This window comes from Rattus norvegicus, chromosome 10 (assembly GCF_021556685.1).
Source record: "Rattus norvegicus strain SHRSP/BbbUtx chromosome 10, alternate assembly SHRSP_T2T, whole genome shotgun sequence".
In the NCBI taxonomy this organism is placed as follows: Eukaryota; Metazoa; Chordata; class Mammalia; order Rodentia; family Muridae; genus Rattus; species Rattus norvegicus.
The window spans coordinates 112,366,504-112,427,451 of record NC_141543.1 but is presented as its reverse complement, the minus strand read 5'-3'; the positions used below and the strand labels follow the sequence as shown (position 1 = coordinate 112,427,451).

The 60,948-nt window shown below is 49.9% G+C and overlaps 6 protein-coding genes, 2 long non-coding RNA genes, 1 other non-coding gene and 1 pseudogene across 35 annotated transcripts in view; 4 read left to right on the top strand and 6 right to left on the bottom strand.

Moving 5' to 3' along the window:
- Positions 1-781: 781 nt before the first annotated feature.
- Positions 782-3,512, bottom strand: LOC120095225 (uncharacterized). Its single transcript, XR_015632353.1, has 4 exons — positions 3,201-3,512; positions 2,845-2,964; positions 2,664-2,734; positions 782-1,288 (listed from the first exon to the last, which is right to left on the bottom strand). It is a non-coding gene; the product is annotated as an uncharacterized LOC120095225 (long non-coding RNA).
- A 3,085-nt stretch (positions 3,513-6,597) lies between these two features.
- On the top strand, positions 6,598-13,672 carry Dus1l (dihydrouridine synthase 1-like). Of its 5 annotated transcripts, none has more exons than XM_087569763.1 (14): positions 6,598-6,690; positions 7,317-7,563; positions 8,071-8,179; positions 8,663-8,713; positions 9,091-9,143; positions 9,850-9,932; positions 10,172-10,275; positions 10,472-10,616; positions 10,846-10,942; positions 11,028-11,116; positions 11,613-11,758; positions 12,977-13,014; positions 13,143-13,218; positions 13,305-13,662. In XM_087569763.1, exons 2-14 carry the CDS (start codon positions 7,327-7,329, stop codon positions 13,442-13,444), a joined length of 1,368 nt encoding a protein of 455 aa, XP_087425889.1. In that variant the 5' UTR covers positions 6,598-6,690; positions 7,317-7,326; the 3' UTR covers positions 13,445-13,662.
- Positions 13,673-13,783: 111 nt separating this feature from the next.
- Positions 13,784-18,836, bottom strand: Gps1 (G protein pathway suppressor 1). 15 transcript variants are annotated; one of them, XM_087569416.1, is made up of 14 exons: positions 18,401-18,836; positions 17,932-18,024; positions 17,147-17,332; positions 16,452-16,612; positions 16,231-16,366; positions 16,068-16,145; positions 15,817-15,877; positions 15,415-15,500; positions 15,088-15,182; positions 14,896-15,001; positions 14,737-14,817; positions 14,500-14,637; positions 14,283-14,417; positions 13,784-14,208 (listed from the first exon to the last, which is right to left on the bottom strand). In XM_087569416.1, the coding sequence occupies exons 1-14, from the start codon at positions 18,548-18,550 to the stop codon at positions 14,134-14,136; spliced, it is 1,581 nt and encodes a 526-aa protein (XP_087425542.1). In that variant the 5' UTR covers positions 18,551-18,836; the 3' UTR covers positions 13,784-14,133. The 15 variants fall into 15 exon arrangements, with proteins under 15 accessions (XP_087425542.1, XP_087425543.1, XP_087425544.1 ...); XM_087569417.1 differs by having other exon boundaries at positions 15,817-15,874; XM_087569418.1 differs by having other exon boundaries at positions 15,817-15,874; positions 16,452-16,616; positions 17,151-17,332.
- Positions 18,837-18,893: 57 nt separating this feature from the next.
- Positions 18,894-22,010, top strand: Rfng (RFNG O-fucosylpeptide 3-beta-N-acetylglucosaminyltransferase). 6 transcript variants are annotated; one of them, XR_015630982.1, is made up of 9 exons: positions 18,894-19,230; positions 19,370-19,418; positions 19,825-19,927; positions 20,110-20,181; positions 20,450-20,538; positions 20,620-20,785; positions 21,088-21,173; positions 21,261-21,322; positions 21,453-22,010. XR_015630982.1 is itself a non-coding variant. In XM_087574039.1 (9 exons), exons 1-9 carry the CDS (start codon positions 18,955-18,957, stop codon positions 21,467-21,469), a joined length of 1,002 nt encoding a protein of 333 aa, XP_087430165.1. In that variant the 5' UTR covers positions 18,894-18,954; the 3' UTR covers positions 21,470-22,010.
- A 10,313-nt stretch (positions 22,011-32,323) lies between these two features.
- Cbr2l1 (carbonyl reductase 2 like 1) lies at positions 32,324-35,970 on the bottom strand. Of its 2 annotated transcripts, none has more exons than XM_087574420.1 (9): positions 35,227-35,970; positions 34,559-34,631; positions 33,828-33,925; positions 33,571-33,725; positions 33,446-33,488; positions 33,254-33,353; positions 33,083-33,147; positions 32,722-32,839; positions 32,324-32,636 (listed from the first exon to the last, which is right to left on the bottom strand). In XM_087574420.1, the coding sequence occupies exons 1-9, from the start codon at positions 35,317-35,319 to the stop codon at positions 32,533-32,535; spliced, it is 849 nt and encodes a 282-aa protein (XP_087430546.1). In that variant the 5' UTR covers positions 35,320-35,970; the 3' UTR covers positions 32,324-32,532.
- A 3,314-nt stretch (positions 35,971-39,284) lies between these two features.
- Positions 39,285-39,576, bottom strand: Rpl37a-ps16 (ribosomal protein L37A, pseudogene 16; annotated as a pseudogene).
- A 7,096-nt stretch (positions 39,577-46,672) lies between these two features.
- Positions 46,673-46,747, bottom strand: Trnag-acc4 (transfer RNA glycine (anticodon ACC) 4). The gene has a single exon. It is a non-coding gene; the product is annotated as a tRNA-Gly (tRNA).
- A 9,617-nt stretch (positions 46,748-56,364) lies between these two features.
- Cbr2 (carbonyl reductase 2) lies at positions 56,365-59,609 on the top strand. The gene is given in 8 exon segments (NM_001430276.1): positions 56,365-56,435; positions 56,946-57,043; positions 57,145-57,299; positions 57,387-57,429; positions 57,524-57,623; positions 57,726-57,790; positions 58,034-58,151; positions 58,238-59,609. Coding segments are annotated over 8 exon segments (735 nt in total). The 5' UTR covers positions 56,365-56,383; the 3' UTR covers positions 58,342-59,609.
- Positions 59,610-59,936: 327 nt separating this feature from the next.
- The window catches only part of LOC148003218 (uncharacterized), a 1,495-nt gene continuing 483 nt past the window's right edge, over positions 59,937-60,948 (bottom strand). Inside the window, exons 1-2 of the long non-coding RNA XR_015632351.1 lie at positions 60,693-60,948; positions 59,937-60,571 (exon numbers count right to left, since the gene is read on the bottom strand). The exon at positions 60,693-60,948 is cut by the window's right edge and continues 483 nt beyond it. This is a non-coding gene — a long non-coding RNA (uncharacterized LOC148003218). The remainder of the gene's footprint in view (positions 60,572-60,692) is intronic.
- The window catches only part of Dcxr (dicarbonyl and L-xylulose reductase), a 1,890-nt gene continuing 1,870 nt past the window's right edge, over positions 60,929-60,948 (top strand). For all 3 annotated transcript variants that reach the window (XM_087569646.1, NM_134387.2, XM_087569645.1), the window contains exon 1: positions 60,929-60,948. This exon is cut by the window's right edge and continues 45 nt beyond it. Coding sequence is in view for 1 of the 3 variants with exons in the window: in NM_134387.2 (NP_599214.1) it covers positions 60,942-60,948 (7 nt within the window). In the remaining 2 variants the exon portion in view is untranslated.

Sequence of the window (60,948 nt, the reverse complement as noted above, 5' to 3'; positions counted from 1 at the left end):
ACTTATATATAATAAATAAATTTTAAAAATAAAGAAAGAAAGCTGAGGCAGGAGGATTGAAAGCTCAAGGGCTGTCTGGGTGGCAAAGAAAGAAAGATCCCACCTTACCGTCCCTTCAACAAAAGAGAGCCTTAAAATATCAGGAAGAGGGGTTGGGGATTTAGCTCAGTGGTAGAGCGCTTGCCTAGGAAGCGCAAGGCCCTGGGTTCGGTCCCCAGCTCCGAAAAAAAGAACCAAAAAAAAAAAAAAACATATATATATATATATATATATATATATATATATATATATATATATATATCAGGAAGAAAGTGGAAAAACAAAAGGCATGGGTAAATGCAGTATTTTCTTCTTTTAGTCCCCAATTCATGCGTAACGGTTGAAATAAGAGCTGGATATGGCGGTATGTGCCTGGCACCCACCACTTGGGAGGTGGAGGAGGGGACCTATAGGAGATGGGTCTTCCGGTACATACAGAGTACGAGGCTACAGGAGACCCTGTCTCAAAAGAAAATGGGGTAAAAGTAACACTCAAGCATCACACAATTCCCAATGTACACAGAGGAATGCTTAAGACAATTTTTGGGGACTGGAGAGATGGCTCAGCAGTTAAGAGCCTTGACTGCTCTTCCAGAGGTCCTGAGTTCAATTCCCAGAACCCACATGGCAGCTCACAACCATCACAACTCCAGTTCCAGGGAATCCCACACCATCTTCTGACCTCCATGGGCCGACACATGTCCAGGCAAACACTCAGTCACATACAATAAATCCCTTACTATTTATTTATTTATTTATTTATTTATTTATTTATTTATTTTTATTTTATTATACAAGTACACTGTGGCTGTCTTCAGACACACCAAAAGAGAGCATCAGATCTCATTACAGATGGTTGTGAGCCGCCATGTGGTTGCTGGGAATTGAACTCAGGACCTCTGGAGGAGCAGTCAGTGCTCTTAACCGCTGAGCCATGTCTCCAGCTCCATAAATCTTTTTTTATTTTTTTCTTTTTTAAAGAGACAGTTTAGGCAGACTATATAGAGCAGAAGTGCAAAGGGTAATGGTTCAAATGTTTCACTGGATGGGTGAGATGGCCTCGGGGAGTGGGTATCTATGTTTGTAATGCAGAGCCCATAGCAGTCACCAAAGAAGACGTAGACAGATGATGTATGGCCATGGCTCAGGGCTGCATGCTGGCAGCAAGTAGTGTTCCTCGATGGCCTCTGTTTCGATTCCTGACTCCAAATCTCTGTTTGAAACCTACCTGACTTCCTTTCGTAATGGACTGTGATTGGGAAGAATAAACCAAATAAACCCTTACACACATACACACACACACACACACACACACACACACACACATACACACACACGCACACACACACACACACCAAAAAAAAGAAGAAACATGAATCCGGGTATGGTGGCACATATCTGTAACCCTAGCACTCATTTGGGTAGAAGGGGAGAGGGATCAGGAATTCAAGGTCATCCTTGGCTACATAAAGAATTTGAGGCTAGCCTGGGCTACATGAAACCCACTTCAAAACATATATGGTCTGCCATTCCACTCCAAGGTATACAAATTACCCTCTGTTTACATGAAGATTTGACAAGAACATTCATAGCAACGGTTGGAGAAACCACCCCAGATTCATAAACAGGTGAAGGGAGAAATGCATTTCAGAACATTCCATAAAAGTACACTGCTCACACATGGAAAGACTGAGCTGCTGCGCATCTCAGACCAAAATCAAAAACTTGTCACAGTTCCGTGCCAATAAAGCCCTAGGAAGGTACACACATAAAGCAGCAAACATGTGGACGAAGAGGGTGGGGGAGGGGCCCAGGGAAACCGGGAGTAGCGATAAACACTTTCATTATCTGACTGGAACAGTTTCACTTGTATATACAGGTATCTATAAACATGTAATTGCCACTTTGTATATATTGTAAAAATATTAATTATGCTCCCATGAAGCTGTTTTAGAAGGGATTTATAAGCAAAATAATAGTCAATTAGACCTCTAACCATATAAAAAGATGCTCAGCCTTTCATTATAAGGGAAATAAAAAAAAATGATAGTCACAAGGAGGACCATTCCTTATCTGTCAGGTTGACACAGTTGCAAACATACAGAGTGCTGTGGAGGTAACAGGGAAACTTGCATCAAAGCAACCCTAGTGGGAGGCATAGAACATAGGATCTCAAGGGGGAGACTTGGCAGCACACAGAAAAATCAGTTCTGTATTCATGCTTCTTGGAAAGTGTCCCACGTACACCTGCATGTGCATGTGCGTGCCCTCACACACACACACACACACACACACACACACACACATGCACACACATAGACATGTGCACACACATAAGCACACACATACACACACACACATGCACACACATAGACATGTGCACACACATAAGCACACACATACACACACCTGTGCACACAAACACACATATCTGTTGTAAAACAATGTAAAATTGAAAAATATTGGAGATGACCTACATATCTAGTCTAGGTGACCAACAGAACATCTAGACAGAACAGGATTGGGTGTGTCCAAAGGACACACAACCCCAAGTAGGGAAATAAGACATGCGCTTCGAGACAACAAATGGGAAAGATAGGTAAAGTCAGAATGGTAGAGCTCACCTTTAATCCCTGGGTGGCTGAAACTAAAAGACCACCATGCATAGTAAGTTCCGAGTCAGCCATGTGAGACCCTGTTTGAGAGAACATGCCCAAACAAGAAAATTCAATGTTAACGCCATCTTTGTGTATTAGGAAGGATGGGTGGGAGAGGGAGACATAAGGGGTTGTTCTTAGAATATACCATTTGGTTCTATACCCTCTCATCCCAGCGTGTAGGAGGCAGAAGCAGGTTGGTCTCTATGAGTCTGAGGCCAGTCCGTTTTATCAAGCTCCAGGCCAGCTAAGAGTACATAGTGAGATCCTGTTTCAAAAAAGAAAACTGGAGAAGAGTACAAGGGAGTACACATCGGCACCCTAAAAACACCCGAGCATCTGTGTGAGTCATACTGGACTAAAAGGGTCCCATACTGCTGGTGGCCAGAGGGGTTCAGAGGACAGTCCCCAGCAAAGCAGCCTTTTCTGGTGAAAAGTCTCCAGAAAGTCATTGAAAGTCCCGGAAGTTGGGTTGGGGATTTGGCTCAGTGGTAGAGCGCTTACCTAGGAAGCGCAAGGTCCTGGGTTCCGTCCCCAGCTCCGAAGAAAAAAAAAAAAAAAGTCCCGGAAGTTGTTCTGAGGACTCTCAGCCAAGGGGGAAACAGTGTTCAGGAAAATCTACCAAATCCTTCCAGGAAGGGAGTGTGGGTTTGGGGTACTTGCCTTGGCCCATCCCTCCTCTCTGCCCGCATGATACAAGCTCCATTCTAGATGGGTGCAGCTAAGGACAAGCTCCCTCCTCCATGGGCCAGCCCGGGGCCACAGCACAGGCTACCAACGGCTCAAACGTCTGTCAGGGTCCTTTTTCACCAAAAAGAGTGCCCTCTAGAGGTTCGAAGTTCAGCTCTGGGGAGGCCCAGTCTCAGAGTCTTAACCCAGCCTTACAGTAAAACAGTGGGTCCCTACCAAGAGAAATGAGTGGAAATCACAGGCTGTCCCTTCTCGGTTGCTAGTTATTGGAGCAGGGGTGGCCTGGCTGCCTCAGCTAACAAACAGTGCTGGGAGGTTCCACTAGGGGGCAGGCCAACCTAAGGGTAGAGAACGCCCTTGCTCAGCCAAGAGGATTTCAGAAAACAAAGCAGAATTCCAGGCAAGATACTGCCAACAATGAAACTTAGGCGGTTGCATAGACAAAGGAAGAGTAGGAAAAAAAGAGCAAGAAAGGACTGGGGATGTGAGCTGGTAGAGCGATTGCCCAACACACACGAGGCTTGGGTTTGATTTCCAGCACAGCATAAAAGAAGTACTTGGGGAGATGGGGAGACCGGAGGAACAGAAATTCAAGGTCATCCTCAGATCCTCAGCTAGAATCCTAGTTCAAAGCCAACCTGGGTTACAGACCCTGCTAAGGAAAAAAAAATAGCTGAAATATTGCTGGGAAAAAAATTAACTTATGGATGAAAGAAGTTCAACAAACACAAAACAGTAGGAACGCCAAGAAAACCAGCTGGAGCTGGAGTGTGGTGATACATGTTTGCAATCCCAGGGCTCAGGACAATGGAGAGTTCCAGGCTGGCTGGAATTACAAGTGTGTGTGTTACCACATCCAGCTGTTGTCTTCTTTATTTATTTTTGTTTTCTTGTTTTCGTTTTCTTTTCTTTCTTTTTTTCTTTTTTTGTTTGGGGTTTCAGAGATTTACAAACGAGTGAAACTGAGACGGTTGATCTCTCAGATCTATCAGGACTGAAAGATATTTTAGCTCAAGGGACAATTATACCAGGTAGAAGCTCAGGTCTATAAACAATGCTAGAACTGCTATTATTGGGGTGCAGGAATTGCCATACAAACCATATGAACACTGACCTCAGTTAAGCAAGAATAATTTCTTGAACACACGCCCTGGTCAGACCAGCGCCATAGCTCAGAATTATCTGAACTATGACAACAGATATATTTTTGTCAGCTTATAAGGGGGAAAAAACCCACACACAGGTGCAGGAAGCTCTTACTCAAGATATTTTAGACATAACAATTCATATTGACCTTTGATTTGATAGGTCCTACGTAAAGCTTTGTGGAAATTCTTAAGATTAGCAAACCTCATACAGAACATTCGGAACATACAGAACAAAACAGGGTTTGTGGTCAGCATGTCCTTGCTCTGAGTCAAGTCACTTCTCTGTGTCAATGGCTGGGAGGCATGTTACAGCAACAATATGAAATATCTGGCAGGCATGGGACAGAATGGCTAAAGCTATCCGGGGATGAGGTGTGTCAGGCTATAACACTATAAGTGAATAAAGCTAAGTAGTGTACTTTGGGAGGTTTTGTTTTGTTTTGTCTTGTTTTTGGCTTTTTTGAGGCAGGATTTCTCTGCATAGCCCTGACTGTCCTGGAACTCACTTTGTAGACCAGGCTGTCCTTGAACTCAGAGATCTGCCTCCCAGAGATATGAAGAATAGGGATTAAAGGTGTGCACCACCATGCCCAGCTGTGGATGTGAAGTTTGTTCTCCCATTTTCTTTTTAAAAAATTAATTAATCAATTATGTGTTTAAGGTGTTTTATCTGTATGTATGTCTGCAGACCAGAAGAGGGCATATAGTTACAGACAGTTGTAAGCTGCCTTGTGGGTGCTGGGAATAGAACTCAGGACCACTGGAAGAACAATTAGTACTCTCTCTCTCTCTCTCTTTTTTAAAGATTTATTTATTTAATTTATGTATACAAGTACAATTTATGTATACAAGTATACACTGTAGTTGTCTTCAGACATACCAGTTCCTATTATAGATGGTTGTGAGCCACCATGTGGTTGCTGGGAATTGAACTCAGGACCTCTGGAAGAACAGTCGGTACTCTTAACCTCAGAGCCATCTCTCCTGCCCCTCTTGTTTATTTTTTTATTTTTTATTTTATTTTTCAAGATATGGTTTCTTTATGTGGTTCCAGCTATCCTGAATTAGCTCTGTAAACCAGGCTGGCCTCCAACTCACAGAGATGCTCATGCCTCTGCCTCCAGAATGCTGGGATTAAAGGCATGTGGCATCACCACCCAGCTTCCTGTCATTTTTCTTACAAGGCAGAAAATTAAAGGATTATAAATGTCCTGTGTAATACATATATTACATTATATCATTATAACATTATGCATGTATTATTACACATACATGTATCATTATGAAGTATGTATTAGCATTTGCACCAAGGCTGGGGACCAGGACTGAATGACACAATGTTTCTGTAAGGATTGTGGAACTTAAGAGAGAAATCTTTTTTGTTTGTTTTTGAGATGGGGAGTTGGTGGGGGGTGGGCGTTGGGGCTTCTCTATGTAGCCCTGGCTGTCGTGGAACTCACTCTGTAGACCAAGTTGGCCTCCAATTCACAGAGATCCGCCTGCCTCTGCTTCCTGAGTGCTGGGAGTAAAGGTATAGGCCATCACCGAAAGGCCAACACCATATTTCTTTTTTTTTCTTCTTCTTCTTCTTTTTTTTTTTTCGGAGCTGGGGACCGAACCCAGGGCCTTGCGCTTGCTAGGCAAGCGCTCTACCACTGAGCTAAATCCCCAACCCTACCATATTTCTTTATGCATGTTCCTTTCCTCTAGGAAGCATCTCATTACTCCGCAAAGGACAGGCTCCTCGTAGCCTTTCCTATCTAGGATCTGAAGTAATAATTCTTTATTTCGTTTTCTACTGTGGTATTATACTGAATTTATGTCTTGCGTCGGAAGAACCAAGGGCTGGTCCTGGAATGCGGGGGTTGGTTGGGGATGCAGGAAAGATCTCTCAGTGCCAATTGTCTGGAAGGAACAACGTGGCTCCCGAGCACGCGCAGTCTGTACTTGCTCAGCTCCATTTTCCACGGGGCCGGTCCCTTCAGCGTTGAGCTGCAGTGTCCGAGGATTTTGTTCTTTGCCGCACCGCAGACGGTGCGGAGCGCCTGGCAGTGCGCTTCCGCCTTCGGCACTTCCGGCGGTGGTGCGCTGAGACTGAGCCATAGTGCTTGGCGGCTACCGCCGCCTTCCTGCGGGTCCTGCTGGCGGCGCAGCGGGTAAGACAGAGGCTGCGGGGCCTTGTATGTATGTCCCTTTTTCTTTTTGAAGCGTGCCCGCAGCCACAGGCTTTCACTGAACCCCGGCCAGCTCCGACGGTGCGGGAAGTAGTTCTAATTCAAGCCCCTTTGACGTCGTCCGGTGTCTGTCTCGGGCCCCGGGCCAGCCCAAGGGGTAGGGTTAGCTCAGGAGACTCTAGGCCAGACTAGGAAAGGGGCCTTCGGGGCTGACATACTCGCTGCTCTCCCAACCCAAGATGTGAGGTGGCGTCAGGCCTCGTGCTGCCGGGAGGTCTCATCTGGCCAGGTCCGGCCCGCAGGGACGCAGATTTCCTTGTTCGGGCACAGACCTGTTTATCCTTCACACCTGTTCCACCAGGCTGGCGTTTAATCCAGTGGCAGATGAGGGGGTAAGGTTCAGAGAGGGTGAATGGTATGTCAGGGTCACTGCTAGAAAGGTGGAGGGCAGCTCGACCCTGTGCCTGGATATACCTCTCCTGTGTTTGGGGAAGCAGGCAGCTATAACTGACAAGAGTGGTCAGCCCCTTGAGCTGAACTTCGTACCCTCCTGAGGTATGATGGTGTACTATGGCTGAAATGAGAGCGTGTTCCTCTTCTGCCTTTAGTGTGGAAAGGATGCCCAAACTGCAGGGTTTTGAGTTTTGGAGCCGCACCCTTGGGGGTGCCCGACATGTGGTGGCACCCATGGTGGACCAGAGTGAGCTAGCTTGGAGACTGCTAAGCCGCCGCCATGGAGCCCAGCTATGCTACACCCCTATGCTACATGCCCAGGTCTTCGTTAGAGATGCTAACTATCGGAAAGAGAACCTATATTGTGATGTGTGCCCTGAGGACAGGCCCCTCATTGTGCAGGTGAGCAGAGGGACTGTGGCTACCTGAGTAGCACCCGGGTTCCAGACCATGTGTATAAGGACAGCATTCCCAAGCTGTCCCCACCATATACATATAACCCAGGAGGAGGGTCGGGGTCCCTGCAGCCTTGCATGACACATGCAGTGAGACACAGCTGCTGAGTGAGCATCCCCAAAGCTAGGGACAGTCTAAGCCCTGTGAAGGGGCAGCTTGGAGAGCACGAGGGATTTGTAGCATCAGTATTACCTTGATACTTCTCCTGTCTCAGTGCCCTCCTGTCGAGAACTCTTAGTTCTTTAAAAGTTTATGCCAGTGGCTTCTGTTACATGTCATGTACAACTCATATCCCTAGTGGTATGAGATCTTCCCACTTTATCATATTGTACATGCTGGTGGAAAGACCATAGCTCATTGAGTCACCATGGGATTCCTCACAGGGCTGGGTGGCCTAGGCAGGGAGAGTCGTAGGCCTGGTTTGACCAAAGGTGACATTCATGTCTTCTTCAGTTTTGTGCCAACGACCCAGAGGTGTTTGTCCAGGCAGCTCTCCTAGCACAAGATTACTGTGATGCCATTGACCTGAACTTGGGCTGCCCACAGATGATAGCCAAGAGAGGTGAGGTCATTTCTACAGTCCTGTGTTGACGCCTGTCCAGGCCTGTTCTGGTAGAGCCTGGGTATCAGTGGGCATGGGGAGAGTTAATCCCTGCCTCTGACTGTAATGACACCTGTAGCCAGCAAGCACTCCTTTCTCTGGTCTTATCATCCTAGAGAGTTCCCAGTTGCTTGACTGGGGACCAAACTCTGCTGGCCACGTAGATATCCCACTGATAAATGTGACCGGCTGGCGGGGGGTCCTTGGCTCCGCAATCCTTTGGCTCACTGGGCCCCTAAGCAAGCATTATTGGTCTTAGGCTACTTTGGAGTTTTGACAGCTGAGAAGCTGTTTGACTTCATTTTCAGTCCTGCTCTAACCAGAAACTCGGCTGGCACCTATACACCTGGCCTAGCTGTGGAGTCCTCCGTAGTCTGAGGAGCTGGGCTGGTAGGGGGTTCATGGCAGTATAGGTGCAATGGGGGCCACTCTCATCCTCTGCAGGTCGCTATGGCGCTTTTCTGCAGGAGGAGTGGGATCTTCTTCAAAGAATGAGTGAGTCGGCTGCATGCCATCGTGTCAGCGAGTGAGTCGCCCCAGAGACAGTCTGACAGGGCTCATAAGCACAGCTGCTTGGTTGGGGCTCAAGAGAGGACACCGGTGATCCCTCTGGGGGCTCTTGGCCACAGCACTTTTCCTGCTGGAAGGAGGTGACTATAGAGTCCCCTGATGTATACCAACTATCCCCTTAGAATCAGTGCCAGGACAGCGTCCTTACTCCTGTTAGCTCCCAGTGCTCCATGGGGACTTACTGGGGTTTGGCCACCTTGGAGTAGCACTGTGGTTCCCTCAGAGACTGTCTTTTTTCTCAGTTCTGTTGGCTCATGAGCGACTCTCTGTTCCTGTCACGTGCAAAATTCGTGTCTTCCCAGAGATTGACAAGACAGTGAGATACGCCCAGATGCTGGAGAAGGCTGGCTGTCAGGTGAGGCCATGACTCCCAGGGTGGTTGTTGGGATCTAGCAGGCGGCCTGGCCTCACATCTGAGCACATTCTGTCTCTCCATGATAATCTTCCAACACCAGACGTGGCTCTTGCTTCTGCAGCTCTTGAGTGGGGGCTGCAGCCAAGACATTTTTTTGGGCGGGGCAATAGGCTCCTCCTGGCCCCACTTTTAAGACCTGCTACCCTGGCTCAAATCTCTAAAACTGCCATTCCAGCTCCAGGGTGTTGTCTGCATGGAGAGTAACATTGGGTTCACTACCATATCTCAGGCTCTCTAGACACCAGGGAGGGTTTCCTTTAGGTGAGCTCAATATGCAGCCTCTCTGGGAGCCTGGGCATAAGCCATGGGGTTATGGGACCTGGTCCTCTTTCCTGTCCTGCATGTTGACCCTGGCCATGTGGTTTCCGGAAAGAGCAGGAGCCACCCTCACTCAGCACCCTGCATCCCGAGTTCTCCAGATTTCTCTTGTACTCAGGGTTCTGCCCCTTGACTCATGTTTTCTGATTGCAGCCGGGGCTCTTCCAAAGGGGCAGGGCTCTTGAGACCCTGGGACCAGGGACAGATCCATGCCAGATGGCCTTGGTTCCTCCCAGCATGGAAAGCTGAGAAACTTGAGCAGGTCCCTTGTAATTGTTTTGAGACCTTTGCGTAGAGCAGGGTTGAACCAAGTATTGGTCTGTCCTAGCTCCTGACTGTGCATGGGCGCACCAAGGAGCAGAAGGGGCCCATGGCAGGAACAGCCTCGTGGGAGCACATCAAGGCAGTTCGGTGAGCAGGTTGGGTACAGTCATTGTCCATTGGACTTTGTGGAAGTGGCGGCAAAAACCTAGTTCCACACCTTGGGGTGTTCAGCATTGCCTGTAATGATGCCCTATAACTATCTGGGAGGGAAGGCAACAATGCCATAGAAGTCAAGGTGTCTCAACAAGATAGAAATTGGTGGCTGCCCCTCCTGGCTTAGCACTGCCCTGGCATGGTGTAGGGTCAGGCTTCTCTTCCCCCCACAGGAAGGCGGTGGGAATCCCTGTGTTTGCCAATGGGAACATCCGGTGCCTGCAGGATGTGGAGCGATGCATCCAGGACACAGGCGTGCAGGGGGTCATGAGTGCAGGTGAGCACACACATGCCTCAGCCCTTTTCTGTCCTCATAGACCTGTTTAAGGAGATGGTGTTCACTGTCCATGTCCGCTCTGTTGGGCCCAAACCAAGCCCTCAGACGGTTTTCCAGATTTGCCAACCCTATAGCTAGCCAGTGACCTGAGTGGCCAGGAGAGTATTCCAAGCTTTCTTCCTTACCTTCTCCCCAGAGGGGAACCTGCACAACCCTGCCCTCTTTGAGGGCCGGAGCCCTGCTGTGTGGGAGCTGGCTGATGAGTACCTGGACATTGTACGGCAGCACCCTTGTCCACTCTCCTACGTCCGGGCCCATCTCTTCAAGCTGTGGCACCACACGTGAGTTGCTCCTTGGGCAGGAATTGAGAGTGGGTCTCTCTAGGCAATGTCAGCACCCTGCCTGGAGTATTCTGTGGTCTTCCCAAAACAACTTGCTACCAAGTCTGCTGAAGGGCTGGCGGGTGGCTTGGCAGTGAGGGAGGGCAGGAGCCTCGGTGAGAAGAGATGACTGGCCAGGTGCCTAGGACTCGGCCTAGGTGGTGACTGGAGTGACAGGCATCTGCCTCAGGCTACAGGTACATCAGCAGCTTCGGGAGGAGCTGGCCAAAGTGAAGACCCTGGAAGGCGTGGCTGCTGTGAGCCAGGCGCTGAAGCTTCGCTGTCAGGCAGGTGCAGGGCTGGTGCTGGGAGCCCAGCAAGTTCTGCAGGGGCCAGCAGCTTAGGCTGCTGACAGGCCTTGGGCTTTTGCAGGAGGACATGGCCAGGCAGCAAGAAGGAGTGAGGCCAGCTGACAACTTACCTGCTTTCCACTGGATCTGCCAGCCTTACATCCGACCAGGGTGAGCTGAGTCAGTGTGCGGTGGGAGTACATGCACAGGCACCCTTTGCCATTGCTCTAGTCACTGAGGCAAGTCCCTGTTCTGGGTGAAGGAGGAAGAGAGACTTACCCAAGGTCCTTTAGTCCTGTGTGGCTTTGTCCTTGGGGTTAACAGGCAGACCCTGGAATCTCTAAAGTGGGCAGGCAGGCTGTCATCTGTGATCTCAGCCTCACTGGACTCAGTGTCGAAATCCTGGGCCCCTGAACCTTAGATGCCATTCCAGGAAGGCTTAATTCCTGTTAGGCATTGTGTGAACTATACCAATGCCCTGTGTCCTTGGACAAGTCCTGCTTGCCTAGGCAGCCAAGAATGGTTACTTGGGATGAATAGGAGAATGGTACATGCCCTTGGCACCTTTGGCTGTCCAGCCCCTTTGCCTTGGATCCCCCTCCTGAGATGCTCCATTTAGCCTTGGTGAACTGATCTTTGATGCTGCTCACGGTCCTTTAACCTTCAGACCTAAGGAAGGGAGCAAGGAGAATAGTAGTGGTCGAAGCAAGCGGGCTCTGGAGGAAGAAGAGGGCAGCATGGAGGGCTTGTCCAAGAATAAGCTGAAGAAACAACTGAGGAACCCTCACAAAACATTTGATCCTTCCCTGAAACGTGAGTGAAGCCAGGTTTTTTGGGCAGGTTGCCTGGAAACCTCTTCATTATCTTCATCATTTTACTGGGGCTAGGAGTCCAGGCCTGTCAAGTTTAATGCCTAGATCCAGAAACAGAGGCCTGGGCCCAGACCAGACTTCAGGTCTGACACTAAGACCCTGTGAAGGGCCTTTGAGTCTGATCCACAGTGTATGGCTATAAACCTACTCGACATACCAAAGCTCCTCAGCCAGGTGCTGTTCAAGTGACCACCAGAGTTTGCCTATATGACAAAGACTGAGTCCTGGGTGTGCCTCACCCTTGCATGGGGCTCAGGCAGTCTTCAAGCAGGCCCTGGCTGCTCCTGGGGAGCATTCTAGGGTGCTGTATATTTGGATAGTGGTGAGCCAGGATCCTGACCCAGATAGATGGGGGTGAAGGTGGGAGCCTCTCAGAGAGACACAGGACTTTTCAGTATGGTACCTAGGTGTGCAGCTTGAGTCTCACCCCAGGGCATGGTCCTCTGTGCCCTCGTCATGTTGGCAGTCTGGGTTCACACACTCAGCTGCTTCCTAGAGGTTCAGCAGTCTGGTGGCGGCTCCCTGAGAGACAGCAGGACAGACCGTATCACAGTCCTGGATGGACTATTTATAAGGGAAATGCCATAGTAGTTTCTGCCTACAATGCTGTACCACAGGAAGTGGGCATTAGGAGAGGGGTTGGTTTTGCCCTTTTTTGTTTCCTGACATCGGTCTGCATGGGTAATCCAAGCTGCCTTGGATCTCACCGTGTGTCTACTCTGACTTTAATGCTCAGCAGCAATCTGGAGTGCTCGGATCATAGCTTAAGCCTCCACACTTGGATGTTGTTTTCAATGGGAGACAGCAGTGACAGACCTAGGGCTCTGGATGCTAGGGGGTGGTGTGGGCAGCCCACCTGCTCTCTTCTTTGTTTCCAGTGAGGTCATGCTCAGTCCACTGTCAGCCAAATCTTATCATAGCTCAGTTCCTGGCCTGGGTGGCCATAGCAAGCTAAAGGTGGGAACCTCAAAGGGCTCAGAAGTTAAGAGCGCTTTCCCTGGTTGCTCTTCTAGAGGTCATGTATAATGAGATCTGGTGCCCTCTTCTGGTGTTCAGGCACATGTGTAGACAACACTGCAGCTTTGTAGGGGTGGATGGCAACTGCTCACCCTGACCCGCCTCGTTCGTCCCATTCAATCTGCCCTTTTTTCCCCTCCAGCCAAATATGCAAAGTGTGACCAATGTGGAAATCCAAAGGTAAGCTGGCCCTTCTGTTCGGTGGGCAGACAGTCCTCATGGGCGTTCTTATGCTGCTGGTACTACTTACCTCAGAATTGAGGCCAAGTACACGTGCTGACCTCAGCTCATTAACTTTCCGTGCACAGGGCAATAGATGTGTGTTTAATCTGTGCCGTGGCTGCTGCAAGAAGCGAGCTTTCAGGGAGACCGCAGACTGCCCAGGTGAGCTGCGACTGCTCACCCACCCTCCAGCAGCAGTGAGAACTTTGGCTTCCTGACCCCCATTCTCCTCTCACCCTCCCTGTCAGGTCATGGATTGCTTTTTAAGACCAAATTAGAGAAGTCTCTGGCCTGGAAAGGGATCCAGCCTGGACTGCAGGAAGCTCAGCAGGTGAGGCCTGTAACACCAAGTGGTTTCTCTGAAGTCATGGGTAGTGCCCTAGCCTGAAAGCCAGCAAGAGCCATCTCCACCCAGGACAGCCACTGAAGCCTGGACATTCTTTAAGGAAATGCCTTTACTCAGGGAATCTCCTCTTTGACACAGAAGAACATGTTGATGTCTGCTGGTGGGGACCGGCAATGTTACACCAAGGGTAGTCTTGGTTGGACTTGCCCTGTTCCCACATGTGTTTTCAGAACTCAACAATAAACCATTTCAGAGCCGCATTTGCAGAGATCCATAGTAACGGCCTATGGCTACTCTCCCAGCCCTCATCATGGACCTCCCTCCTCTTTCACGTGGTCAGAGTATCCAGGGCACACAGGCAGAAAGGAAGGGAGCCTGGGGCAATGATCAATCTGTACTTTAATGGACTACTTGGTTAGTGACACTGCTGCAGTCAGAACTACATGGACAGGAAGGGTTGAGGAACCCTTACCTGGGAATTGCACATGGTCTGTTTCATTGGGACAGAAACCTAGAGTCAGGCCCGAATGGCCATACTGGGCAGCCTGCCTACCACAGCAGAGGGGGCCTCCGAGCGGAAGGCCAATGAACTGGCATCCCAGGGGCTGGACTGCTCTAATGAACCACACAGTCTGGGGTCTCATCTTGAGGAAAGCAGGCAGGAGGCCCAGGTGCTGCTTCCACTGGCAGAGGAGCTGTGCAGACTAGTCTGAAGGTCACGGGAATGCCTTTCACATGTTGGTGCTCATCCGTGACTGGCTGTTTGCTGGAGTCAGCTCCCCTTGGCTCCCTTCTCTAGGAGGAGACTGCAGTGGACAGGGAGGGGTTCAGTGGAGGCTGTGTGAGTGCTGCCCATTCCCTCGCACCCCAGGCTGTTCACCTTGACATGGATCTGGTTGCGTAGCACAGCTGCTCTCAGAATCATGGCTTTGGCCCGTCGTTGGAACTCCTTGCCCATCAGCAGGGACTTCTCAAAGGTGGTGCTACGCTGATCCACGTCTCGAGCATACAGTATCTGAAGGAGGATGAGGAGGCTCAGAACAGCCCCACAGGTCTCCAGACCATACACTCACAGCAGTCCAACCCTGTGTACCCACCTTGCTGTGTGAGTCGATGCGGGCATTAATAAGGCCCTCCAGGATGAGCTGTGTGAGCTCATCCTCCAGAGCTGCAACTGTTGTGTTGAAGGCAGCAGCCATCTTGTGCATATCAGCTGACACATAGGGGCTGAAGTACTACAGGACAGAAGCCACAAGCTGTCCACTGCTCCTCAGGTCTGCATTCCATACAACCCCTAACCATCCATGCCCCCTTCCCTCAATACCCACACTTACTTGGATGAGAGCCCGGTTACGGATCTGGGTATACAGTGTCCTGACGTGAGGGGCCAGGTACATGTCCAGGAGCAGGTTGTCCTGCAGAGGAGAGCTGGTCAGGGACCCCAAGGCACACAACCTAGGTCAGTCTCAGTGTGCCATACCCTTGTGCCTTACCTTCATCTCGTCCAACATCTTCAAGCATGAGGCATACTTGGACTCATAAAATTTGAAGATGATGTCTCTGACCTGTGGCTCCAGCTCCAGGAACAACTTGAAGGAGCTGAGGATACCAGAATGCTCAACTAAGAAGGGACAGAAGGGCCTGACTCGACAGGAGCAGAGGTAGGAGCCCACTACCCACCTTACCTGCTGGAGATGACATTGCGTTGCAGCTCCTGCCGGTCAAAGGTGGCTAAGGCACATAGGCCACCATAGACAGCCACATTGCTGGGGGACAGCAGCTGAGAGGCAGAAGGGGAGGTAGGTTCAGAAACCTGGGGTCCTGGGCACTGACCGCTGCACAGACCAAGGAGGAAGCCTAAAGGTGGGGGTCTGACCTGCCCTTCCCACTACCCATTCAAGACAATGCTTAGACCCTCATTCAGGAGAGCTTAACAGCCCAATCCACAAGCTTTCACTTCCTCTTGTATACAGACTTGGACAAGCTGAAGAGTGCCTCATGCCCCTCCTCACCTCTGGGAAATCACAGTGATCAAAGGAAGCCAGAAGGAAGCACTTGGCAGCTTGCTTATACTTTCGTGCAGCCAGCTCAGCCAAGCCTAAAAGGCAAGAAGGAGACTGATTTAGAGGGGGTATAGGAGCCCTAGAAGGCCATGGCCATCAGTGGATCCTTGGCCTCCTACCCCAGCATTCCCCAGTTTAGGGATGGAAATCCTAGCTGTTAGTAACAGCATCTAAATGAAAACATCCCCACAAGCAGGGAATCCTCAAAATGCCCATGTTATATACCAGGCTCAGGGAAACCAGCTGACCTACTTCCCTAGACCCCACCAGCTTCTCTGTACTAACTTGAGCAAGTGCCACCTACACATGCACAGAGGGAAGAAGAGCGGGAGAGGTGGCTGGAAGCCTCACCTGCAGCACACTTGAGCTTGGTGAGGATGGCTTGAGTCTGGCTGTCCCGCTCTCCCCGCTGCTGCAGGAGAAGAAAGCAGATATGAGAGGCCCCCCGCCTGCCTTCCTTATTTAAGGAGCTCTATTCCCTGTCCCCACCCTACCCCAAGAACAAACTCAAAGGGACACTGAGGCAGGGAAGGAGTATACGGGGCTCCAGGGGACAGGGATGACAACTTCTAGAGCAGGGCATCTGTGGAGGTGGACCTTACCTCAGCAATCTCTGGAGTAGACTCAGCCTTGCTGACATAGCTTAACACATGAGACCAATTCTGCAAGTAGACACTGACCTGGCAGGTGAGTAGGCAAGGCCAGATTAAGTCGGAGTTGTCCCTTTAGGGCCCTCCATGCCTACCCAGCTGTCACCCAGGCCACCTTGATGACATTGAGGCACATGTTGATGACATGCTTAGCACTGGTGCAGTAGTCTCGGGCTCGCGAATAACACTTGAGGGCATTGCTGAGGTCCCCACAGTCCAGGTAGTGGTCACCCAGGTCATCATGGCCGCGCCTGTGGGCCTGGCAGTGAGTGAATACTGGTCGAGGGGCCAGCTAGGCCCAGTTGCCCACCTCCCCTGCCCAGAGCAGGCCAGCACCTGATGCTCTCCTTGATAGAATTGCCCTTGTAGTTCTTCAAGTCCGTGTCTAACTTCTCCAGTTTCAACAGGGCCTTCTTCCGAGTGGCCTCCACCCAGGCTGTGTCCAGGGGTGGGGGCTCCACTCCACTCTCAGGGATGGCATCAGGTGCATTCTGCAGCTCCCTGAGGGATAAGGTAGTCATCAGGATAGTGATAACCATGGGGAGCCAGAGGCTGGTTCTCCAGAGCCCTTTGCCTCTCCCTGCCCCACTGAAAGGGCCCAGTCTGTACCAGAGGCACAGAGACAACTGCTGATCTAAGAGACCCAGCTAGACAGGCGAGTTCAAGGAGAATAGGTGGTTCTGACCCAGGTAGTGGGGTGTGTGTGTGTGCGTGTGTGTGTGCGTGCGTGTGTGTGTGTGTGTGTGTGTGTGTGTGTGTGTGTGTGTGTGTGTGTGTGTGTGTATAGGAGGACAGCTATACCAGACTCTCAAGAATTAGGAAGCTCGATTGTCCGCATAGAAGCAAAGGAAGCCAAAGAAGAGAAAATGGCCTGCTACCACTTCCCCGCCCCAAGAAGGAAGCACTGTTATGCTTCTCACCTACTACAGGCTTTCACCTGCTATCAGTGCATCACAGGTGAAATGCTGGGCCAGAACAACCACGGCCAGCCCAGCTCCGGTCACTTGCCTCCCCTGCCCCCCAAAGCTTACTTGCCTGGTAGCCTCAGAGAGCTTCCGGTGTATCTCTTCATACATGTCCACATTGAAGGTCCTCTGCACGAAGGACAGAGCCATTTTCAAGGCCTCCACTCGCAACGGAGGGCAGCGGTCAGCAATAAACTGTAGCCGCTCAATACGCATCAGACCACTGTAGCTGGCTGCATACTGCTCCAGATCCTTGTGGGGAGGAGGGGATAAGAGGGTCAAGTGGGGGGTTGGGGATTTAGCTCAGCGGTAGAGCGCTTGCCTAGCGAGCGCAAGGCCCTGGGTTCGGTCCCCAGCTCCGGAAAAAAAAAAAAAAAAAGAGGGTCAAGTGGGGTAAGCAAGGACCTGACCACCTGAGCACAACAGTAAGTCTTCACCTGCGTCCTGGGATCACATTTAGATGCTGGGAAGACACCACAGGAGTGTGTGAATTAAAGACCTTCAGGACCAAGCTCTGCACTGGGAAACGGAAGCATGAGCATACGCTACCTAACAAGTGATGGATGCTGGGCTAAGAAGAGAGGAAAAGTGTGTTGGCTGCAAATAGAGCTTTGCTTCACACTGTTGACTTGACGGGACTGTTCCCTGTGGAGAAGTGGGTGCAGGGTCTTAGAACTGCCTGAGAACCCAACATAGGTGGGCAAACGAAAAACCAGTTTCCTGGCTTAGAGAGATGTGTCTAAAGCGGTTGCTAAAAGCATCAACTGTCCTAGGACATACAGTGGGAGTCTGACTTGGACCCCTCAACACATCGAAGCTGCCAGCAGTCCTCCGCCACACAGGATCCATACCAGGGTGGGGTTCTCCACCACGTAGTTGACATCAGGTGCGTTCTGGGGATCTTCCTGCGGATCTACATCAATCTGCATGGGTTCCACGGCCCCCTGCAAAACAGAAGGAGCTCCTTGACGAAAGGCACCAGGGTGAGCAGAGTTTCCCCCATCAGCTCTGCCCACGATTTCTCAAGGCAAAACTGCACTGGGCTTCCACAGGTGCTGGCAGCCAAGTGCCGTCTTCAGCTCTCCCACCCAGGTCCTGGGCACAACACTGACTACAGGAACCGTCAAGCATTCCCAGCCGCCATCCCGATACAGCTTCCTCTAGGCCACAGAGAATGAAATAGATTGCCACCCTATCTTCATAAATCAAGAGAGTCAAAGCAGACAGGTCACGATGCGGAAGAGGCTGGCCGAGGACTCGAGGGGCCAGGGCCTCGAGCGACATCGAAAGAGCCGCTACACGGTAGGCGCGCAGCTATACCTCGGAAAGTAGCGTGCAGGCCGACAGGCTGGCGCTCAGGCTGTAGTCGCCCGACGTGCCGGGCCGCAAGTCTGACCTGCTGTGCGCAGGGCTGCGGCTCAAGTCGGAGGCCGACGACGAGGCAGAGCTGGGCGCCGGGCTGCCCCGCATCTTGGCCTGACGCACCTCTCTGAGAGGCCAGCACCCGCACGAAAAGCGTTGGCGCGCGAGGCGGGGGCGGGGCGGGGGCCGGGGCCCAGAGCGGCCCGCGAGGCAGGCGACGCTCACGCGCCCAGGCCAGAGCTGCGGGCCCCGCCCCGCTCGCCGCCAGCCCCGCCCACCAGGCTCGATCCGGACCGAACGGCCACGCGGCGAGCGCAGTTACCAACCCCTACCTGCAAGTTAAACACCTGAACCGGCAGCGGCATCTTCCACCCCCGGTGCCGCAGCGACGTTCACTTCCGGGGCGGCGCGTCCGTCAGTTCCGGGTCAAGGCTCGGGGCGGGGTGCTGTCACTCTTAAAGGGGCCGCCGCAATCGCAGGCGGGCGCCCAGCGCCCGGGCCTGGGCGATCGCATGAGCCGTGTGCGGCGAGTGCTGTGCCGGGCCTGCCTCGCGCTGGCCGCGGTCCTGGCTGTGTTGCTGCTACTACCGCTGCCGCTACCACTACCGCTGCCGCTGCCTCGCGCTCCCGCACCAGACCCAGGTCGTGTCCCGACCGGGAGCCTGACCCTCGAGGTCTCCCGCCTGCAACCGGACGACGTCTTCATTGCAGTCAAGACCACTCGGAAGAACCACGGCCCGCGCCTGCGGCTGCTGTTGCGTACCTGGATCTCACGAGCCCCACGGCAGGTGTGCGCCCCTTCCCCCTCCTTGTAGGTTCCTGGATTCCAAACTGGCGCCCCCCTGTGCCCCTAACCCCGGGGCTTCACACCTGCCCCGAGACCCACTCACTGGATCCTCTGACGCCTCACGGTGTTTTCTTCCACAGACGTTCATTTTCACCGATGGAGACGACCCTGAGCTCCAGCTGCTGGCAGGTGAGACGCTCCCCTGGGCTGAGTTGTATCTACTGGGGCCATTCATTCCTGTGTCAGGCATTTGACTAGTGTCACAGAGCTAGTGTTACAGAGCCAAGACACCCATCCATTGCCAGTCTATCTCCCAACACCCATCCTTCTAGTCATCAGATTCCCCACCCTGCCCCCAGTTCCTGACAGGGTGCTGTGGCCAATGTCACCCACATTCCCTGAGGAAGGCCCAGCAGCAGTCACCTGCCAAGTCTTGTCCTGTTTCCGCCTGTGCTGTCATCTGCTTCAGAATGAGGGCTGGCTGCTGTAGGGCTGCATTGGATCTAGCCCAGTGGCTGGACAGGCATATTCCAGCCTAAACCTAAGGAGGCAACCTAGAAGTCAGCACTCACATTGCCCGTTTCCAACCGTGCAGGCAGCCAAATGATCAACACCAATTGTTCCGCTGTGCGAACCCGCCAGGCGCTGTGCTGTAAGATGTCAGTGGAGTATGACAAGTTCATAGAGTCTGGACGGAAGTAAGTAACCTCACCCCTCAGACAGCCAGGACCGAGCAGTGTGGGGGCTCCCACCCACACTGGGGGGCCTCAGTGCATAGGCCTCTCCCTCCACCTTCAGATGGTTCTGCCACGTGGATGATGACAACTACGTGAACCCCAAAAGCCTGCTGCACCTGCTTTCCACCTTCTCTTCCAACCAGGACATCTACCTGGGGCGACCTAGTCTGGACCACCCCATCGAAGCCACAGAGAGGGTCCAGGGCGGTGGCACCGTGAGTGCTGGGCTAAAATCCTCCTAGGGCTGAAGAGTGAGAAAACTCTAAGATAGGCCAAGTACTCTGGTTCCAGACCCCCAAGGAACCATCAAATCAGGTCCAGCAATAGAGAAGGGCGTAGAGGCCACGGGTCAGAAAACCCCTTGTGCCTTCCGCAGACTCCTATATGGTGGCCTAGGATAACAGTAACAAGACTCCTGGAGGGTTGAGGGTAAGGAACCCCATCCTGGGCAGCCCTGATTGATCAACCTTTTCCCTTTTCCAGTCAAACACAGTGAAATTCTGGTTTGCTACTGGTGGGGCTGGGTTCTGCCTGAGCAGGGGCCTTGCCCTCAAAATGAGCCCGTGGGCCAGGTAAGTGGGAGACTGGGAGCCCAGCTGCCTGTTTTTGGGGGTGGTAAGGACTGTAGAGGTGCTAACTAGCCTCCCCTCCAGCCTAGGCAGTTTCATGAGCACAGCAGAACGGGTTCGACTGCCTGACGACTGCACGGTGGGATACATTGTGGAAGGGCTCCTGGGTGCCCGTCTGCTTCATAGCCCCCTGTTCCACTCCCACCTGGAGAACTTGCAGAAGCTGCCATCTGGTGCTGTTCTGCAGCAGGTAAAAGACGCTCCAGCCTGGGTCAGCTTGGCTCCCAAGGGGTCTCCCAGTTGTGCAGAACTCAGGAGAGGGCTAGCCTCAGGATTTCCTTGTCCCTGGGGAGGAGGGGCGGACCCTGGGTGGAGACTTTGCCTGCTGGATGAAGCACCCTCAGGAACCTGTGCATGGCAAGTCTCATGGGGCTCTTTATGAAGGGCCACTGCCCTGCTTCCCTAAGCCTGAGGGGTGAGTGAAATTTCCTCTAGCAGGTGGAGGACCCAGGAGGAAGAACTGACCCTCACCCTCCCCGGTTCCCCTCCCAGGTTACCCTGAGCTATGGGGGTCCTGAGAACCCGCACAACGTGGTGAATGTAGCTGGAAGTTTCAGCATTCGACAGGACCCTACACGGTGAGTGGGCGCTGGAGGCTTTTGGCCTGGAGGACTCTGGCGCCAGCCCCTACCTGGCAGATCTGAGGTGACTCCTTTCCCTGACAGGTTTCAGTCAGTGCACTGCCTTCTCTACCCAGACACCCACTGGTGTCCTATGAAGAACAGGGGTAAGGAAGCTTTTCAGTAACTGGTGACCCCCGGTGGCTGCTTTACCTGGCTCCCTCAGGCCTTGGATTCAGGCAGTCAGCAGAAGCTGCTTGAAGGCCTCCCATGACCTCGGTCCTGGTTGGACACCAGGTACCTTGGGAAAATGAGACAACCGGGCTGTGCCTGCTGAGATCATCCAGGAAGAGAGAGAAGGGCCAAGCTGCTGAGACATTGACGCCTCTAGCCAAGCCCAGAGGTCCTTCTCGTGGATAAGGTCTACTACCCCAGCTACCCCATGACTGTGGCCCAGGAGGGGACTGGTTCCCAGCCTCCCACAGCTGCAGCCTGTCCTCGACTGCAGAAGATGGTGCCAACGGGTTGGCCATTAAGGGGTGGGCTTCAGACCTGGCCACTGGCTCTTGCTGGAGGGCTCAAAGAGCTACCACTAAAGCCAGAATGCTCAGACTGTGTGGCCGGTGGACACTGAGGACCAGCTTCAAGGCTGTGCTCCCACGCAGGGCTGTTGTTCTTCCATTACCCCCATCCTTCCTCTAACCTGGTATTCAGGATGCTTCCCCTCTGAGCTTCCCATCACTAGAGCCTCTCCTTTGGGCTCCTCAGGAGCAAGATGCAGGCCCATCAGCTTTTACAGGGGTTCCCCATGGGGAAGTGGTTACAGTGTTGTTGAGTAAAGGCTTGTCATTCTTAGTGTGGTTCCTCTTGTCATAAATGACCCAGACCCCTGGCAGCTCAGCTCTTCAGAGGTCCACACACAACACCTCAGTCTCCAGGAAGGCCCGTTCCTGCAGCACTGCCCACCTCCTCAGCCTTCCATGCTGTAAGGTCAAGCAGGACAACGTCTTTCTCAACACGCGTGACGGAACCACTGATACACATATGTCAGCATGGCTGCCATGTGCAGAACTGTGCCTGAGTAGTACTAAGGCTGGTGTGGGCACAGATGTCATGTATATGGGTATGCTGGTTATATGAGAGTGTAGGCATGTCTGCTATGCACATGGCTCTACCTTGGTACACGGCACTGTATGGTCACATGCATAATGTCTGTGTGAATGTGCTGAGAAAGGGTGTGTATCGTGAACTCTGGTGTGTGTGTGTGTTGCTGTGGAAAGATGTGTATCATTCAACTTAGAACCTTTTTTTTTTTTTTTTAAAGACAGGGTCTCCCTTAGTAGCCCTGGCTGCCCTAGAGCTTGCTATGTAGACCAGGTAAACCTTGAACTTTGTCTTTTGAGGGCAGGACAAAAAGCTGGGCACCACCACACCCAACAAGGATTTAAAAAAGGGATGAAGGCATGGTTCACTTGCCTAGAACTTGTACCTACCTTGTATACTACAGAGATCCCACTTTGGCCAGGTGTGGTGGCATGTGCCTTTAATCCCAGCACTCCATAGGCAGAAGTAAGTGGATCTCTGTGAGTTCAAGGCCAACCTGGTCTATAAATGGAGTCTATCCAAGACTGTTATATAGAGAAACCCTGTCTGGGGAAAAAAAAAAAAACTAAAAAAAGAAAGAAAACCAAAAAGCATTTTGAAGCTAAGTGTGGTGGTTTACACGTGTAATCCCAAGACTGGATAGGCCGAGTCAAAAGGGCCACAAGTTTGAGGTCAGCCTGGTCTACATGACAAGTTCCAGGTCAGCCAGAACTAAATAGAGACCCTGCCTCAAATAATCCAGGACTAGGGCCCACCATACAACTTTCTTCAGATACCGAGTAGTTGACAGTCTTAAGCAATGAGGGTGGAATCGCTGTGTCCAGAAGAAAGTGTGTTGCTGAGCTAGGATGCTGTGTGGGCTAGTCATGATAAGCACGCCTCCATTTAGGATATTTTCAACTGGGTTGGGGTGGGCTCATGGCTTCCCCATGTCACTGAAAGAGCATGTGTGAAAGGGCAGGAAGCACCAGAAGGGAAACATGTCCAGAGTCCTGCATGGTGGTGAAACACATTGCATAGTTACCCAGGATTCAGGAGGCAGAGGCAGAGAGATCTCTGTGAATGCACACATGAACAGGCACACATGAACAGGCACATGCACGCACGCGCGCGCGTGCACACACACACACACACACACACACACACACACAGGGCTGAGGCTGGAAAACAAACAATTGAACTGGATGAGCTTGAAACAAGGGAGCATGGAGTTATTGAAAGCTGCTGCAGAGGCCTAGAGAGATGGCTCAGCAGTTAAGAGCACTGTCTGCCCTCCCAGAGGTCCTGAGTTCAGTTCTCAGCAACCATGCAGTGGCTTATAACCATCTATAATGAAATCTGGTGCCCTCTTCTGGCCTGCAAGCATACATACAGGCAGAATGCTGTATGAGTAATAAATAAATCTAGAAAAGGGAGGGGGGGCAGAGTTAAAAGAGAAAGCTGCTGCAGAGTCCCTATAGCAACAATAAGATATGGTGAGGAACGGTGTCACTGTATCAACCAGTTCAGCTGTGGCCTGTTCAGCTGTGACCCCAACGTGGAAATGCAACAGGTCTCAACTCCATCCAGTACCTGGAATTTGGAGGCCCCCTTTGTCCTTAGCAACCGGATTTCCTCCTTTGCCTGTACTGTACTCACTCCTGGGCTCCACCAGCAGTGTCTTTCCAAGGTCATCTGCAGACTCTTCGGTGGTAATATAACTGCTCAGAACAGACAAGGTCTTGACTGCTTTCCAGAGTCGATGCAGCTTGCTGTGGGATAGAGAACATGTGGTTATGTCCCCAGTACCTCCACCCACCACGGCTGGTCCTGTAACCCTAAGCGTCACATAGCCCACTAATACCTATGAAGCTCCCACTCTGTCTCGCTGGTGTCTCTGGTTCACAAGAAGCAAGACTAGATGTAAAAGTTCTCTTTAATAAATGATCTGCTTCAGTGCACCAATCTGGGTGAGCTGGGCATGGTGGCACAGGCACACACTTTTAATCTGAGGCAGAGGCAGGCAGATCTCTGACTTCAAGGCCAACCTGTCTGCAAAACAGGTTCCAGGGCAGCCAAGGCTGTTACACAGGGAAGCTCTCAGACCTAAAATAAATAAATAGATAAATAAGTAAATAAATAATCTGGATGTGGTGGTGCACACCTATAATGTCGACATGCAGTGTGTGGATGAAGGAGAACTTAAGCTTCACAGTGAGTTTAAAACCACCCTGTTACAGGAGCCCCAATTTCTTAAACAATCAGTGTCCCAAATTGCATACCCTTCTCCTGAATATAGCTTTACTTAACATATTTCCCTCCCCACAGTTTCTGATTGGTTGGTAGTAGTATATGTGTGTTTGTGAAAGATCCCTCGTGTGTGTGTGTGTGTGTGTGTGTGTGTGTGCACGCGCATGTGTGTGCGTGCACGCGTGCGCGCGTGTGTGCATGTACACCTGTGCATGCAGGTGTGTGTGTCTGTGTGTCTGTGTCTGTGTGTCTGTGTGTGTGTGTATCTGTGTGTCTGTGTGTGTGTCTGTGTGTGTGTATGTGTGTATGTGTGTCTGTGTGTGTGTGTCTGTGTGTGTATGTGTGTCTGTGTGTCTGTGTGTGTGTCTGTGTGTGTGTGTCTGTGTGTCTGTGTGTGTCTGTGCATGTTCATGAGGTTGATATTGGCTGTCATCTTCAGTTGATCTCCACACTATTTTTGAGACAGGGTCTTTTAGCCATTTCAGCTAGACTGGATGCTAGGGAACTATCCCACCCCATCCCCACCCCCATCCTCCTCTCTCCACTTCCCCAGAGCCTGGGGAGAAGATCAATGCTGCCTCCTCACTCAGCTTTTTACAGAAAATCCTAAGGCTCTGTCTACACTGTCTCTTCTCTGACAGCGGTGTGTATGACACTGAGGTCGGAAAACCTTCCAAGGCTCCTTGGATATCTTGTCTCATTCAAAGAACAAGCTACCCAGGGTTACCCAGAGCTTTGCACCAAATCTCTACAGTGCTCAGGAAAGGCGCAGTGATGGGCTGAACTGATCCTGAGAAAATTCCTTTTTTTTTTCTCTCTCTTTTTCTTTTTTTCGGAGCTGGGGACCGAACCCAGGGCCTTGCGGTTGCTAGGCAAGCGCTCTACCACTGAGCTAAATCCCCAACCCCGAGAAAATTCTTAAAAAACATTAACAAACAGAAAAGGTCCCTCCTTTGTAGAAGCCAAACTGCGCTTGGGCTGTCGAGACTGTGCAGCTGCCTGTACCATTTCACTGCCGCACTCTCATCTAGTTTTGGCTGTGGTTACACATTTTCCAACAGTGTTCTACTCTGAACCAGGCATTCATTCCTGCTGTTCAGATATTCTGGGAAGAGACTTGAGTCTCAGACTTGAGCCCTTGGTGGTCTGCTAGCTACAATGGAGCACAGTAGAAGAAAGACCAAAGGGGAGTACATTCCTCAGGAGCAGGAGTAGAGTCTGCAGAGAGGAAGCAATTTGCACAGCAGGAAGAAGTAGCTAGAAGATTGGTTGCTGTTGCCCCCCCCCCCCCCCCCGAACTCAGCTCAGGATCAGCTCCCATCATGGCAAGCACACAGACAGCAGGGGGCGCTGCAGTACACAGCGAGAGCCTCTGGCGAGTGGCAGGCAAACGGAAGGTAGGGGGCATTGGAAGATAGGGGGCGCTGCAACGCAGAGCGAGAGCCTCTGGCCCTGGCCAGTAAGAATGACTAGTCCCAAGTCCTTCCAGCACCAAGGCTGGGTCAGCCTCTGGAAAGTCCACCAAGACACTTTACTTTCTCCTTTGTAAAGTATATAAAAGTAAAATCCATGGACAAGAGCCTGTCGAGTTATGTGTGTGTTTCCTAGCAATGATGGTAGTAAGTCGATAATCTATTTAGTGGACACAACTGACTTATGGATACTCCCACTGTTAGTACCCCCATATTCTATGGAGAGGATTGAGATCACAGGAAAGAGCTAAGCACCAGGTGCATGTAACACAGGTTTTATGGGACCTACAGTGTGAGCTCATCCATCAGAGAACCCGAGAAAGAGATGAGTCCCCCCGGTTGGTTCCAGTGAGGTGTTTAAGAATGGAGCATCTGTGAGAGATTAATTCTGGGTCAGGCTCACACCAGGATCTCAGGATCAGGGACCCAGAGTGGTCAAAGGCCAAGGTTGGGTTCAAACCTGCTGGGAAAAAGCCATGGCTGGCTAGTCATAGTAAGGTCAAGGCATAATGGTTGTTAAGGACACAGATATGAAGTGGAAGCAGTTCGGGGAGCTAGGGAACCCTCAATGTTATATGAAGGGTTAGTCAAGGGCTGGTGAGATGGCTCAGTGGATAAAAAGGTGCTTGCCACCACGCTACATTAACCTGAGTTCAGTCCCTGGGGCCTACATATTGGATGGAGAGAACTAACTCTCAGACGTTGCCCTTTCAACTCCTCAGGCCCACTGTGGCATGCCTGCGCACAACAGACAAAATAAAATTTTAATGCAGGGCTGGAGAGATGGCTCAGCGGTTAAGAGCACCCGACTACTCTTCCAGAGGTCCTGAGTTCAATTCCCAGCAACCACATGGTGGCTCACAACTATCTGTAAAGAGATCCGATGCCCTCTTCTGATGGATCTGAAGACAGCTATAGTGTACTTATATATAATAAATAAATAAATCTTTAAAAAATGTTTTGCAAATATTTTTAAGAGATTATATGTAGCCAGGAGATTGTGACAAATACCTTTTTCTTTTTTTCTTTTTTCTTTTTTCCGGAGCTGGGGACCGAACCCAGGGCCTTGCGCTTTCTAGGCAAGTGCTCTACCACTGAGCTAAATCCCCAACCCTGACAAATACCTTTAATCCCAGCGCTCCCACCCAGGGAGGCAGAGGCAGGAAGATCTCTCTGAGTTCAAGGCCAGTCTACAGAGCAAGTTCCAGGACAACCAGGGCTACACAGAGAAACCCTGTCTTGGGGGAAAAGAAGATAAAACGTAAAGTGGAGGTGGCTCTTAAACATATCAAAGGATATATGGTGTCTGTGGGGGAGGAGCACACACATGCACACGTGTAGATACCAGAAGTGTAGTGTATGTGTGTAGGAGTTGCTTAAATCTCCCTTCTCTCTTTTTCCTCATTCCTTATCTCTTTAAGGCACGGGGGATACACAGACCTGGCTTGTTGGGATTTCCATGGGCAGCCTTTGCCGGAAAGCTCCAATAACAATCCTTTATGACCCCGGCCAGGAGAAATCATGCCTTTGGGGTGACAGCCGCACAAGTGAACAGACCCCAGCCAAATCAGCAATGGATCTCTACCCCTTTCCTGCTGGCCAGCACTCATAGGCCCTGGAGAAAGGTTGCTGTGGTTGGGGTGGTGGTTAGTTGTTTGTTATTGTTGTTTTGAGACAGGACTTTTTTGTGTAACAGCTCTGGCTGTCCTGGAACTCACTTTGTAGACCAGGCTGGCCTCAAACTTACAGAGATTGCCAGCCTCTGCCTCCCAAGTGCTGGGATTAAGGACATGGAGCACCATGTCCCGAGAGACCATGCCTCAAGAAATTTTGTTTTTATGGGTGTGGGTAGGTTTGCTCTGTACATCATAGAATGCACTGACTTCAGAAGCCAGAAGAAGGCATCGGATCCCTGGAACTGGGGTTACAGATGGTTGTAGCATCTGTAACATGTGGGTACTAGAATTTTAACAAGTCTTCTGCAAAGAGCAGTCAGTGCTTTTAACCACTGAGTCATCGCTCCAGCCCATGGCAGAGAAACTTGAAATTGTAAGGACCATGACCTGTTTTTAATTTCTTTGTTGTATTTTGAACTATTTTAGGTTTAGGCCATTTGTTTTTAGACACGAAATTTGAAATCCAAAAAGTAAGAAGGCTCAAGGTACCTTAAGGAGCTAGGTGTTGTGAGATTTCCGTGTCAATCTAAAATCCTTGGGAAACACCAGATGTGCTAGCATGGTACCCCCAAGGAAGAACCTCTGCCTCAGTAGACTGTTGAAAATAGAGAGATGTGTGCTATGGACGTGGGTGTGTCAAGGACCCAGCCTCAGCCCATGGAGGCAGCAAAGCGTTGTCCCTGGTCTGAGGGAAGGGGAAGCCTTCCTCTGGCCCAATTGGGAACGTTGACAGTGTTTACAGAAAATGTTCACTGTAGCTGTCTGCACCACACGTTACCACCTTAAGATGGCTCTCCTACAGAGATCAGCTGGACATAGTAACCCACCCCTCTTGTTGGAGTCTATGTAACAAGCACACTAAGATACTGCTGTGCTGTGTCTTCTCCACCAGACTCCAGATCCCAGCCTTTCTTGTGAAGACATTCCTCATTTCTTCCACTGCCCCAGTCAGCATTTCCAGGATCCAAGCTGTGCGAGGACAGAGCCACAGACAAAATGATTTATCTAAGCATGTACTCTGAAGTGGTGTTACCCTTTCCATGTATCCTGTGCGCATTTGTCTGTTAGTCTATATCTGTGATGTTGCTTGATGGAGGTGGAAACAATCTGATGGCTGCAGCAGTTGTCTCATTAGAGGTTTAGCCATGTGAGGATGCCCTGGGCTTTGAGATGAGACAGTTGCTCCTCCAGCCAATTCTGGGTAACTCTAGAAGACTAGGGTACTAGAGGAAACACCAGGGGTGTCAGGGGCCTCATGACAAACAGTAATCTTTTAGGGAGCCACACAAGAAAAATAGACCTGGGGTTGGGGATTTAGCTCAGTGGTAGAGCGCTTGCCTAGGAAGCGCAAGGCCCTGGGTTCAGTCCCCAGCTCCGAAAAAAAGAACCAAAAAAAAAAAAAGAAAAGAAAAATAGACCTATTCCTGGCTTGGCAGGAAATCCAGCAACTTGTCTAGACGATGTAGTGTATAAATGTGTTTAGCTGACAGAAGGGAGAGTGTGTGGACATGTTATCTGGGGGTGCTGTGTGGCATCTCTCAGCCTGGTTTGACCTATTCTATTCTGGGAAAGTGTTGTGGACAGTATGTTAGAAATGTAGAAGGACACACATTTATCTTGCTACAATACTAGAATATATTACACAATATGTTAACTGTATAGGAATTTAAATCTACAACGTGGCTACTCTGGCTGGAATACACACAGGCCTTTAATCCTAGGAGAGAGAGAGGCAAGCAGATCTCCAAGTTCAAGGCCAGCCTGGTAGAGAGCAAGTTCCAGGTACAGAAAATGGAGGTGGTCCATGCCTTTCATCCTAGCACACAGGAGGTGGTTGAGAAGCAGTACAAAGACGCTGGGTCTGCAGTTCAGTTGGTAGCAGTTAGGTTTGTGGTATTCGGAGTTAGTTTTTACTGGGATGGTTTTACAGAGACAAGTAGCTAGACACAGGTGAAGACAGAAGGAGACAGAGAATGAGGAGGAGCCGGAAGATCAGAACAGATTGCAAGTTTGAGGCCAAGCAGAGCAATTCAGTGAGAAACTGAGCGTCTTAGTAAGGGTTTTACTGCTATGAGCAGACACCATGACCAAGGCAACTTTTTTTTTTAAGACTTATTTATGTATGTGAGTACACTGTAGCTGTCTTCAGACACACCAGAAGAGGGCATCGGATCCCACTACAGATGGTTGTGAGCCACCATGTAGTTGCTGGGATTTGAACTCAGGATTTTTGGAAGAGCACTTAGTGCTCTTAACCACTGAGCCGTCTCTCCAGCCAAGGCAACTCTTATAAGGATAACATTTAATTGGAGCTGGCTTCATAGGTTCAGAGGTTCAGTCCATTATCATCAAGGTGGGAGCATGGCAGCATCCAGGCAGGCATGGTGCAGGAGGAGCTGAGAGCATCTTCATCTGAAGGCTGCTAGGAGAAGACCGGGTTCCGCGCAGCTAGGAAGAGAATATTAAAGTCCACACTCACAATGACACACCTAATCCAAAAAGGCCACATGTATTTCAACAAGGCCACACCTCCTAATAGTGCCACTCCCAAGGCCAAGTATATAGAAACTATCACACTGCAAGAAGCCAGATTGAATCAGTAGTCATCTGGAGAGGAGTTTGAGCCAGAACGGCTAAGTTGAACCAGCCAGCCAGAGTTCAGAAAGATCTTGAAAGGGTGAGCTTATTCAACAGTATAAGTCTCTGAGGCTAAAAACGTTCTAGGCCTAGATTAGATTGTACAGAAGACAGAGGCTTCCAGGACTAGGCCTAGGTTAGCTGACTGAGGCAGTAAATCTCCCAGAAGATAGTTACATCCTGCTAACAAAAGTTACTTTAACATGTGACAATAAATTCACAAGTTACATTGGTTCCCTACAATTTACAAGTAATGTCACTTTCCTTTGATGTCTGTAGGCAAGCAAAGTTTATCTTACTACTTTAGTTTTAAGTAACAACTGAGTTGCAGGTTACATTTGACAGAGCTGTGTGTGTGTGTGTGTGTGTGTGTGTGTGTGTGTGTGTGTGTGTGTGTGTGTGTTCACACACAGGGATGTAGGTTATCAGATGGCGACAGAAGAGTTAAAGAAGCTGGAGAGTTCAAAAGTCTTTACTGAAGGCAGAGGAAAATCCAGGTACAGAATTGCTACTTGGGTTACATGAGAATCAACAAATAGTCCATGTGATGGCAGCACCACCCTCCTTTAATCCCAGTGCTCAGGAGGCAGAGGCAGACAGATCTTTGAGTTCAAGGACAGCCAGGGCTACCCTTGTTTAAACAATCAAACAAACAAAGAGAGGAAAAAAATCAACAAATGGGTTCCCAGAACCTACACAGTGGCTCACAGTCACCCTCAATTCCAGTTCCAGAGGCTCTGATGCCATATGACTTCTGAGAGTACTAGGCTTGCGAGTGGGGCACAGACATGTATGCAAAACACCCATACAAATACAATCATTTTTTGTTTCATCTTTTGAAACAAGGTCTCTATGTAGTCCTGGTTGTCCTGGAACTCACCAGGCTGGCCCCAAATTCACAGAGATCCTTTTACCTCTGCCTCCTAAATTCTGAGGTAAAGGCATACATTACACCACCATGCTCAGCGGAGATCTGCCTGTCTCTACCTCGAAAGTGCTGGGATTAAAGGCGTGCTTCCCTAGGTTTGCTCAGCCTGCCTTCTTGTAGAACTGAGGACCACTAGCCCAGGGATGGCACCACCACAATGGGCTGGTCCATCCCCTATCAACCACTAATTAGGGAAATGCCCTACAGCTAGATATTGTGGAGACATTTTCCTGTCTGAAGCTCCTTCCTCTCTGATGACTCCAGCCTGTGTAAAGTTGACCTAGGACCAGTCAGGACAAAGGTTGACTAAGCAGATCCCACTCTCTGTACTTGAATCAGTCCAGTGCACCTGGAGAAACCACTCCTCTGTGTAAGGGGCTCCTTGTGTTACACCCACTTCCATTTAGCCACTAACTATGACAAAAGGTTTGACATATTGCTTGACTCTATACCCCTCCTTTTTAAAAAGCCAACTGTCCTTGATCCCAATCCCCTATCAGGCAGGGCCACCATAAACCTAGGGCTTCCAGGCCATGGTCACTGACACAGGCCTAGATGAAGTGGTAGACAAGAGGCAGCAGCAGGATCCAAAGGGGGAATTAGGGGCACCTATATAACCTTCTCTCTACCCAGGCATTCTGCACAGAACACTGGGCAGTATAAATCCACAGATGACCAAGCAACAGTACTTCTTAGTGTACCACGTGTGTGCTTTCAGGGTTTGACATACTGTACTTGCTGGGTTTGTGTGTCAACTTGACACAAGCTGGGGTTATCACAAAGAAAGGAGCCTCCCTTGAGGAAATGCCTCCATGAGACCCAGTGTAAGGCATTTTCTCAATTAGTGATCAAGGGTGGGAGAGCCCATTTTGAATGGTGCCATCCCTGGGCTGGTGGTCCTGGGTTCTATAAGAAGGCAGGCTGATCAAGCCAGGGGAAGCAAACCAGTAAGCAGCACCCCTCCGTGGCCTCTGCATCAGCTCCTGCTTCCTGACCTGCGTGAGTTCTTGTCCTGACTTCCTTTGGTGATGAACAGCAATGTGGAAGTGTGGGCTGAATAAACCCTTTCCTCCCCAACGTGCTTCTTGGTCCTGATGTTTGTGCAGGAACAGAAACCCTGACTAAGACATACTATGGTGCGTTTATTTAGGCAAAATGATCACAGTCTAGCTGATATGGAGGGGAGAGATCCTGGAGTCTGGGTTTGTGGATGGGCTGGGGTGGATCCACAGAAGGGAAGCAGAACTGTTAATCTGGGATGAAGGCAGGGTCATAGTGTAAGGGTGGAGCCAGGGAGGCCTCCAGGGGTCCATAGGTGCCATCTGGGCAGTCTAGGAGGCCAGGTAGCCAGAGTCCACCAGGATGCCAGAGCCAGTGGTAGAGGCACTGCTGTCGCTGAGCAGAAAGAGGATGCTGTTGACGACGTCCTCAACCTCTGCAGGAGAACAGACCAGTCAAGGCTCTTGCTTGCTTGCTGCTGGCAAACAACCCTGGTTCCCTCACCCACGTGCCCAGCTGACCTGCGAACTTCCTCAGTGGGTGGCGCTTCAGGAGCTTCTTGGCAAACTTAGGATCTGCAGAGACTTTCTTGCCCATGTCAGTCAGCACCACAGTGGGATTTACGGAGTTTACCCGGATCTGGGGTCAGAAGCCACAGCTGGTGGCACAGCCGAGGAACTCGCCCTACCTGCACGGCTCGGTCAGGACTCGGCCCAGGACAAGCCTGGTGAGCTTGCTTACTCTGTCCAGATGAACCCTGAGCCCATTGCTCAGAGCCTCGTATAGTCCTCAAGCCTCACCCCATCCTCATCACCAAGCCCCAGCCCTGCCCCAGGTGCCCATCACCTGTCCCTCAGGTGTGGCCCGGCCCCCTGTGCCTACTTTGTGCGGCCCCAGTTCCATGGCCATGGCTTTGGTCAGCATAGTGATTGCTCCCTTCGTAGAGCCTGGCGGGGGGAAGGGGGGGACACGTGGGGAGTGCTTCAGTTATTCAGTCTTCCCCCTGGGAAGCCTACCCAGAACCTACTCCTGTTCCTACCACAAGGCACTCACAGTAGGTGGTCAGGCCAGGATAGGTGACATAGGCCACCATGCTGGAGATGTTGACAATGGATCCTGCCACACCACGGTTAATCATGCCCTTGGCTACTATCTGAAAGTCGAGAGTTTTGGGCAAACACAGGCGTTATCCCACCCCACTCCCTCTGGGTTTGCATCTGGGCCACAGCCCTCCTGTCTCCTTACCTGGGATACCTGCAAAACGGCACGCACATTCACGTTGAAGGACCTGGCAGAGGGGAACATGGGCCTACTGAGCTACCCACATTCAGAGACCCTGCCTAGCCTGCCCCCTCTCCCCGAGTGCCCACCTGTCAAAGATCTCCTTTGTAGACTCTATAAAAGGCTGTAACAGCGCCACCCCTGCGTTGTTCACCAGCAAGTCCACGGGGCCAATACCGCCCAGCGCCTTCTCTGTGGCCTCCCAGTCACCCAGGTCCACACACACGGGCTCTATCCCGGGACACTGTGGATGACATCGGTGGCCTGAAACATTGTCTCATCCAGCTTCTGATGTATCCCTGAGGGTGGGGAGCAGCCCCAGGTGAGACAGGGCTATGTGCCTTACCTCCTTGGCAAGGCTGACTAGGTCTGCGTTGGTTCGAGTCACAGCCACCACTTTGGCTCCTGAGGCATGCAGGGCCTTCGCAGTGTCACGCCCAATCCCTGCAGAGAGGGAGAGCGGTGGGATAAGGGCCCGGTAGGCCTAGTCACAGTAGGATCTGGGTCCCAGAACTGTGGGAGTGTGCTGTCCAAAAGACTGTAAGCCATGATGAGATGGGACTATCCCTTGGCAGAGGTCAGACAGACTGGTATCAGGTCAAAGGAGGCAGTGCCCTCCTGATGGGGTTCAAGGGAAGAGTGCCTGGTGCCCATCTTCTCAGCCTGGCTCTAGGAGCTATGCTGATGCCAAGCTAAACTCATCCTTTTCAGAGTGTGGTGTTGTGGTAGCCAAGGAGAGACTGGCATTTTGACCTGGTAGGTAGTAGGTCTCTGACCAGGTGACAGTGTTGAGACTGGCCTCCTTCCTCTCTCCAGTGCCAACTCTCCCACCCGCTCACACACACCTTCTCCACCACCCCACCTCCCGCCACTCACACTCACCTCACTTCCCCACTCACACCTCTCCCCCTCACACCTACCTTTCCCTGCTTTCACACACCTTCCCCCCTCACACTCACCACACTTCCCACTCATACCTCTCCCTGCTCACACACATATCTTTCCCTGCTCACACTCACCTTTCCCAGATCACACACCCTCCCCCAGTCACACACACCTTTCCCCAGTCACACTCACCTTTCCCTGCCCCTGTCACCAGGGCCCTCAGGCCACTGAAATTCGGCTTCATGCTGCTGACACCAGTGTCCTCCTGCAGAAAGGGGAGGGAGGGCTGAGGTTGATGGAACTGGCAAGTGGGACGGGGTTGGGGCAGACAACCCGCTCCCTCCTGGCAGCCTTCCTCACTCCTCAGAAGTGCTAATCAGCTTCCCACACTGGGACTTAGGGGGGCAACAAAAAGAAGTGTGGGTACATATGTGTAGAAGGTCTGACAAGGCAGTGGAGGTGTGTGTGCACACACCTGTGCTGGTGAGAACGTCTGGCACAGCAGTGTAGTGGTAAAGAAAGGGCAGTCTAGGGAAGGAATCCGTGTTCTCAGCATTGAGGTACTTAGTCTTGAACCCAGGGCCTGAGAGCATACTAAACCATTGAGGTTCCACTGAGCCATACATACCCTCAGTCCAGGGCAGTGAAATTCTGGTTTTGGAATTTGTCTTATCCGGACAAGAGGAGAATCAGCTTGTGACTTTTTGTTTTCTTATTATAAATGAAGGTAATGATCTGATCTAGCTGGGGCAGGTGGCACTGGACCCAAATGCCCAGAATCCAAGAACCCACCACGCCTACAGTGTGCCAGTGAGTCCACTGGTTCCCTTCCTTAACCTGTTCTTCCCAGTGCTCCTCACCTGCTGCCCCCTACCAGCCTGGAGCGCTGCCCTTGGCGATGACACTGAGGTACCGTCTTTACTCTGAGGCAGGACTCTGGTAAACCTAAGCATGGATCCTGGGGTTTCCTGCCCCAGTAGCCAGCCCTGAGTCCCTCTGTGAGTCTCCTCTTCTCTGAGCAGACAGCTGGGTCTTTGGGGCCAGTTAGAAATAACCAGAGAATATTGTCCACCTCAACCTTAGGCGGTTGTCTAAGGTGTGCTGAGGGTCTCTTATCTTGTGTGCCAGAGTTCATGGATCTAGTGCTTCTGTCCAGGGAGTCATGGCAGGTCACATGACATCTAGAGGCAGGAGGCTTAGGTGCCAGACTGCTCCATGGACAGCCTTGGGGAGTGGGTGTGCTTAGACTGTCTGCTGCTCAGTCCAGACTCTTGCACAGAGACTGTGTGACTCGCTGAAAGAAGGCAGCTGTATTGCAGAGGCTCTAAAGTGTGGGGACAGCAGTAGGACCCTTCCACTGAGCATTCCTCCACACTGGTCAGAAGGGTGTTCTGGGATCCTCCTGGGGCTTGGAGACAGTGTACACAGTGGGAGACTGGAGAGCATTTCGTGAGTGAATCTGTCTCATGACACACGGGGTTGACACCTAATGATTTGCTGTGCCTGGCAGTTTCCTCATAGCTATCAGGGACGGATCATACCTGCTCACTGTGTCCTTGATGCCAGTCTGAGCAAACCACCAAGTCCTACAGCCAACCTCTAGGTGGCACTGAATACTGGGGTCTGGCCTGACCTATCCAGTAAGATCAAAGCCCTTCCTCTTCTATGATGAAAGCAGTTGATTGTGACCAAACTGCTGTCTGGTAGCTGTTGGAACCCCTGGAGAAACAGTGGCCTTTCAGGGATTTGGTGTTGGTCTCCACCACTGGCCAGTTGGACACCAGGCGGGAGGAAGTGGTTTACCACGAAGGGAGCATCAAGCTCCAAGGTCTTGCAAAGATAGTCCTCTGCCTGCCTTGCCTTTGGAGGGGATTTCTCCTGGGTGAAAATACCTTCACTCCACAGCTCTTGCTCTACCTCCTCTCACCTGTGTGGTCTGAAGGTTTCTCTATCCAGAGGCATGTGCTGAGCCCTAACTACAGCATTACGTGAGGACTATTGCATGACAGTTTCCTTTGAGATTAAAGCACTCCATCCAGAATGGAAGCCCCTTGAGTAGGAATATAAACAAAAAATAGCTTCAGGAAGTTCCTGAAACTGACTAGTTTCACTTGGTCCCCGCCCTGCCAGGGTAAGGAATAAAAGTTGAAGAGTCTCTCTCAGACAAACTAAGCAGCAAAGAAGATTGCAGAACAGAGCCTGCAAGATGCAAAAAAATCAGTTGAGTTAACCGCAAGAGGTTTAGACCAACTAAGCCACTTGGAAGGGATACTCTCTAACCTGTTGAGCTGCCTTCAGACTATGAATTGTGCTCCAGGTTCCCAGCTTTTTTGAGCTGTCACTAGAGCTGAACTAAGGTGAATGCCACGGTCTTTGCTCCTGTAAGAAAACCCTCACCAGGGGCTAGAGGTGGTTCAGTGGTTAAGAGCACTGTCTGCTCTTCCAAAAGGCCTGAGTTCAATTCCCAGCAACTACATGGTAGCTCACAACCATCTGTAATGAGATCTGATGCCCTCTTCTGGTGTGTCTGAAGACAGTCACAGTTTAATCACATGTATTAGATAAATAAATTAAAAAAAAAAAGCCCTCACCAATACTTCTGTAGGTAACCTCAATAAATCTCATGGCTTGCTCAGTTGGACTTTGGTGATATCTATGTATTGATCTGTCATGGGCTGCCTAACTGGAGTGAGTGGACATGTATGTTGTGTTTCTTCAGGAAAAGCTCTTTGCGTGTGTGTGGCTGACTAATACACAGGCTGTCGAAACACTTCGTGCATATCAAATCAAAATAAACAATAGCACATTTCTTTAATCCCAGCCCTAGGGAGGCAGGAATAGGCAGATCCCTGCACGTTCAGGTCTACATAGAAAGACCTTGTCTAAACACACAAATTAAAAATTAATGTAAAAAAAAAAAGGGTTGGGGATTTAGCTCAGTGGTAGAGCACTTGCCTACCAAGCGCAAGGCCCTGGGTTCGGTCCTCAGCTCCAAAAAAAAATTTAATGGAAAAATGTCTTAAAATTATGTTTATATTTCTCTATGATTCAAAAGTCCTAAACAGTGCCACTCCCTTCGCATGTTAAGTGTCCAGAGGCAGCACCTTGGTTCTGACCACAGCAGGCACATCCTCATTGGTGGAGTAGTAAACGTCTGTGGGATTTATTTCCAGTTCTTTGGAAAGCACTGGCCTATTTAGTTATTTAGTGTGTATTGTGGTATGACATCAACGTACAAGTGTGCGTGTGTGTGGAGGGGGTGATGTGGTGCACACATGCCTAGGCACATGTGAAGGTCAGAGTATAGCATGAGGAAAGACATTGGTTCTGTCTGCTGTGTAGTCAGGCTGAGCAGCAATCTCCTTTATCAGGCGAACCATCTCGCTGGCCTCAGAGAGCGGTGGGGAGCCTGGGGTAAGCCCTGTGCAGGGGGCCAGGGGTCAGCAGAATATCTTTTCTCCTGGGGGCTTACTAGTGATTATTTTATGTGTGGAATGTTTTGTCTACCTGCATATCTGTGTACTTGAGTTATACAGATGGTTGCGAGCTGCCACGTGGGTGCTTGGAATCGAACCCAGGTCCCCTGGAAGAGCAGCCACTGCCTTTAACTGTGACCATGAGGGTGGGTTCACTTTTTAAAAATATTTATTTAATGTATATGAGCACACCATAGCTGTCTTCAGACACAGCAGGAGAGGGCATCAGAGCTCATTACAGATGGTTGTGAGCCACCATGTGGTTGCTGGGAATTGAACTAGGGACCTCAGGAAGAGCAGTTGGTGCTCTTAAGCGCTGAGCCATCTCTCCAGCCTGAGGGTGGATTCTATAGCTGAAAGGCTAGTGTGGCCTCTGACAGATAGCATAGAGGTCAGCTGACCATAAAGTACATGTGACATCTCCCCTACAGATGGGTAACAGTTCAGGGAATAAAGAGTCTCAGATAATCATTCTTGGGAAATTGGATAAGGTCTGCCTCTATAGCAATAGGTAGGAGAGATTTGCCTCCACAGGTAGCAAAAGGGTCACCAGGTCATTAACAAAATCCACTCTCAGTCTTGTGGATAGAATGCAGCTATTTTATCTCCTTCATAGAGAAGAGGTCCCTGTGTGTTTGACATTCCTGTTTTTATTAGTGATCTGTGGGTATGAGGACCTTTGTGCCCGCAACACTGAGACGTCTCTGTCTCTGCAGCCTCTCCACTTTGTAAGATTTATTTTTGTTTTTGTTTTTTCTTTTTTTCAGAGCTGGGGACCGAACCCAGGGCCTTGGGCTTGCTAGGCAAGCGCTCTACCACTGAGCTAAATCCCCAACCCCTTATAAGATTTATTTTTAATCTCTGTGCTGTGTGTGTGCAGGTGGCTACAGAAGCCAGAAGAGGGTATCAGATCTCTTGGAGTTGGAGATACAGGAGTTTGGGAACTCCCCTCTGTGGAATCTAACTCTGATAGAGCAGTAAATACTCTTCACTGCTGAGTCATCTCTCCAGCCCCTCTGCATTGGTTTGAATGAGAATGGCTCCCACAGGCTCCTATGTCACTGGTTAGGGAACAAACTGTTCAGGGTGCGGGAGGTATGGCTGTGTTGGAGGAGGCATATCCCTTGAGGTGGATTTTGAGGTTCCAAAAGACCGTGACAGGGCCAGTGTTTCTCCCTGCCTGCTGTTATAGAATTAGGATGTGCTGTCTCCTGACATGGATACTGGAAAGCCAATCTGAAGTCATGTTTGCACAGCAAACACACCACCCACTGAACCATCTCCCCAGCCCCACTTTTGAATTCTTTAGGATACACAGAGAGGAAAAAAAAATCACATTCCTTTCCATGTTAATTACTGTGTTGTTGGTGCCAGTTGAGTCCTGCTGGGTTTTGTTTTTGTTTTATAAACCAGAACATTTATTTTATGACTGATTAGATTCCTCAAGATGAACTGGATGCTGCAACAGTTGCCCTCTTGGGTTTAGGCGTTGTTCCTTCACAGAATCCATGTCTGAATCTGCAGTAGACAATCTTTAGGTGCCTCATTTCACCAGTCCGGGTAGTGTATCACCTCTTAGCCTTGGCACTCCACTTTCTCTTGGGCTTGGCAGAGTAGCCACATTTGCCACAGGTTGATGTCTGAAGGTGGTAGGCCTTGGAGCCACAGCAGCACAGTGTGTGCATCTTATGTCTTATCGAGACGCTTGCCAAAGGATAACATTCCTTTCGTCATCTTTCTTCTACCGGCAAGGTCACTTCGCTTCCAGTTGCTCTTGCAAATTTAGCTGGAAAGGAAGGAAAATTGCTACTGGAAGCTCCATTTACACAGCTGGCCCTTCCCTTATGGTTGTGTGTGTGTGTGACTCAGAGGCTACAAAGTCTTCCAGAGCTCCTTGGACATTTTGTTTCTATTCCAGAGAGCAAACTGTTACAAATTCTTGGTGTTTCTCTTGGGTTACTGGCCACCAACACTTGTCTAGTTTTCAGTTATGATTACAGAGATTTGGAACCAGTAATTTTCTACTTTGATCCAGTCACTCATGTGACTCAGCTATTCTGGGAAAGGACTGTAATCATCTCAGAATTGAGTCCCTGATAGTCTGGTTAGATGGAGCACAGGAAGGCAGGAAGCATAGAAGGGAGACTAAAGGGTAGCTCTATGCTTCAAGAGCTGGGGCGGAGCCTGGAGATGGGCAGGTCAGAGTCCAGCTGGCATGGCAGGAGTAGCCAGGATATTGGGAGTAGGTGCTATTAGACCCCAAGGGACTACCTTCTAATTAGTTTTTTGAACATTCCAACAACCCTACCCTTCCTCAAGTCCTGTCTTCCCACTAAAGAGGACATAGGCCCTAGAGGAAGGAGTTTGGCCAGGCTAATAGAGAGATTCACAACTCAGAACTTGCCTATGGCTGGGTCAGAGCTGGTCTTCTCCACATGGGCTCGGCACAACCTCCATCTCTGGAGGGAGGAAGGCCAGGCAATGATAGCACAGGACAGTGGACTCTGCCAAGAGAGCTGTTGAACTTGTGCTAAAATTCCTTCCCTGAGGGGTTGGGGATTTAGCTCAGTGGTAGAGCGCTTGCCTAGCAAGCACAAGGCCCTGGGTTCGGTCCCCAGCTCAAAAAAAAAAAAAAAAAATTTCCTTCCCTGGGACTCATGCATGGTGGTGCATGCCTTTGATGCAAGCACTCAGGAGGCAGAAACAGGTGCATCTATTTGAGTTGGAGGCCAGCCTGGTTTGTAAATCAAGCTTCAGTACAGCCATGGCTTGAAAAGAAAATTACTTCCTCAGGGAGTGATCTATAACATGTACCCCTCCTCCCAACTGACAGTAGTGCGATTCCAAGTTCACCTGAGGGAGCCACTGAGTTTACCAGGCTTACAGTGCAATGGCTGAATGACTCGAAACAGGAACATGGCGGGCACACTGGAAGGTCTGCACCCAGTGGGGATGGTGGCTTTTCCCCAGGGCTGCTCAGATGGAGCCCCCTTCCCTGCCTATGTCCTCTAGTTCCTCTCCCAAGAGTGGAGGACACTCAGTTGGAGGGTCCTACGACCCTCCCCTGCCCCTCCTTTTGTGAGAGAAGCTAGACAAGTCACTAGGCGAGCTGTGATTATCTTTGGAGGTGGAACTCCTGATAATGGTGGCAGTTAGGCTTGGAGGATAGTCCAAAGCTTTAGAGAGAAAAAGAGTGGGAAGGAGTTGTGTCCTCTGTCCTTCTACGCTTGTCTCTGAGAAGCAAGAAATTGGTAAAATACTTTTCTCTTCATTTTATTTTACAGATTACCTGTGATAGACACGATGAGCATATAGTTGATATTGATTATAATCATGAAAATTGAGATATTATGAATGAAAGTTAAACTTTTAGGGCTGGAGAGATGGCTCAGCAGTGAAGAATACTGACTGCTCTTCCAGAGGTCCTGAGTTCAATTCCCAGCAACCACATGGTGGCTCATAACCATCTATAATGGGATCCGATGCCCTCTTCTGGTGTGTCTGCAGACAGCGACAGTGTACTCACATACATTAAATAAATAAACAAAAAAAAATTAAAAAAAAGAAAAGAAAAAAAAGAAAGTTAAATTTTAATTGTGTTAGGGCGCAGGATATAGTTTGGTGGTGCCACACTTAGCTGGCATACACAAGTCACCAAGAGAAAATGGTACTTGTATACACGTGAACTAGCTCCTCGTGTCATGTTTTTGAGAATATTTCTTTGGCTTCTACATCTGCCTGGTCACCTGGCAGGTGCTGAGGTCAGAAAAGCCACATGGGGCATGTTGTATCAGAGATAAGCCACATGGGGCATGTTATATCGGGGATGGGAGGCCGGTGGTACTGAGTGAGAAGGTGCTAATTGGCCCCTTCCCATTATTCATAGATTATTTGAAAACTCACTTCATTCAAATGGGAGCGCAAATGTGCAGAGTGGATAAAAAATTGGAGTAGTGGTTGATGCACCCGGAACCTCGGAACCTCGCAGTCCAGGCTCAGCTCCCGGCGTGGCATTCATACGGAAGGTAGGGGGCGCTGCAGCACAGATCAAGAACCTCTGGCTCACCTTACAGCATCTGGGCTGGGTTGGCCTCAGGGAAGTCCCGGAAACACTTTACTTTCTCCTTTGCTGTTTATGTGTGTGTGTGTGTTTTTAGGCAGGGTTTCTTCGTGTAGCCCTGGCTGTCCTGGAACTCACTCTGTACACTAGACTGGCCTTAAATTCAGAGATTTGCCCGCCTCTGCCTCCAAGGGCTGGGGCTAAAGTCATGCGCCATCACTGCCCAATTTATTTTTTTCTTTGTAAAGAAAAATAGAGTCTATGGACAAGAGCTCGCCCAGTTCTGTGTATGTGTGTTTCCTAGCAACGATGATAGTAAGTCAATAATCTGTTTAGTGGACACAACTGACTTAGGGACACTCCCACAGTTAGTACCCCCATATTCTACGGAGAGGATAGAGATTACAAGGAAAGAGTTAAGCACCAGATGTGTGTAACACAGGTTTCATGGGACCTACAGTGTGAGCTCATCCAGCAGAGAACCCGAGAAAGAGATGAGTCCCCCTGGTTGGTTCTAATGAGGTGTTTAGGAATGGAGCATCTGTGAGAGATTAATCCTGGGTCAGGCTCACACCAGGATCTCAGGGTCAGGGCCCCCAGGGTGGTCAAAGGCTGAGGTTGGGTTCAAACCTGCTGGGAAAAAGCCATGGCTGGCTAGTCACAGTAAGGTCAAGGCATAATGGTTGTTAAGGACACAGATATGACAGATATGGAAGTGGTGACAGGACGCTGGGGATCCTCAGTGTCACTTGCCACCAAGCCTGAAGATCTGAGCACTATTCCCCAAAATCCCCACAGTAGAAGGAGAAGATCAGGGTTTTTTTTTTTTAAGTTTTTATTTATTATAGATAAGTACATTGTAGCTGTCTTCAGAAGAGAGCATCAGATCCCATCACAGATGATTGTGAGCTACCACGTGGTTGCTGGGATTTGAACTCAGGACCTCTGGAAGAGCAGTCAGTGCTCTTAACCACTGAGCCATCCCTCCAGCCCGAAGGTCAACTTCTGCAAGGTGTTCTCCGACACCTTTACATGTGCACAACAGCACATGGGCATTTGTATGCATACACGTGCATGTGCACACACAAGTAATTGGTGATTAATTAATGTAAAAATAGTACAGATATAAAACGGTAATAATTCTTGTGGTTATGAAATGATTTATATTTCTGTGTTTACATGTGTATGTGTGTGAATGTTTTGGTATGTGTGGACTTGTAGTGCCAGGGAAATGTTAGAGATCCCCCCACAAAAAACAGCCAGGAGCCAATCTGATCAACTCAAGGCAGGGACTTCATTCTATTCAAGCTAGCTCGTCCCCACCCCAACACACAGCCTTAACGCAGGATGGTTTTGGTGTTGGGGAGCTCTGAATGTCTATGGGGCAAGGTTTTATAGTAAGCAGCAAGCAGGGAGTACTCATGCAAGCATCTCATTGGAACGATACTATGGCCTTTAACATAATTGACTGGTGCTGGAAGTCATATCATAAATTTAATTTCTTCTTCCCTCTGCATTGGTGGTTGCTAGGCAAGGGGTGGGCTTGTAGCCTGGGGGTGCAGGTTTGTTGGGGAATAACCTGGAGATGCTGGTCTCGTTGAGGGTGTAACCTGGAAATGCTAGTCTTGTTGGGGATTAGCCTAGAGACTGGAGCTAGGCTCCCTCAGGTTTTGTTGGGGGGCAACTTGGAAACTAATGCTAGGTACCAGCCTGTTAGTTTACCTGAGTTCAAACTTAGGTCAGGTTCTCTAAAATGGAGTCTGAACTTAAGAGATTTGTCATCTTAAAAGAGGTCAGAGGTCAACCTTGGGTATCATTCCTCAGAAGCTATTCACCTGGTGTTTTGGGATGGGGTTGCTCATTAGGAACAGGGACTCACTGTTTCAGCGAATTTTCCAGCTAACCCAGGGATCCTCCTGTGGCCTCCCCATAACTAGGATCATAAACCTGTGGCATACTTGGGTTCTGGGGATCAAACTCAGGAAGCAAGCACTTTACATAGTGATCCATTTCCCCAGGCAAGTATATATTTGTGCTCACATGAACACAGGCCTTGGAGTGGAACCAGGACCTCACAATGCTACCTAACCCCTTACCACTGAACTACACGCGAGCTGCAAAAACTTAAAATTATTAATAACAAAGGTCTACAAAGACACCTCCGCGATGAGCGCTTGCTGGTGAATTTAACCCGACATTCAGTGAAAGACACTCTACACTGTTTTTCCTGGGCCCACAAGGTGACCGTGTGCAGAATGAAAATCTGACACATTTTTTTTCATTGCGTGTCTTTCTCCTTTAGACACATTATCGTCCGTTTTGACAATGTTGTGTGCCAGGTCATTCAAAGGCACCTGCCTATACCTGTTAGTCACCTTGGATTCCAGGAGCAAGAGAACTGATGAACGTCCCTAAGTGTTGGTGAGCTGACGGACGATTTCAAGTGAGAGCAGTTTTATCTTTAGCATGAACCTGCACCTCAGAGCCTGAAGCCGTTTAATGAGAGTTAACTCTAACGAACCAGAACTAACATACAATCAACCAGACCACAGTTTAGCCAAGTCCCATAATGTTTAATACACCCTTGCACACATGTGACATACCAGTCCACTTTGAGAAGCTGGTGGTGGTTGTGGTGGTGCCTTTTAACTTATATAAATAAGCCTTCACTTACCATCTGAACCTTGTGGATGATGCCTGAGGTAGTGCCTTCAAATGTCAAAGTTCAAAGTCGTCTTTGACATTTGAACTCAAATTGGAGTCACCCAGAGCAAGGCACAGTCTGAAGCCACTGTGCCATACAATACACAGTAACAGTAGAGTTCAGCCATTTCCTAGGAAGCAGCCCAGAGGAAGAGCCAGGTGTCTGGAAGGATCTGGTGGGGTCTGAGGACAGAACCCGTCTCTGGTGGAGCAGTTTCTAGAAATCCCTGAGACTCTGTCTGGTTAGAGGGAAGGGTTGCTCCTGTCTGCGAGTTGTAGGAACTGTATTAGGACACAAGCAGCTTTCGACAACACGGTGACCCAGACTCCTCGGAGAGAGTCCCCTCAAGAACACTGGGACCCAGCAGCAGGGCCTCAGCTCTGTTCACAGGTGCTCACAAGTTGGGATCCTACCCTGCGGACACTGAATCAAAGGGCTCCAGCTTCCATTCTCCCCAGGACAGGGTCAAGAGCGGAGACATATTTGGGGCAGCAAATTTGACAATCCTTTCCTTCTTCTCTACCCTGCACCTGTTTGCCTCTCCCACCACACTTTTTTTTTCTACATTTATTTATTCTTCTCTCACACAATAGATCCCAACCTGCAGCCTCTCCTGTCTCACTTCTTAACCTGGAGAATATTTGGGCGGGTTTTTTTCCAGCCGTATCCCTTACATAAGCCTCTCTTGCCAGATCCTGCACTGCCCAACCCAGAAGAGCTTAGACTTTGGGAAGGTTCGAGTTTAGGAAAGTCTTTGTTCATATTTGTGAGTCAGTCCTCTTATAACTTCATTATATAATGGGAGGGAGGGTACATGAGGCCCTGGGGCCAGATGAAGCTCGATATTCTTAACCCTTTAATGTACAGGCAAAATAAAATGCAACTTAGGGTGACCCTTGGTGTCCTTCCCAAGGTAGAGGCCTTTGTTCTGCTCTACCTGTTGTCACTCCCAAAGGTTTAGGGCTGCCCAAAGGCCTGACCCTGGTGCAAAATCTGCCTTAGCTGACAAGTGACCACCCCGTGGGCAACTAGCAAGCGGAAACTGACTGAAAGTCCATCTTTGAATTTGCACTTCCTTCTTCTGTTTGTTTGTTTATTTTTTTTAAGATTTATTTATTTTTTATTTATATGAGTACACTGTAGCTGTCTTCAGACACACCAGAAGAGGGCATCAGATCTCATTTCGGATGGTCGTAAGCCACCGTGTGGTTGCTGGGAATTGAACTCAGGACCTCTGGAAGAGCAGTCAGTGCTCTTAACCACTGAGCCATCTCTCCAGTCCCAGTCTGTTTGTTTTTAAGAGGGGAGGTTGTTGTTGCTTTGAGATAGGGTCTCACTATGCAACCCTGGATATCCTGGAATTCACCTTGGAGATTAGTCTGGCTTCCTCACCCCCTTGGTGAGTAAAGAGAACTCCAGGATTCTGCTCCCTGTTTGGGTTGGCTCTCCTCCAATATGTCACACCAGGACAAGGCTGGGGCCAAGCTGGATACTCTCTCCCACCCCATGTTGTGCCTTTCAACACCCTGAGTTCAGCAGGTGCCTGGGAGCTCCCTCCCTTTCTCCTCAAGTCCCTTTGTGCCTAACTCTGATGGGCAGCTCTGATCCAGCTTGGCCCACACCTGGCTGATGCATTTCCTTGTGAACCTGGAGTCCAGTTTCGAGTTGTTTTGTCAAGGGCTCTCTCTACATCTTAAGAGCAGGAAAATCGGTCGACACCTCTGTCTCCTGTGTGGGATACATGTCGGCCCGGAGATCTCCGTAATAGATCTCCGTAATAAACCTCGCCTTTGCTTATTACATCCAAAAAAAAAAAAAAAAAAAAAAAAAAAAAGAGCAGGAAAATCAAATAAAAGCTTCCCCCTACAGAGCTCCAAAGAAGGAATTTAAGAGGGCTCAGAAGCTTCTAGAAGGATTTTTTGTCTAGCTCAAGCTGTAACTTGTCCATGTGTTCAGGAGGGGGTCATACCTCTACATACACACCACAGAAGTTCAACAGACCCTTGGGGCCTCTTGTGACAGAGTCTCCTTGCTTGTTTTTTTTTTTTTTCTTTTCTTTTCTTTTTTTCTGGAGCTGGGGATCGAACCCAGGGCGTTGCGCTTGGTAGGCAAGTGCTCTACCACTGAGCTAAATCCCCAGCCCCGTCTCCTTGCTTGTTTGTGTACCTGCCTGCCTACCTCTCTGCCCCTTCTCCTGTTGCATGTGCACACACAGGTGTTCATGATGACTTGCCAGGGTATGTCTGCGCCTGTGAGGGTGTGCGTCCCCAAAAGCCTTCTCTCCAGGGTGGCCTCAGGCTGGTCACGTCACATCCCAGCCACATCCATTGTGGAAGCCAGGACAGGATGCAATACCTGGTTAGCTCAGTGGTGACCTGACTTGTAGGAGTGACCCAGCCTAAGGACAGCCTGACTTAGCTCTGCACTGACCAGCAAGGGACTTCCCAGGCCTGCTACCCTTGCAAAGTTTGCATCCACTCACCCAGTGGCTATCACTCTGCAGTGGGAAGGCAACAGGAGGCAAAAAAATCACAAAATCAGATGAAAAGCACAAATAGCTGTGTGGTGCTCCCTCAAAATGCCTACCCTGGACCCAACAGACACGATCTTATTTAGGGAAAAGGGGTTTACAGATGACGCTGAGGAAGGAGCAGAGCCCAGAGCCCAGACACCGTCCTTCAGGGTCCTGTGAAGAAACCAAGCTCCAACCAGCCATCCCTTTTTCAGCCAGCTCCTCTCAAAGACACACGGCTTATTTGCCAGGATAAGGAGCTCTCCTGGAAGCCAGCAGCCGCCACTGTGGTGCTGTGAGTGCAGGTAAGCAGTGGATTTCCAACACACAGTGTTTCACAGCAGGGCTCACAGTGATTGTCAGTGCTGTAACCCCCAACACACACACACACACACACACACACACACACACACGAGAGAGAGACAGAGACAGAGACAGAGAGACAGAGAGAAACAGAGGGACAGAGACAGAGAGACAGAGAGAGATAGAGACAGATAGAGACAGACAGACAGAGACAGAGATAGAGAGACAGAGACCAGAGACAGAGAGATAGAGATAGATAGAGAGAGAGAGAGAGAGAGAGAGGGAGAGAGAGAGGGAGGGAGAGAGAGAGGAGCCCAAGTCAGTTTTCTGACTCCTTAAATGCAGACCATGGATGGCCAGGCACAACCAAAAGAGGCTGGGCATACCCCTGCTTCTCCAGTAGAGAATAGCGTTAAATTTCAGAGGTTAGTGTCACCGTCAAGGACTTTGTGTTCCAGATCTCACAACCCAAAACAAGAGGACTGTGCTATGAATAGCCTGTAAGGACCTGCCACATCTATTTCCCACCAACACGCCCAGCTCCGCCAGTAAACTCCCCTCACTAGATATTCAGAAGACAGAGATGTAGCAACCTCAGTGGCCACTGCCATTTTGAACACCATTCTTGAGAAAGCCCTGTAAGTCGTCACAGTCCAACCCTTCTGCTGCTTAGCTGTGGCCCTGCTGGAGGACTCTCCCCTCCGAGACCTATAGTAAGATCACCTTACTGGGTCTTTTCTCGTGGATGGACCCATTTACTCACATTAACTAACAAGTAATTCTTTGGCAGCTGTGTTGACTGTCCAGTCCTCTGCCTATCACTCTACAGGGCACCGTAAAAGTTTGTTGCCACAGTGAGATCATGTTCACTGGACTTGCAGGTCTGACGTAGCAGCTCTCCTCACCCCACTAGTAAGATGTGTTCCCCAAGGTTAGCAGGGTGGTATTGTGACTGTCCACTAAGCTAAGCAACAGTCATCTTGAGGAATTCATCTGCACCCCTTGGAAAAGGACCATCATCTGGGCTTGTTGACTGTTATAACACAGCCTCTCATGGAGGGTTGAGGAGAGTCATGAGAGCCTCTACCCAGTTCTTAACCTGGAAGACTCACTTGCCCAAGGACAGATATCTTCTTGAAATGCTAGGGGCTGTTATCCATGTAAGCCATGTATTTTGACTTCAGTAAACGAGCTTGGTTGCCCTAACTGCACAGGATGTGCTTGGGCACACATTGAATGGAAGGAAGTATACAGTCATGACTTATGTCAGCATGTACGTGTATCCCTGACCGGATGAACGCTAACAGTGCATTGCCTCAGGGTTTGTCCTTTGTAGGCACCCGACTGACTTACTTCGCTGCCACTCTCTGGGAATCCCAGATATAGACCTGTCCAGTGTTGGCCTTCCTGGGCAGTATTAAATAAAGCTTGCTTTAATTGTACAGTCATGGATGTGGTCCTCCTTCTAGAAATGTTAAGGTTTAGCATTTTCATGCAACTGTGCCTTAATTGCATGTGGCTTAAGGGAGGGACCAAGGGAGACTGGAGCTGGGGGTTGAAGGGATGGGGAGGGAATCTCTATCTGTGGATCTACAGGGGAGCCCTCATTCCTGCTGGATAAAGGCCTGTTGCTGGGAGAAGCAAAACACCCCTCTAAGTTACTTCTTATCTATGCCCTGGGAGGAAGTCCCATACCCTCATTGGTTCCCTGAAGTGTGCTTTGGTGAAATCATGCCTTGGTTTGTCCTTGGAACCTTAGAAAGAGAGGAAGACCTTGCTTATGTCTCTTCCAGTCAAGGAAATTTTTTTGGTTCTGTTTGTTTTATGAGGCAGGGTTTCTCTGTGTATCCCTGGCTGTCCTGGAACTCTGTAGACCAAGCTAGCAACAAATCACAGACATCCGCCTGCCTCCCTGCCTCCTCAGGGCTGGGATTAAGAGTGTGTGCCACCACCGCCAGGCTCCCCAGAATTTTGAACGGTTTAGCAGGTAATGGTGCTTTCGGACAAGCCTGACAACCTGAGTCAGATGCCCGGAATCCACTGGCAGAAGGTAGAGGGATCCACACTCACAAGTTGTCTTCTGACATCTGTGTGAGTACACTGACATGGGTGTGTGGCTGCCTGGCGTGCAGTGCAATAAATAATAACAAATACAGGGGTTGGGGATTTAGCTCAGTGGTAGAGCGCTTGCCTAGCAAGCGCAAGGCCCTGGGTTCAGTCCCCAGCTCCGGAAGAAAAACAAAAAACAAATACATAAATGCAAAAACAATTAAAAAGACAGAGCAAAACAAAAAACATAAATAAAAAAGAAAACTGAGAGAGAGAGAGAGAGAGAGAGAGAGAGAGAGAGAGAGAGAGAGAGAGCGTGCAATCAAAGGAGACCATATTGACCTCTGGTATCCACATGCACACACTGCTATCTGCACACACACAAACATACAATGTCTGGAACATAGAAAAGGCAGAAGTGGGCCACCAAGAAGCTCCATGCGGTCCCCTGCCTGTGCCCTTTATCATTAAGTTCCTCACTGGACAGAGCACAGGGCTGCATAGTGGGGATGCCCACATCAACGTGGAGATGCTGAGGCTGCCGCTGGACAGTGCAAGGCATTGTTGGAAAGAGATAAAGACAAGGTAGGGTGTTTGTTACTTTGGCAAATTGTTCTCAAATGACTCTGGGGAGACAGAATTCTTTGTGCAAGACCTGTAAAAAACAAGTGTCAGGCACCAGGAGAAAGACTGGTTAGTGAATAGTTCTGGGTTTGTTCCCAAAGCAGTGTTCTTCCAGAACAAAGGAAACATGGCAATTTCACTTGGGAAACCTACACATGTTCACACAGGAAGGCACAGGTAGAGATGGACGCACTTCTGAACACGCTCAGTTTAAGGCCATGCTCCGTTCAGTAGCATAATGAGCCAAGCTTGTCCTGGAATGCTTACAAGGCTAAGAGAAAGGAAGCTCCACGGGTGCACAGCGCGTACCTGCGGCATGGGGAAGCCGATCTCAGCAATAGCCGTCTGGAACGGGGTTCGCAACAGCATCTGTGCCCACGCAGAGACTCCCAAGGACGCCCGGGACGGAATCCCATGATAAGAACTTTTAACGGAGATAAGATATCACTACGTTTATATAGGATTCTTGGTTTGCTTAGATTTCACAGAGAGTAGATGTTGGCATGGAGACAGAAAGAAAAGGCTTATGCGCAACACGTGTATACCCATTCTACCGCCCTCGGCCATAACAGGATAAAGGATATCCAAGACATCGCAAAGCGGTCAGGTTTGCGCTTGTCTTTACATTGGCCACAGTAGAGGTAAGCTGTCCAACGGTCTACTGGAAAGCTACTGAGGAATTTATGAGGAAATCAGAATATTTCTCCTAGAAAACGACAGCTGTCTGTCATTTGTGAAAGAATTGTGTACTGGTTGGCTTTTGTCGACTTGGCACAGCTAGATATATCTGGGAAGTGGGATTTTTTTTAGAAAAAGATCCTTTTTTAAAAAAAATGTTGACTTGCCTGCATGTATATGTGTGCACTTCATATGTGCCTGGTCCCCATGGAAGGCAAAAGAGGGCATCAGACTTCCTGGAGCTGGGGTCACAGACAGTTGTGACACATGTGGGTGCTAGGAACTGAACCCAGGTCCTCTACAAGAACTGCCAAGGACCCTTGAAGAAGGACTTTTAATTGAGAAAACGCCTCCATCAGATGGGCTGTGGGCAAGTTTGTGGGATGTTGTCTTGCTTAATGATTGATACAAATGGTTGATCTAAAAGGGTCTAGTCCATTTTGAGTAGTGTCTTCCACGGGAAGGTGGTCCTGGATCTGATACACAAGTAGTAGTGGTGGCAAACACCTTTAATCTCAGCAGTTGTGAGACAGGACAGGGGTTGGCGGATCTCTGAGTTCAAGGCCAGCTGGGTCTACACAGTGAGTTCCAGGACAGCAAAGGATCTGGATATAGTTATATCTATCAGGTTATATATATATAGAGATAAATGATAGATGATATAGACGGATAGATGATAGATTAGATATAGATTAATAAGAGAGAGGTAGAGATAGAGATCTATCAGGTTATATCTATATATAGAGAGAAATGATAATATAGATAGATGATTAGGTATAGATCATATATAGATATAGAGATGATATAGATAGATATAGATACATAGAGATAGAGATAATCAGGTTATATCTATATAGAGAGATGAATGATAGACGACATAGATAGAGGATTAGACACAGATGCTGTAGATTAGAGCACTGTTCCTCCATGGCCTCTGCTTTAATTTCTGCCTCCAGTTCCTGCTCTAACTTCTCTTCATGATGGACTATCAATGTACAACGAAATAAACTCTTTCCTCCCCAAGTTACTTTTGGTCAGTTGTACTGACTTGGTTGAGAGTGTCAACTTGACACGAGCTGCAGTTATCACAGAGAAAGGAGCCTCCCTTGAGGAAATGCCTCCATGAGACCCAGTTGTGAGGCATTTTCTCAATTAGTGATCAAGGGTGGGAGGGCCCATTTTGAATGGTGCCATCCCTGGGCTGGTAGTCCTGGGTTCTATAAGCAAGCAAGCTAGGCAAGCCAGGGGAAGTAATCCAGTAAGCAGCACCCCTCTATGGCCTCTGCATCAGCTCCTGCCTCCAAGTTCCTGCCCTGTGTGAGTTCCTGTCCTGACTTCCTCTGGTGATGAAGAACAATCTAGAAGTGTAAGCTGAATAAACCCTTTCCTCCCCAACTTGCCTCTTGGTCATGATGTTTTGTGCAGGAATACAAACCCTGACAAACTGGTACCAGGAGTGGGGTATTCCTGTGACAGCCTGACCATGTTTTGGGGAGGACTGTGGAAGGGCTTTGGAACTTTGAGCTAGAAGAGCCATTGGGTGTTCAGAGCTCTGTGGGATGTTCTGTAGGAGCTTGGAAGATAATGTTGAGAACAGTGCAAACAATGGAGACCTGGCTTGTGAAATTTCAGAGGGAAGATTAAAGACTCTTGTCAGGGCCCTTGCTATTTCGATTGTGATGATTCTATGGTTTTGGTTAGGTGGGGCTGAAGAATCCACTGTGATTAACGAGATACAAGAACTACTAAATCTAAATCTTGGTGATACCAGGACAATTGATGCTGGTTAGCTGGAGCTAAGAAATTAGCAGTGATTAAGAAGAGACCAGCATCACTGTGGTGAAATTTTCTGGGAAGTGTTTCCTGAGAGCATAGAAGCTGTGTTCCAGAGGAATCCGTGGTTGTACCCTGTGTTGGCAGCCAGACTTGGTAATTTATGAGTCACCCAGGTGGTACTGGGTTTGAAACATGAAGGGGTAGAAAGCTGATGCTTGATACTGTGAGAGGCCATTGGTGAAGGTGCAGCCTCGGTGGCAGTTGAAGGCCCAGGACTGAAGGTGTTCATTCTAAGCAATTGCTTCTTTTCCTGATTTTAATATCCCCCAACACATTGTCCAAAGTACAAACAAATCACAAGCATATTCCAAGTGGCATTACTTCTAAAAGTCTGTTACTGATTCCTGCACCCCTGGGAGATGTGTCAATCTCTCCTCCTTAGGTCCCCATGAGGAAACAAAGGAAGATGCCACCACAGTTCACCTTGGGGAAAATCAATGGTTTTATTGGACTTACATACAGAGCATAGGTAAGGGGTTACTGACAAAGAGTAGGTGACCCGAAAGCAGCCACACTGGAAAGTCTTCACCTAACACAGACAATGGTTTTCCTGTAGCCCCAGATGAAGCCCCCTCCTTTAGTTATCCCAGCTCCTGGTTATAAATACCAGCTAACGGTTCTGTCCAAAGGAGGCAAAATAGGAGCAGCTATTCAGTTTGGCACAGTGGACAGCACCTTACAACACAGTCCCAGGTACAAGCCACTAATATTCAGGACAGAAGTCAACAAGCTTTTCTTTTCAAAGGGCCAGAGAGTAAATTATTGAGACAGATCACTTGTCGGTCTTACTGTCTCTGCCACACTTTACCAACTCTGCCATTGGTGGCATGAGAACAGCCATCGACACATAAGCAAATAGGTATGACTGTGTTCAAGAACAACTTTATTCACAAATATAGGGTTGTTGTCTACAGTCCCCCGGTCTAGGTAGTGAGCAAAACAATATTTGTAAACGGTAATTATATGCTTTCCTCAAAGTCGATGGTTGCTATTATTAAAAAAACAAGAAAATGCTGTAGACATTGTGAGACACAGACTATAGGAATGCGGTCATGTCTGCAAAGAAAGATATCAATGTAGGCAGTAAGTAAAGTGGCTAACTGTGGTTGTAGTAGGATAACAGGGCAGTAAGAAGATGACTTTGGAGGTTGGGGATTTAGCTCAGTGGTAGAGCGCTTGCCTAGCAAGCGTAAGGCCCTGGGTTCGGTCCCCAGCTCCGAAAAGAAGAAAAGGAAAAAAAATAAGATGACTTTGTCTATGTCTTAGTTCTTACTAGTATTACTCTTATAATAAAATGTTCTAGCCAGGTAACTGTCCACGCCTTTAATGCCAGCACCCGGGAGGTGGAGGCAGGCGGATCTCTGAGTTTGAGGCCAGTCTAGTCTACAGAATGAGTTCCAGGACAGTCAGGGCTACACAGAGAAATCTTGTTCCGGAAAAAATAAAAGAGAGGAGAGACTAAGTCAATGTGACTTGATGACACTGCTGGTTCCTCTTAAGTTTCTCCAAAATTTCAGCTGAATGAAAAGAAAAATTGGGGCTGAGGAAATGTCTCAGTGATAAAACGCTTGCTATGCAACCATGAAGGGGTAGCCAGGCTCACTGCTAGGCTGGACTGGAGGGAGGGAAGCTTAGCAGGGCATGGGTGGGTTCAATGCAGGATCTTGGTCTGCGATGGGTGCTCAGGAAAAGAACACACCAGGGAACAACTTTGGAGAAATGCTTCAGTTTATTGGGGGAAGGGGGATACTTATCCCCCTTTGGAAGGTGGCCAGGGTCTCTGGGGCAAGGTTTGTGTGCCATTGGCCAGAATAGGGGTGTTGGAAGATGCTTCATCTGCACACTCAGGGGGCTTATAAAGCACTGTGTGTGTGTGTGTGTGTGTGTGTGTGTGTGTGTGTGTGTGTACCTTATAAGGTCAAACAAGGAGTGAAATCTTATTAGGGTTGATGGAGAGCAATGGACTTTATGGCTCCAGGTTGGGAGTGGGGAGGGAGGCAACTCCTGTGGTCCTCATTTGAGATATTCAGGGTCAAAGCTCTCTTTGAACTTCTTCCATAATCCTGAGCCATTATGGTTCCACAGAGGACCTTGATGCAGACCCCAAGAACCCACATACATCTATCCTATGGAGAAGTGGAAAACAGAAACAGGCAAATGGCTCAAGGGCTGTCTAGCCTGGTCTACCCAGTGCTGAGTATCACCGAAACCGTGTCTGCCCTCATTCTAAGGGCCACTCAGTCTCAGTGTGGGATGAGCAGCAGTTAGGGAGCCTGAGTCCACCGTCTCCTGGGGGATGTCCCCGGAAGGCTCTGTGCATTCAGACCTCCTGCCTCATGCCCTGCCATGACTCCCCAGGAAAGAATGTTCCTTCCACGAACCTGTCACTCAAGGTCAGGAAGGACTTGGCATGGCCGTAGACAGCTTCCTAGACACAGAATCGGACTGAACATTTAATCCTTTGATTGTTTTTGCAAAACTTCCCCCCAAGAGTCCACCCATCTGCTCTTAGAAGGGGAATTCTGCCTCAAAGGGCCTCAGTGTGGTCACCAAAGGCAGAGTCTCTGCGGACAGGTGGAGGTCACCTGGGAGAAGCAGGTAAAGAGCGTAGCAGACTTCAGGAATGCTGGGTGGGAAGAAACTAACTACCTTAAGCAGTCTAAGCCTCCTGCCCAAGCTGGCCAAGGAATCAGATACCATTTTTTTAAATGTGTAGCCCAGGCTGGCCTCGAACTCGTGATCCTCCTGCCTCTGCCTCCTTCAGCAAATCCTACCGGTGTGCGCCACCACAACCGGCCAGATACCATTTTTTTAAAGTATGGAATAGAGTTTATTTAGGGAATGGGGAGGGGAATTGAGTGGGGGAAGAGAGAGAAGAGTAGTAGAGGCCGGCCATAAACATGTGGAGAGAGAGGGGGAAGGGGAATGGGAAGAGAAGGGACAGAGAGGGAAGAGGGAGAGAGGGGAAGATAGCAAGAGGCAGATACCATTATTGTTCATTGGGTGTCTGCCCTTACTCAGGAACACAGCCAAACCAGGCTGCTGGATTAGCTTCTGAGAGCTGCCAATGTTGAATGGTTGACCATTACCATGTGTGTGCACACAGCTGTCCTGGCCGTTCATTCAGGCTGAAGCTTACCCACCTGACTGGAAGATGCAGCTTCCCTTCTATTAAAACTGTCACGGGGGGGGGGGGGGTTGGGGATTTAGCTCAGTGGTAGAGCGCTTGCCTAGGAAGCGCAAGGCCCTGGGTTCACTCCCCAGCTCCGAAAAAAAGAAAAAAGAAAAAAAAATGTAAAAAAAAAAAAAAGGGCTGGGGATTTAGCTCAGTGGTAGAGCGCTAAGCGCAAGGCCCTGGGTTCGGTCTTCAGCTCCGAGAAAAAAAAAAAAAAAAAAACTGTCACAGGCTAATGCTTCTGTGCAAAGAAGGCAAATCAGAAAACCATCATTCCTATTCTCCTAGGTTAGAAGTGTGGCCTGGTGGTACAAGGTTTGCTTTGCGTGCGATGAGGGCTCAAGACCGGGCACCAGCCCAAAGAAACACAGATTTCATCTCCATAGGCATATGCCTGAGCTCAATTTCTTATTTCTTCTTCAAGCCCTAACAAGCAGCTGGATGCCATATTTAAGGAGTGAGAATTCTACCCCTGGAGGAAGTGGGTCGTGCCACCCTGGCCAGGTCAGTTGGCTCCTAGCCCCACCCCTGTCCCGCCTGCCAGCCCAGCCATAAAAACTGAGCCCATCCCTTGCTGCAGAAGAAGCTGGTGTCAGCAGCATGAAGTTGAATTTCAGTGGCCTGAGGGCCCTGGTGACAGGGGCAGGGAAAGGTGAGTGTGAGCAAAGAAGTGAAGTGAGTGTGATCAGAGAAGTGAGGTGAGTGTGAGCAGGAAAGCAGGGTGAGTGTGAGCTGGGGGGTGAGGTGAGTGTGAGCTGGGGGGTGAGGTGAGTGTGAGCAGGGAAGCAGGGTGAGTGTGAGCTGGGAAGATGGCACTGGGGAGAGGAAGGGTACAACCTCAATACTGAGAAGGGGTCCAAGGTGACCTTGTCACAGCTCAGTCCTTCAAAACCTGACTCCCACTGACTAGGACTAACCTGCTTCTGTCACCTGGCTGGAGACCCACCAGGACAGAATGACAACTCCACCCTAGCCATCACAATACCCCTGATGGATGGATTTAGGTTGGCTGCAGGATAGCTCCTAGATTCAGGCTGGCCACATAGGCACGAGAGGCCGCCTTCCCTTGGGCTCATCAGGGACTTTACTTCCACCTGGGATTCTGACCGTAGCTGTGAGCAGGCATATAGGGCCCTTATCCCACCGCTCTCCCTCTCTGCAGGGATTGGGCGTGACACTGCGAAGGCCCTGCATGCCTCAGGAGCCAAAGTGGTGGCCGTGACTCGAACCAATGCAGACCTGGTCAGCCTTGCCAAGGAAGTAAGGCACACAGCCCTGTCTCACCTGGGGCTGCTCCCCACCCTCAGGGATACTCAGAAGCTGGATGAGACAATGTCTCAGGCCACCGATGTCATCCACAGTGTCCTGGGATAGAGCCCGTGTGTGTGGACCTGGGTGACTGGGAGGCCACAGAGAAGGCGCTGGGCGGTATCGGCCCTGTGGACTTGCTAGTGAACAATGCAGCCCTGGTTATAATGCAGCCCTTCCTGGAAATTACCAAGGAAGCCTTTGACAGGTGGGCACTCGGGGACAGCGGGCAGGCCAGGGAGGGTTGCTGAAGACAGGAGGTGTAGGAAGTTAAGTATTGTTCTTTTCCTGCCAGGTCCTTCAGTGTAAACCTTCGCTCTGTGTTTCAGGTATCCCAGGTGAGATGGTAGGAGGGCTGTGGCCCACACAGCAACACTGGAGAGGGTGGGGTGGGGCAAGGCAGGAAGACCTATCTGCAACCCTTTCTTCCAGATGGTAGCCAGGGACATGATTAACCGTGGAGTGGCAGGGTCCATTGTCAACGTCTCCAGCATAGTTGCTCACGTTACCTTTCCTAACTTGACCACCTACAGTGAGTGCACACTCCAAAAAACTACGGGAGTCTTAGGTTTTGGGTGAGCCTCACAGAAGGAGTCATTAAAGGGTTCTCAGCAATCTCCCCCATCCCCCACAGGCTCTACCAAGGGAGCAATGACTATGCTGACCAAAGCCATGGCCATGGAACTGGGGCCGCACAAGGTAGGCACAGGGGGCCGGGCCACACCTGAGGGACAGGTGATGGGCACCTGGGGCAGGGCTGGGGCTTGGTGATGAGGATGGGGTGAGGCTTGAGGACTATACGAGGCTCTGAGCAATGGGCTCAGAGTTCATCTGGACAGAGTAAGCAAGCTCACCAGGCTTGTCCTGGGCCGAGTCCCGACCGAGCCATGCAGGTAGGGCGAGTTCCTCGGCTGTGCCACCAGCTGTGGCTTCTGACCCCAGATCCGGGTGAACTCTGAAAATCCCACTGTGGTGCTGACTGACATGGGCAAGAAAGTCTCTGCAGACCCTGACTTGGCCAGGAAGTTCAAGGAGCGCCACCCACTGAGGAAGTTCGCAGGTCAGCTGGGCACGTGGGTGAGGGAACCAGGGTTGTTTGCCAGCAGCCAAGCAAGCAAGAGCCTTGACTGGTCTGTTCTCCTGCAGAGGTTGAGGACGTAGTCAACAGCATTCTCTTTCTGCTCAGCGACAGCAGTGCCTCTACCAGTGGCTCTGGCATCCTGGTGGACTCTGGCTACCTGGCCTCCTAGTCTGCCTAGATACCGCGGACCTCTGAGTGGCCTTCCTGGCCCCACTCTCAGCCAAAGCTTCAACTGATCTCCAGACCCCGCCCTCATGCCACAGCCACGCCCCCCACGCATCTCGCCAGGTTCGCACTCATGTTATTGTCTGATCCCACAACCACTCCAGGCTCCTGACCTTGGAGTTGTGTTCTCTTTGCCCGCTTTGTTGGGCTCGTTTGCCTAAATAAATGGGCCACCATGTCACCGTAACCATTGCACAGGACTCTTTCGGGGGTAGGGGTGGCCCTTTGCAAAGCTGGATGCTGAATCAAGTCCCGCCTGCAGGCATTTCACCTCGAAGCCTGCTATCCTCCAATACCTCCTGTGTCTTGTGACCAATGTGACCAAAGGACAGTGGTTCTTCTCAAAAGAAAAGATCTATATCGTTGTGCCCTTTCCCCTCGTGCCCGCACCTCTTCAGTCCTGGATCTGTTGCCTCTTGGCTCTCTGACCCGGACCCCGCAATCGTGGGAAGGGAACGGGAGGTATTCTGGACCAGGTTACTCCTTAGCCCGTGGACTCTGTGCAGAAGGAGAGGAGATGTTGGGTGGGGATCAGAATCATGCCTTCTTCTCTGGGGAGCCCACTTCCCTGGCCGGATTCACACATGAGACCGTGCTAAGAAAGCTACCCAAATGGGCGGAAGTTTTCACAGCTAGCTAGCTGCACTATCACCCTAGCCTGAACCAGCACAGTAATCCTGCAACCCAGACTCCTCAGAGAGCCTTGGAGGCCTGGCAGGTTCTCACGTGGTTGCTTACATTGGCCCAAGGTATCTTGTAGTCTGTTGGGCCTGAGGCGGCCAACCATTTGAATTGACATGAGGTCCCTCTCAGGGCAAGTGGCAGAGTGGAGGAGGATGTGCTCAGTTAAGACCTTTAAAGAGAGCACAGGACACAGGTTCCGAGAGCACTTCTCTCCAGAGAGCAAGGCCTGAGCAGCCTCACGCACCCAGGACCACAGAACAATGCACAAGATTTGTACACGTCCTAAGAAACAGACCCACTAAGGCGTTCTAAGCAGCTGTGCCTAGGCGTCGGGCAGACTGGCTCTGTCTCCTGGTTTCTGGCAGGGAACTGGCAGAGTTCAAGGTTAGGAGAGGATGGCAGTGTTCACAGAATGGCCTCACAGTGGTGGCAAGCCGGTCAAAACTGCGGAGGGAACACTCACCTGCCTATTCTCCCGCTTCTTTTCTTTCCATGGTTTTTATAAAATTACTGTGATTTTTTTGTGTCTGGGTTTTTGTCTGCCTGTATGTCTGTGCACCACGTGTATGCCCATACGGACCAAAAGAGGGCATGGGTTGCCCTAGAGCAGATGGTTGTGGGCTGCCATATGGGTGTTGAGGATCAAACCCAAGTCCTTTGGAACTGCACCCAGTGCTTTTAGCCACTGAGCCTCCTGCAGTTGACTTTCAAAACACTCAGCCCATGGACTTGCCTCTCTGGGCCCAAAGCCCCACATCACTCAGGGCTCTGCAATCACCAGATCCCTACTACTGGCCAGAGTAGATCCTCAGAGCAATTGCTTTGGTCTTCCTCACCACGACTCTAAAAACAAGATACATTTTAAAAAATATTTTATTTATTTAATGTATATGAGTACATTGTAGCTGTCTCGAGATACACCAGAATCTGTTACAGATGGTTGTGAGCCATCATGTAGTTGCTGGGAATTGAACCCAGGATCTCTGAAAGAGCAGTCAGTGCTCTTAGCCACTGAGCCATCTTTCCAGCCCCCCAAACAAGATATTTTTATAAGGAGACCCAGTGCACACCTGGACATTAATCTGCAACTGACTCTTAAGCCTTGAAAAGCAGCATTTGTCTGGCCAGTTCTCATGTAAATCTCCAAACCCAATCCAACCTCTTATTGTCTAGTGACCACCGGATACAAGTTGGATAAGGTGACCTTGGGTCTTAGCTTTTATGTTAATTTGGGGATTTACTGATAACAGTGTCTTCTTCGGACTTATCCGGATGCCCGATTTTTTTTTTTTCAAGACAGGGTTTCTCTGTGTAGCCAGACTGACTTGGAACTTGCTCTGTAGTCCAAGCTGGCCTTGAATTTTGAGAGATCTGCCTGCCTCCGCCTCCCGAGTGCTGGGATTAAAGTGTGTGTCGTTACCATTCAGTTTGGATGTCCACCTCTCCCTGTCTGGGTATTACATATGGACCATTGCAACACACTCCTGGGCCTGGGGAAAAAAGACATAGAAACGTTTTTGGACAAGTCTCTCAGGTTCACGAGTATCCATGAAACTCCTGTAATAATTACTATGTTTTAGTGGAAATCTTAGTAGTAGAAACCATGCTGACCAGAGCTCGCTAAGCGGATTCCGCCCTCTATAGTTGGGTCAGTCTGGGGCAGTTTGAGATGCTGTCCCTCCGTTAGGACTGCCTTGTCTCGGTCACGCCCACTGCCATTCAGCCAATCAGTACACAGAAGGAGCTTTTATTTTAATATCCTCGCCCTTTTCAAGACACAGCCCATGTGATTGGCTATGACCGCCACCGCCCTCGACTCCGGAACTCCAAGTCCATCTGGCAGGACCAGACTGGGGCACCATGGACC

Coding starts and splice junctions, on each gene's coding strand:
- Rfng (XM_087574037.1), top strand. CDS start 18,955: ATGAGCCGTGTGCGGCGAGTGCTGTGCCGGGCCTGCCTCGCGCTGGCC. Junction 19,928..20,027: donor TTCATAGAGTCTGGACGGAA/GTAAGTAACCTC, acceptor CTCCACCTTCAG/ATGGTTCTGCCACGTGGATG. Junction 21,174..21,260: donor ATTCGACAGGACCCTACACG/GTGAGTGGGCGC, acceptor TTTCCCTGACAG/GTTTCAGTCAGTGCACTGCC.
- Cbr2l1 (XM_087574420.1), bottom strand. CDS start 35,319: ATGCTTAGGTTTACCAGAGTCCTGCCTCAGAGTAAAGACGGTACCTCA. Junction 34,632..35,226: donor AGGCTGGTAGGGGGCAGCAG/GTGAGGAGCACT, acceptor CCCTTTCTGCAG/GAGGACACTGGTGTCAGCAG. Junction 33,489..33,570: donor ACAAAGGAGATCTTTGACAG/GTGGGCACTCGG, acceptor CCCCTCTGCCAG/GTCCTTCAACGTGAATGTGC.
- Dus1l (XM_087569764.1), top strand. CDS start 7,279: ATGGCTGAAATGAGAGCGTGTTCCTCTTCTGCCTTTAGTGTGGAAAGG. Junction 9,144..9,849: donor TGGAGAAGGCTGGCTGTCAG/GTGAGGCCATGA, acceptor GGTCTGTCCTAG/CTCCTGACTGTGCATGGGCG. Junction 10,276..10,471: donor GCAGGGGGTCATGAGTGCAG/GTGAGCACACAC, acceptor CCTTCTCCCCAG/AGGGGAACCTGCACAACCCT.
- Gps1 (XM_087569412.1), bottom strand. CDS start 18,550: ATGCGGGGCAGCCCGGCGCCCAGCTCTGCCTCGTCGTCGGCCTCCGAC. Junction 16,613..17,146: donor TCTCTGAGGCTACCAGGCAA/GTAAGCTTTGGG, acceptor TCCCTCAGGGAG/CTGCAGAATGCACCTGATGC. Junction 14,818..14,895: donor AGATGTTGGACGAGATGAAG/GTAAGGCACAAG, acceptor TCTCCTCTGCAG/GACAACCTGCTCCTGGACAT.